We start from the raw sequence: 67956 nt of genomic DNA, 5'->3' as shown, positions 1-67956 counted from the left end.
TCTCTCTCTTGCACTTCAAACCATCACCCCTTGGCCTCTCACAACAGGCCCTCAGAAAAACTCTGTCCCCAGCTTGCTTCCAGCCCCCTTGAAGCACTGCAAGGCCACCTGAAGGTCTCCCTGGAGCCTTCTCTCCTCCAGGCTGCCCAAGCCCAACTCTCTCAGCCTGGAGCCTCCCAGCAGAGCCCTTCCAGCCCTGCCAGCATTGCTGTGGCCTTCTCTGGCCCTGCTTCAACAGCTCCCTGTCTGTGCTGAGGACCCCAGAGCTGCCCCAGCACTGCAGGGGAGGTCTGAGCTTAGCCCAGCAGAGGGGCAGAATCCCCTCCCTGCCCCTGCTGCCCACACTGCTGGGGATCAGCCCAGCACACAATTGACTTCTGAGGTCAATTTAGACATCCTTAGGGGCTGATCACCTTCCATTTAAGCTGGCAGAACTTCCTTTGCCTGCAGAACCAGGCCCTTCAGAATAACTGCCAACACAACACCTCCTCGGCTGCTACGTAAGGTTTTGCAGATGCCTGCAGTATTTAAAAGCTGTATTTCAACTAGCTTTATTCTAAGTGCTAGCCACCCAGCTACCTGTGCAAACCAACACGTGAAAGGCACCAAGCCACCTTTAGACATTCCCAGGAAGAAGAAATATTTCAAATTGGTTCATTTGAAGAGTTCATTTTTCAAGTATTGGCTGATCCTTTGAGTCTTCCTCAACAGTATGCAAACCCAGTGTCGTAGTTTGGGCTGGGTGCCCTCTGCTACAGGGGTGTTTCCTGTGTCCAGCAGTCCATCCCAGTGGGTGGACTCAGGAAATTAGGTATTTCTACCATAATCCCTTGCACCACTATAAATTTTGTGGTGGGGTCTGGCACTTCCTCTTTCCTTCCCTCTCCGAGACTTGGTAACTGGGGGAGAGATCTCCCGGCCATGGGCCTGATTGGGCCCAAGGCCACAGGGGGATGGGCAGTCTCAGGCCTGGCCAGCTGAGACCAGCCCAGCAGAGGGAGGGGGAAGAAGGAGCCCTGGGGGTTTTGGATGCACCCTCAGGTAGGGATGGGATCTTTCTTTGTCACTGCGCTTTGGGTTTTCTGTAACATTCACTGCTTTCTATTTAAACTTTCATCACTTTTGCAATCAGTTTGCCTGAGTCGTTATTTCTGCCTGTGGTGGGGAGGGGACCTGCCCCAACCCATTACATTTTTGGCGCCCAACGTGGGGCTCAGGTTTTGTGTTACCGGGGCAACTGTGTGAACTCCTGTGGACTGCAGAAGGATAGCTGGTGCGTGGCTGATGGCATGGAAGCCCCTCCTGTTGTTTGGGAACAGCGAGGGGTGGTTCTTTCTGTGACTTTCTGCCCAGGGTAGCTTAAGAATGCTCGAGTAGCCTAAGAAGGCGAGACCTGCCTTCTCCTCGTTCTCTGCGGAGCGGCAGGGAGCGGAGGAGGGGCAGCGGCAAGCAGAGCGTGGTCGGCCCGCGGCCGCTGCGGGGGGCGGACACCCGCGGCGAGCGGGCAAGCGACTGCTGGAGGTGACTCGGACTCTGCATTGCGGCGACAGAGACGGCGGGGGCTGGGCCGGGCTGCGTTCAAGCGGCGGCATCGCCCGAGCCGGGCTGTGTTCAGGCGGCGGCGGCAGCTGTAAATCTTTCCCTGGTGTTTTCGGACGTGCTCCGAAAATGGCGCCGAGCACCTGGCTCCGCCTCCCTGCTTCTTCAGTGGGCTGTGGCGCAGCTCCTCCCTCTTCCGGGGGTGGAGGTTGTGCAGCCGGATGCTGTCCTGCCTCGGTACGCGAGCGCCCAGCCGGGGGGTGCGGAGTGCCTCTGACATGCATCCGTGTAGCTTTGGTCCGCGTGAAAGCGGTTGGCTGCGGCACCCTGGATGGATTGAAAAAGGCAGTCGTGGAGCCGGATTGTTCCGACTGGCCTGCCCCAGGGGTGGAGAATTTGCCGCTGAATAGGAGAGTAAAGGCTTGGCTGAGAAGTTGTGAGGTATTTCCAGGTGACCAGGATGTCCCAAGGAGTCCACAAGGAATTCACACTGCAGGAGAAGGATTGCGTCGCTGGGAGGTTCCATCACATGAGGAAGAACAACTGGAATGGACTGATGCTTGAGCCTGAATGAGAGACTGTTTGAGTGGACGCCCAGATGAAGACATGGACTCCGCCGGACATGTCATCAGAAGTTTTCTGATCTGATGATGTGTTTGGGTGCAGGGATTATGGTATGAAATAAGGGGTGGCTCCTGTCGTAGTTTGGGCTGGGTGCCCTCTGCTACAGGGGTGTTTCCTGTGTCCAGCAGTCCATCCCAGTGGGTGGACTCAGGAAATTAGGTATTTCTACCATAATCCCTTGCTCCACTATAAATTTTGCGGTGGGGTCTGGCACTTCCTCTTTCCTTCCCTCTCCGAGACTTGGTAACTGGGGGAGAGATCTCCCGGCCATGGGCCTGATTGGGCCCAAGGCCACAGGGGGATGGGCAGTCTCAGGCCTGGCCAGCTGAGACTAGCCCAGCAGAGGGAGGGGGAAGAAGGAGCCCTGGGGGTTTTGGATGCACCCTCAGGTAGGGATGGGATCTTTCTTTGTCACTGCACTTTGGGTTTTATGTAACATTCACTGCTTTCTATTTAAACTTTCATCACTTTTGCAATCCGTTTGCCTGAGTCATTATTTCTGCCTGTGGTGGGGAGGGGATCTGCCCCAACCCATTACACCCAGGCAGCTTTAATGCTCTCGGAACTAGATTTGAAGATGCATTTTGGTCCCTGAAGGTGCCAGCTCCACACTTCCCTCAAAGACTTCATCACAGACAAAGCTGCTGCTTGATATAGTACATTCTGGTGAATGTCCACCTGCCACCACTAGGAGCTTAAGCCCAAATTCAGTTTACTTCACCTATATTGATCTATATGGAATGTGCGGACATGGTCCACTTTGGGACGTGGTTTAATGGCCATGGTGGTTGTAATCAGTGATCTTAGACTTAAACAACTTAAACAACTCTGTAGGTCTAAGATCTCCTTCATTTCTGTGTGCTTACTCTTCTCAGACAAAGAAGATGATCTCTACTACACCCCAGTAGATGATTTCCTGCACCCCTGCCAAGGCTCAGGGACTTAATTTACTTTTAGCTGTTTTTTGGGTTTTTTTTGTTTGGTTTTGTTGGGGTGGGTTTGTTTTTACTTAATTTCCACTTTGCAGTTCATAACACAACAGGATTATTGACCTACCACACAAATCTCCTGCCAGGACATCCAGTGGGGTGCCTCTTTCAGGAAAGCTTTGTGATGAAGATTAGGCACATCAGGGTTTAACAGCAGCTGATAAAAAGACTGAAACACCAGTCCAGAAAGCACAAATGGGGTAATTTTATTTGCTTTATCTCCTTATTTTGCAGTTGGCTTGGTGTTTAAGTTCACTGCTGGCACACAGATAGAAGCCTGCAGTTTAATTTACTGCATGGTTTATTTTCCATGTTGCTGTCTGAGGCAGTTCCTTCTCGGATAATATCCTACCTAACCCAAAACCCATGAATTATGTACACTCAATAAACTGATCACACACATCTGTAAGTTAAAGGAGCCCCAGCACAGATCTTTGTCTGCTTGTTGGTGTGCTCAGAGGTGAATACATCACTCCAAAACTTTGACCTGCTCATGAGATGCCCAACATTATAAACCACTGGCTGAGGGTCCCAGGAAGCACAGCAGAAGAAAAAAAAGGAATAAAAATTTAAAAAAAGAAGGAAAATATTTAAAAAAAAAAAAGAAAAAGAAAAAAGGAAATTAAAAAATAAAGAAAAAGGAAAAAAGAAAGAAAGGAAAAAAGAAAGGAAAAGAAAGAAAAAAAGAAAGAAAAATAAAAAAGATAAACAAAAAGAAAAAAAAAGAAAGAAAAAGGGGGGGAAAGGAAAGAAGACAAAGAAAGAAAAAAGGAAAAAAAAAGGGAAAAAAAAAGAAAGGGGAAAAAAAAAAGAAAGAAAGGAAAAAAAAAGAAGAAGAAGAAACTGCCCAGGGAGGTGGTGGAGTCACCATCACTGGAGGGCTTTAGGAAGAGCCTGGATGAGGCACTTGGTGCCCTGGTTTAGTTGATCAGATGGTGCTGGGTGATAGGTTGGACTTGATGATCTCAAAGGTCTTTTCCAACCTGGTCTATTCTATTCTATTCTATTCTATTCTATTCTATTCTATTCTATTCTATTCTATTCTATTCTATTCTATTCTATTCTATTCTAAAGAAGACCTGCAGAGCTGTGGAGCAGAGGTGAGCAGTTGGGGTAATTGTAGGGGGGTTGGAGCCTCTTTTTTGGCAAGCACATAATGGGGAATCTGATGTCAAGAGAAAAGAGAGTGATAGTCTGAGTCTTTACTTAGATCTTGAAAAAAAGAGCTATAACTCTCTCCAACATGTTTTGATGGTGGACCAAAGGAACATTTTAAGCAAAAAGTATGACTCAGGAGGAGATAACTGCCCTAGACGCCTTTCAGAAGCTCTTTAAGCAACATGAGAATTCTATCAGTGCCTCTGCTGTTCAGCAGATGCACTTTTCAGCTGCTGAGCACTGCTCATCTGTCATTAAAAGAACAGTGTATGAGCCAGCATTGCTTGTTAGAATAGAACAAACCAGGTTGGAAGAGACCTTCGAGATCGTCATGTCCAACCTATCATCCAACACTACCCAATCAACTAAACCATGCAACCAAGCATCCTGTCAAGCCTCGCCCTGAACACCCCCAGCGACGGCGACCCCACCACCTCCTCAGGCAGCCCATTCCAGTGGGCAATCACTCTCTCTGTGTAAAACTTCCTCCTAACCTCCAGCCTAAACCTCCCCTGATGCAGCCTGAGACTGTGTCCTCTTGTGCTGGTGCTGGTTGCCTGGGAGAAGAGACCAACCTCTGCCTCACTACAACCTCCCTTCAGGGAGTTGTAGAGAGCAATAAGGTCACCCCTCAGTCTCCTCTTCTCCAGGCTAAGCAACCCCAGCTCCCTCAATCTCTCCTCATAGGGCTTATGCTCCAAGCCCCTCACCAACTTTGTTGCCCTTCTCTAGACACGCTCCAGCAAGTCAACCTCCTTCCTAACCTGAGGGGCCCAGAACTGGACACAGTACTCGAGGTGCGGCCTAACCAGTGCAGTGTACAGAAGCAGAATGACCTCCCTGCTCCTGCTGGCCACACTGTTCCTGATGCAGGCAAGGATGCCATTGGCCTTCCTGGCTGCCTGGGCACACTGCAGGCTCATGTTCAGCCTACCATCAACCAGCACCCCCAGGTCCTTTTCCACCTGACTGCTCTCCCTGATGTACAGGGCCACCCCTCCACCCCTTCTTCTTTGCCTGTCTTTTCTGAAAAGCCTGTAGCCATCAATTGCAGCGCTCCAGGCATGTGGGTTGTCCCACCACATCTCTGTGATGGCAACTACATCATAACTTTCCTGCTGCAGCAAGGCTTCCAGCTCCTCTTGCTTGTTACGCAAGCTTTGTGCATTAGTGTACATGCACCTCAGCCGGGCTGCTGGTTTCACCTCTGGCTCAAGCCTCCCCACGAGGGAGCTGGGGTTGCTTAGCCTGGAGAAGAGGAGACTCAGGGGTGACCTTATTGCTCTCTACAACTACCTGAAGGGAGGTTGTAGACAGGCGGATGATGGTCTCTTCTCCCAGGCAGCCAGCACCAGAACAAGAGGACACAGTCTCAGGCTGTGCCAGGGGAGGTTTAGGTTGGATGTTAGGAAGAAGTTCTACACAGAGAGAGTGATTGCCCATTGGAATGGGCTGCCTGGGGAGCCACCATCACTGGAGGTGTTCAGGAGGAGACTTGATGGGGTGCTTGGTGCCATGGGTTAGTTGTTTAGGTGGTGTTGGATTGGTTGAGGGGTTGGACACGATGATCCAACCTGATCTCCTTCTATGATCAGGTGACCCGCCTGGTGGATGCGGGGCAGCTGTGGATGTAGTCTACCTGGACCTCAGCAAGGCCTTTGGCACCGTCCCCCACAGCAAACTCCTGGCCAAGCTGTCAGCCCCTGGCTTGGATGGGAGCACACTGCGATGGGTTAGGAACTGGCTGGAGGCTGAGCCCAGAGAGTGGTAGTGAATGGTGCCACATCCAGCTGGCAGCCAGGCACCAGTGGTGTGCCCCAGGGATCAGTGCTGGGCCCCATGCTCTTTAACATCTTTATTGATGATCTGGATGAGGGCATCGAGTCCATCATCAGTAAATTTGCTGACGACACCAAGCTGGGGGCAGGAGTTGATCTGTTGGAGGGTAGAGAGGCTCTGCAGAGGGACCTGGACAGGCTGGGCAGATGGGCAGAGGCCAAGGGCAGGAGATTGAACACATCCAAGTGCTGGGTTCTGCACATTGGCCACAACAACCCCAGGCAGAGCTACAAGCTGGGGTCAGAGTGGCTGGAGAGCAGTCAGGTGGAAAGGGACCTGGGGGTGCTGGTTGATGGTAGGCTGAACATGAGCCTGCAGTGTGCCCAGGCAGCCAGGAGGGCCAATGGCATCCTGGCCTGCATCAGGAAGAGTGCGGCCAGCAGGAGCAGGGAGGTCATTCTGCCCCTGTACACTGCACTGGTTAGGCCGCACCTCGAGTCCTGTGTCCAGTTCTGGGCCCCTCAGTTTAGGAAGGAGGTTGACTTGCTGGAGCATGTCCAGAAAAGGGCAACAAGGTTGGTGAGGGGCTTGGAGCACAAGCCCTATGAGGAGAGATTGAGGGAGCTGGGGTTGCTTAGTCTGGAGAGGAGGAGACTGAGGGGTGACCTTATTGCTCTCTACAACTCCCTGAAGGGGGGTTGTAGTGAGGCAGAGGTTGGTCTCTTCTCCCAGGCAACCAGCACCAGAACAAGAGGACACAGTCTCAGGCTGCATCAGGGGAGGTTTAGCCTGGAGGTTAGGAGGAAGTTTTACCCAGAGAGTGATTGCCCACTGGAATGGGCTGCCTGAGGAGGTGGTGGGGTCGCCGTCGCTGGGGGTGTTCAGGGCGAGGCTTGACAGGATGCTTGGTTGTATGGTTTAGTTGATTAGGTGGTGTTGGATGATAGGTTGGACACGATGATCTCGAAGGTCTCTTCCAACCTGGTTAATTCTATTCTATTCTATTCTATTCTATTCTATTCTATTCTATTCTATTCTATTCTATCTTGAAGGTCTCTTCCAACCTGATTTGGTCTATTCTATCCTATCCTATCCTATCCTATCCTATCCTATCCTATCCTATCCTATCCTATCCTATCCTATCCTATCCTATCCTATCCTATCCTATCCTATCCTATTCTATTCTATTCTATTCTATTCTATTCTATTCTATTCTATTCTATTCTATTCTATTCTATTCTATTTCTATCCTATCCTATCCTATCCTATCCTATCCTATCCTATCCTATCCTATTCTATTCCTATTCTATTCTATTCTATTCCTATTCTATTCTGTTCTATTCTATAATCCTATCCTATCCTATCCTATCCTATCCTATCCTATTCTAGTCTAGTCTAGTCTATTCCTATTCCATTCTATCCTATCCTATCCTATCCTATCCTATCCTATCCTATCCTATCCTATCCTATCCTATCCTATCCTATTCGATTCTATCCTATCCTATTCTATTCTATTCTATTCCTATTTGTGACCATTTGAGGCTGTGCCTTTAAGAACAAGCAGCGCTGGGACACACTGGCTAAGTGTTTTTGTTACTAGAACCAAAACATTCTGATATTCTAAACGAATTTCATTGGTTGATAGACAAAAATGCAGCTTTAGATTGTGAAGCAGTGGGAATTTTTTTTTTCCTCAGTTCAGTTTCATTTGGGAGTTGGGGGAGTTTGGTTTTCAGCCTGTTCTCCCTGCCTGCTTCTTCTGCGAACTGCTGGAGTTGGCCTTCAGATAAGCAAACACTAACCCTGCATGGGCTTTTGAAGCTTACTAACAACTCTGTTCCTTAGTAACTTGCCTTTCTCTCTCTCTAACCCCTTTTTGGGGAAAAAGGGAGGTAGGGGGGGAGAGAGGGGGTTGCAAGGAGGGGATCCCTCCCTCGGGGAAGGATTTTTGCTGTGTTATTTCTCTTTGCTGTGTGTTTCTGTGTATATATTGTAAATACCTGTATATATTGTGTTATATATAACCTGCTTTCCATATATGCTTGTAAATATATAGCTTGCTCTTTTGACTGGGCTAGTTGTGGTTTCTTACTCTGTGGAGGAGGGAGAGCTAAGCCCTCTCTCAACCTACCACATTATTGGCTGCCCAACTCGGGGCTTGGTGATAAATAAGTTTGATTTATTGCTTGCTTGAGTCGGACGAGCAAACATGAAGGTGTTTTGGATTTTTAAGCAATTGCTCTTCTCACTCTTCAGTGTATTGATCTACAAGTATTGCCTGGGTATGATTATCAATCAGATAGGTAAATATATAATGCAAAAATTGTATTTGTGGTTTAAGTACAAGATGCAGCTCCTATATGATCGGTGCCTGGAATTCTTTTGGGTTAGGAGATACAGGAATATTACATCTACTGCTCTCCCTATTGAGATAAAGGAGTTTAACATTCCAGTCTGTGAAAGAGTAATTTTGAGTGATGGCTGGGATCCAAAGCTGATTTTCTCGATGTGTGTAGTCCTGCTGCTGCTGCTAATTAATGTGTATTTGCTAGTAACACTGTACAGGGAGAGAAAAGTGTCTAAGGCATGTTTTGTTATTAGACGGAGGACAGAGAGACGAAAACACCACCCTGGCTGTTTCAGGAACATCCAGTGAGGATGATAATGGAGAATCTGTGTCAGTTAAAGATAAAGCTAAAAAGTCAATCAGGAAGGCAGCTTTGAATGGGAGTGTTGATGATTCTGGCAAGCAGGCAGGGGCTGCAGCAGCCCCAAACATGGCAGCTCCTGTGTCCCAGGCAGCCACCATTAACGAGGCAAAGTCACTTCCTCCTTCTTCCATGGCAGGAGCAGAAGCGTCCTCCAAAGCAGCTAATCTGTCTCAAAGCTTATCAGCTTCTGATAATAAGGCAGCTGGAAACCCAAACACAGCTCCAGTAAAGCAAGTAGCAGTTTTAACAACAAGGAGGGGTAAGCCTAAAGCTGATTCAGGAGCTGATGGGATGCACAGCAAGGTTCTTCTGCTGGGGAGGAAGAGAAAATTTGTCTTAAAAATATAGCTGAGCTATTGAGATCATCAGAGGATGGAGATGCAGCTCTTGGTAGGACAGCAGCTAGTGATGGTGCTTCTCAGCTTAAAGGGATCCTTGAGAGAGTGTTGGGACCACAAGTTGAGGAAGAGGAGGCAAAGGAGCAAGAAGAAGATGACATAACCGACTGCTCCTCACCTCGTGAGGAATTACGAAATGTGCGAAAAGACTACCTCAGAGCAGATAAGGAGCCAGTTCCAGCTTGGCTTGGTAGATGTTATGATACAGGTGCTCCAGCTCTAATGGTTGGAGACAAGTCAGCAGCTCAGCTAGGAACTCTCTCAAAGGATAATGGAATAGATAGACATCTAGGCAAGGCTCTGGGTAAGGTTAATCTGTGGATACGCCTTCTAATGGCGGTTCTCATGAGATACCCTTCCCGAGATGATCTTCCATGGAATCCTAAGCCCTGGACTACCATAGATGAGGGAATCAAGCGTCTGAGAGAATTTGCTGTTAGAGAGGTACTCTATGGTGAACATGAATCTCTGAATCCTGATGATGTTCCTGTAGGAAATGGTCTTGCTAAAAAGCTCATCAAGCTTGCTCCTTCTAATTATGCAAACATTCTGGTAAGCAGAATTGTAGCAAGAAATTATGGTGGAGCTCCTCCTACGGTTGGCCAATTCACTGATCAGCTGAGACAATTGGATGATAGCATGACACGGGTTTCTTTGGTTTCAGCCATTGAAACTCTGTCTGGAAAATTGGAGAATTGCATGAAAGAGCTGAAGGATGAATTTAAAAACACCATATCCCAATTGGCACAAAGAGATAATTCCAATTCTTCCTCCAGGTGGGTACAGGTTTCAGCTGTGAGAAATAGGCGTCCTCCAAGGAGGTCATTCCGAAACAGGCCAAACCAAAACAGACCACCAAGGCAGTCACGTAGGACTATTTGGATTACCCTGCGTGATCCCTTTGGTGAGAACATGAACAGGTGGGAAGGTCAACCAACTTCTAATCTTTTCAGGAGACTGAGGGAACTGCAAAGTGGCAGAACCCGAGGTAGCAATACCAGAAGGGTAGCTGTTACTTCTACAGTTCCCCAGGACAACTCTGGTAGCTCCAACAGTGGCTCCAGCTCTAACACTGCACAGTGTGCTCGTTGCACCTGTGGACATGTTCCCATAACTAGGGGTGCCCTGCCTCCCGCCAGGGGGAGGAGATGGGTAATAGAGATAACAGAATCTATTGGGATGTGTACATCCAGTGGCCTGGCTCTTCACACTTTCGGAAGTACAGGGCCTTGGTTGACACAGGAGCTCAGTGCACCATATTGCCATCAAATTATCAGGGATCAGAGTCCATAACTATTCTGGGAGTCACTGGTGGATCTCAAGAGTTAAGTAAGGTGAAGGTTAATATAAGTCTAACTGGTAAGCAGTGGAAGAAGCACACAGTTGTGACCGGACCTGATGCACCTTGTATTTTGGGAATTGATTTCCTGAGAGAAGGGCGTTTCAAGGACCCTAAGGGTTACAAATGGGCTTTTGGAGTAGCTTCTGTAGAAATTGATGGACAAAAACTGAAACTGTCTGCCAGACCTGAGCTTTCTGATGAATCTGCAGTTGTGGGACAACACAAGATTCAGGACATTAAGTTGCCGGTTGCTTCTCAGACTGTGCATCACAGACAATACAGAACCAACCGTGACTCTTTGTTGCCCATTCAGAATCTGATTCGTCAGTTGGAGAGTCAGAAAGTCATCAGCAAAACTCATTCACCTTTCAACAGTCCAGTGTGGCCTGTGCGAAAGCCGAATGGAGACTGGCGTCTGACAGTGGACTACCGAGCCCTGAATGAAGTAACTCCGCCTATGAGTGCAGCAGTACCAGACATGATGGAACTCCAGTATGAGCTGGAATCCAAAGAGGCCAAATGGTATGCTACCATAGACATTGCTAATGCATTCTTCTCTATTCCCATGGCAGAGGAATGCAGGCCTCAGTTTGCTTTCACCTGCAGAGGAATCCAGTACACTTTCAACAGACTGCCAATGGGCTGGATCCACAGCTCCAGCATCTGTCATGCAGTAATCCATGATGCTCTGGAGGAAGGTGGTGCTCCAGAACACATCCAGTTCATCGATGATATCATCGTCTGGGGTAAAACTGCTGAGGAAGTCTTTGAGAAAGGCAACAAAATCATGGACATTCTCCTGAATGCAGGTTTTGCCATCAAGAGAGACAAAGTGAAAGGTCCTACCACAGAGATCCAGTTTCTGGGAGTGCAGTGGCAGAATGGACGCCGACACATTCCAGTGGATGTGGTAAACAGAGTCTCTACCATGGCAAATCCCACGAACAAGCAAGAAACTCTACGTTTCTTGGGGATAGTGGGATTTTGGAGACTGCACATTCCTGGATACAGCCAGATTGTGAAACCTCTCTATGATGTGACTCGAAAGAGGAACAGTTTCCACTGGGGACCTGAACAACAAGCAGCCTTTGACCAGATAAAGCAAGAGGTAGTTCAAGCAGTGGGTCTGGGACCTGTCCGAGATGGTCAAGACATTAAGAACATTTTGTACATGGCTGCAGGTGACAATGGTCCAACCTGGTGCTTGTGGCAAAAAGCTCCAGGTGAGACACGTGGACGACCTCTTGGTTTCTGGAGTCGAGGTTACAGAGGTTCAGAGGCTAATTATACTCCAAAAGAGAAAGAGATTCTAGCAGCCTATGAAGGAGTGAAAGCAGCTTCTGAAGTGATTGGAACTGAATCACAACTTCTCCTAGCTCCCAGATTGCCAGTTTTGAATTGGATGTTCAAAGGCAAGGGTTCCACACCACATCATGCTACAGATTCCACCTGGTCCAAGTGGATGGCCCTGATAACACAGAGAGCTCGAATGGGAAATCTTGGAAGACCTGGTCTGGTGGAGGTGATCTCAAGTTGGCCTGAAGGTACCAACTGTGCTAAACATCCAGAGGAGAGAGTAACTCGTGCTGAGGAAGCTCCTCCTTACAATGACCTTTCAGATGATGAGAAGAAATATGCTTTGTTCACAGACGGTTCCTGTTGTCTCATCGGGAACAAGCGAAGGTGGAAGTCTGCCGTGTGGAGTCCAACACGCCGAGTTGCAGAGGCAAAGGATGGAGAAGGAGAATCCAGTCAGTTTGCAGAGGTAAAAGCTGTCCAGCTAGCTCTCGACGTAGCTGAACGTGAGAGATGGCCAAAGCTTTATCTCTACACCGACTCATGGATGGTAGCCAATGCTCTGTGGGGTTGGCTAAAGAACTGGAAAAAGAATGGCTGGCAGAGGAAACGAAAACCCATCTGGGCAGCCGGCCTGTGGCAAGACATTGCTGATCGAACCGAGAGAATTCCAGTGAAAGTGAGACACATTGATGCTCACATTCCTAAGAGCAAAGCTACTGAGGAACAGCAGCACAACCATCAGGAAGATTTAGCTGCAAGAGTTTCTGAAGTAGACAAGGACTCTGAACTTGATCTCGACTGGAAACACCGAGGTGAGATATTCTTAGCTCGGTGGGCTCACGATTCGTCAGGACATCAAGGCAGAGATGCAACATACCAATGGGCTCGTGACAGATCCATAGACATTTCCATGGATGCCATCACACAAGTCATCCATGACTGTGACATTAAGCAGGCAAAGCGAATTAAGCCCTTGTGGTATGGTGACAGATGGTCCAAGTACAGGTATGGTGAAGCCTGGCAGATTGACTACATCACTCTACCACGTTCTCGTTCTGGTAAGCAGTACGTGCTTACTATGGTAGAGGCAAACACTGGATGGCTGGAAACTTACGCAGTCCCACATGCAACTGCACGCAACACCATTCTGGGTCTGGAGAGACAGATCCTGTGGAGACACGGAACTCCAGACAGGATTGAGTCAGACAACGGAACTCATTTCAAGAACAACCTTGTAAAGAGCTGGGCAAAAGAGCACGGCATTGAGTGGATTTTCCACATTCCTTACTATGCACCAGCTGCAGGGAAGATCAAACGCTACAACGGTTTGTTGAAGACCACTCTCAAAGCCATGGGAGGTGGATCTTTGAAAAACTGGGAGAAACATTTAGCACAAGCAACGTGGCTGGTGAATAGTAGAGGTTCAGTGAATCGAGCTAGACCGGCACATTCAGATTTGCTACGGAGAGTAGAAGGTGATAGAGTTCCTGTTGTTAGAGAGAAGAACCTGTTAGGTAAAACTGTTTGGGTATTTTCGCCCTCAGGAGAGGCTAAACCTGTCCGAGGGGTGGTTTCAGCAGAAGGTCCGGGTCACACTTATTGGTTAATGCAGGAGAATGGTCAAATTCAGTGTATTCCACACAGAGATTTAACTTTAGCTGAGAGAGTTTAATTTCAGACTGTTGTACAGCTACATCGCGTCCAAAGGAAGAGTCCCTGAGGAATCTACAGTGCACGAAACCTGAGAATCCTGAGAGCCCTGAGTCAACTGAAAGTCCCTGTGTCCCTGTTTCCCTTTTCTTCGCTTCGTCTGCGGAGAGACAAACTGTTTTCCATTTTCTTGATTTTGGATTTTTCTTGGACTTCTGAATCATCTACATCTGAGTATAGCCGGAATGGACGATGAACTTAACTTACGAACTGTAAATATTGTTCTGGATTGGATGGACAGTACGAACAGCCAATGAAATTGTTTAGAAAGGGGTGGACTGTGGTCGTTTGAGGCTGTGCCTTTAAGAACAAACAGTGCTGAGACACTGGCTAGATGTTTTCAGTACTAGAACCAAAACATTCTGATATTCTAAACGAATTTCATTGGTTGATAAACAAAAATCCAGCTTTAGATTGTGAAGCAATTGGCATTTTTTTTTCCTCAGTTCAGTTGGGTTTGGGGAGTTGGGGGAGTTTGGTGTTTCAGCCTGTTCTCCCTGCCTGCTTCTCTGCGAACTGCTGGAGTTGGCCTTCAGATAAGCAAACACTAACCCTGCATGGGCTTTTGAAGCTTACTAACAACTCTGTTCCTTAGTAACTTGCCTTTCTCTCTCTCTAACCCCTTTTTGGGGAAAAAGGGAGGTGGGGGGGGAGAGAGGGGGTTCCAAGGAGGGGATCCCTCCCTCGGGGAGGGATTTTTGTTGTGTTATTTCTCTTTGCTGTGTGTTTCTGTGTATATATTGTAAATACCTGTATATATTGTGTTATATATAACCTGCTTTCCATATATGCTTGTAAATATATAGCTTGCTCTTTTGACTGGGCTAGTTGTGGTTTCTTACTCTGTGGAGGAGGGAGAGCTAAGCCCTCTCTCAACCTACCACAACCTATCACCTTCCGGCTATACTCAGATGCAGATGATTTAGAAGTCCAAAGAAAATCAAAATCAAGAAAATGGAAAACAGTTTGTCTCTCTGCAGATGAAGCGAAGAAAAGGGAAACAGGGACACAGGGACTCTCAGTTGACTCAGGGCTCTCAGGACTCTCAGGGTTCGTGCACCGTAGATTCCTCAGGGATTATTCCTTTGGACGTGACAGAGCTGTACAACAGTCTGAAATTAAACTCTCTCAGCTAAAGTTAAATCTCTGTGTGGAATACACTGAATTTCACCATTCTCTTGCATTACCCAATAAGTGTGACCTGGACTTCCTGCTGAAACCACCCCTCGGACAGGTTTAGCCTCTCCTGAGGGCAAAAATACCCTGCATGACAGATTCTGGAGCTGTGGATCCAGCCCATTGGCAGTCTGTTGAAAGTGTACTGGATTCCTCTGCAGGTGAAAGCAAACTGAGGCCTGCATTCCTCTGCTATGGGAATAGAGAAGAATGCATTAGCAATGTCTATGGTAGCATACCATTTGGCCTCTTTGGATTCCAGCTCATACTGGAGTTCCATCATGTCTGGTACTGCTGCACTGATGGGCGGAGTTACTTCATTCAGGGCTCGGTAGTCCACTGTCAGACGCCAGTCTCCATTTGGCTTTCGCACAGGCCACACTGGGCTGTTGAAAGGTGAATGAGTTTTGCTGATGACTTTCTGACACTCCAACTGATGAATCAGATTCTGAATGGGCAACAAAGAGTCACGGTTGGTTCTGTATTGTTTGTGATGCACAGTCCGAGAAGCAACCGGCAACTTAATGTCCTGAATCTTGTGTTGTCCCACAACTGCAGATTCATCAGAGAGTTCAGGTCTGGCAGACAGTTTCAGTTTTTGTCCATCAATTTCTACAGAAGCTACTCCAAAAGCCCATTTGTAACCCTTAGGGTCCTTGAAACGCCCTTCTCTCAGGAAATCAATTCCCAAAATACAAGGTGCATCAGGTCCGGTCACAACTGTATGCTTCTTCCACTGTTTACCAGTTAGACTTATATTAACCTTCACCTTACTTAACTCTTGAGATCCACCAGTGACTCCCAGAATAGTTATAGACTCTGATCCCTGATAATTTGATGGCAATATGGTGCACTGAGCTCCTGTGTCAACCAAGGCCCTGTACTTCTGAAAGTGTGAAGTGCCAGGCCACTGGATGTACACATCCCAATAGATTCTGTTATCTCTATTACCCCTCTCCTCCCCCTGGCGGGAGGCAGGGCACCCCTAGTTATGGGGAACATTTCCACAGGTGCAACGAGCACACTGTGCAGTGTTAGAACTGGAGCCACTGTTGGAGCTACTAGAGTTGTCCTGGGGAACTGTAGAAGTAACAGCTACCCTTCTGGTATTGCTACCTCGGGTTCTGCCACTTTGCAGTTCTCTCAGTCTCCTGAAAAGATTAGAAGTTGGTTGACCATCCCATCTGTTCATGTTCTCACCAAACTGATCACACAGAGTTATCCAAATAGTCCTACGTGACTGTCTTGGTGGCCTGTTTCGGAATGACCTCCTTGGAGGATGTCTATTCCTCACAGATGAAACCTGCACCCACCTGGAGGAAGAACTGGAATTATCTCTTTGTGCCAGTTGGGATATGGTGTTTTTAAATTCATCCTTCAGCTCTTTCATGCAATTCTCCAATTTTCCAGACAGAGTTTCAATGGCTGAAACCAAAGAAACCCGTGTCATGCTATCATCCAATTGTCTCAGCTGATCAGTGAATTGGCCAACCGTAGGAGGAGCTCCACCATAATTTCTTGCTACAATTCTGCTTACCAGAATGTTTGCATAATTAGAAGGAGCAAGCTTGATGAGCTTTTTAGCAAGACCATTTCCTACAGGAACATCATCAGGATTCAGAGATTCATGTTCACCATAGAGTATCTCTCTAACAGCAAATTCTCTCAGACGCTTAATTCCCTCATCTATGGTAGTCCAGGGCTTAGGATTCCATGGAAGATCATCTCGGGAAGGGTATCTCATGAGAACCGCCATTAGAAGGCGTATCCACAGATTAACCTTACCGAGAGCCTTGCCTAGATGTCTATCTATTCCATTATTCTTTGAGAGAGTTCCTAGCTGAGCTGCTACTTGTCTCCAACCATTAGAGCTGGAGCACCTGTATCATAACATCTACCAAGCCAAGCTGGAACTGGCTCCTTATCTGCTCTGAGGTAGTCTTTTCGCACATTTCGTAATTCCTCACGAGGTGAGGAGCAGTCGGTTATGTCATCTTCTTCTTGCTCCTTTGTCTCCTCTTCCTCAACTTGTGGTCCCAACACTCTCTCAAGGATCCCTTTAAGCTGAGAAGCACCATCACTAGCTGCTGTCCTACCAAGAGCTGCATCTCCATCCTCTGATGATCTCAATAGCTCAGCTATATTTTTAAGACAAATTTTCTCTTCCTCCCCAGCAGAAGAACCTTGCTGTGCATCCCCATCAGCTCCTGAATCAGCTTTAGGCTTACCCCTCCTTGTTGTTAAAACTGCTACTTCTTTACTGGAGCTGTGTTTGGGTTTCCAGCTGCCTTATCAGAAGCTGATAAGCTTTGAGACAGATTAGCTGCTTTGGAGGACGCTTCCGCTCCTGCCATGGAAGAAGGAGGAAATGACTTTGCCTCGTTAATGGTGGCTGCCGGGGACACAGGAGCCGCCATGTTTGGGGCTGCTGCAGCCCCTGCCTGCTTGCCAGAATCATCAACACTCCCATTCAAAGCTGCCTTCCTGATTGACTTTTTAGCTTTATCTTTAACTGACACAGATTCTCCATTATCATCCTCACTGGATGTTCCTGAAACAGCCAGGGTGGTGTTTTCGTCTCTCTGTCCTCCGTCTAATAACAAAACATGCCTTAGACACTTTTCTCTCCCTGTACAGTGTTACTAGCAAATACACATTAATCATCACCAGCAGCAGGACTACACACATCGAGAAAATCAGCTTTGGATCCCAGCCATCACTCAAAATTACCCTTTCACCGACTGGAATGTTAAACTCCTTTATCTCAATAGGGAGAGCAGTAGATGTAACATTCCTGTATCTCCTAACCCCAAAGAATTCCAGGCACCGATCATATAGGAGCTGCATCTTGTACTTAAACCACAAATATAATTTTTGCATTATATATTTACCTATCTGATCGATAATCATACCCAGGCAATACTTGTATATCAATACACTGAAGACTGAGAAGAGCAATTGCTTAAAAATCCAAAACACCTTCATGTTTGCTCGTCCGACTCAAGCAAGCAATAAATCAAACTAATTTATCACCAAGCCCCGAGTTGGGCAGCCAATAATGTGGTAGGTTGAGAGAGGGCTTAGCTCTCCCTCCTCCACAGAGTAAGAAACCACAACTAGCCTTGTCGAAGAGCAAGTTATATATTTACAAGCATATATGGAAAGCAGGTTATATATAACACAATATATACAGGTATTTACAATATATACACAGAAACACACAGCAAAGAGAAATAACACAACAAAAATCCCTCCCCAAGGGAGGGATCCCCTCCTTGCAACCCCCTCTCTCCCCCCCTACCTCCCTTTTTCCCCAAAAAGGGGTTAGAGAGAGAGAAAGGCAAGTTACTAAGGAACAGAGTTGTTAGCAAGCTTCAAAAGCCCATGCAGGATTAGTGTTTGCTTATCTGAAGGCCAACTCCAGCAGTTCGCAGAGAAGCAGGCAGGGAGAACAGGCTGAAACACCAAACTCCCCCAACTCCCAAATGAAACTGAACTGAGGAAAAAAAAATTCCAACTGCTTCACAATCTAAAGCTGCATTTTTGTTTATCAGCCAATGAAATTCGTTTAGAATATCAGAATGTTTAGGTTCTAGTACCGAAAACACTTAGCCAGTGTCTCAGCACTGCTTGTTCTTAAAGGCACAGCGTCAAATGATCACAGAACTTGACTTACAAACTGTAAATATTGTTCTGGATTGGATGGACAGTATGAACAGCCAATGAAATTGTTTAGAAAGGGGTGGACTGTGACCGTTTGAGGCTGTGCCTTTAAGAACAAGCATTACTGAGCATTGTTGTGTTATTTGTCTTTGCTGTGTATTTCTGTGTATATATTGTAAATACCTGTATATATTGCGTTATATATAACCTGCTTTCCATATATGCTTGTAAATATATAGCTTGCTCTTTCGACTGGGCTTGTTGTTAAAACTGCTACTTGCTTTACTGGAGCTGTGTTTGGGTTTCCAGCTGCCTTATTATCAGAAGCTGATAAGCTTTGAGACAGATTAGCTGCTTTGGAGGATGCTTCCGCTCCTGCGATGGAAGAAGAAGGAAATGACTTTGCCTCGTTAATGGTGGCTGCCGGGGACACAGGAGCCGCCATGTTTGGGGCTTCTACCAAACTTATGAGACTTTCTACAGCCATAGGACCCTCCATGCCACCAAGGGATTGTACAGTTCAACTCCAAGAGCTACCTGGAAAGAGGGCTGCTGTGGGTTTGGCAGTGCTCTCCCCCCCACCCCTTTCTCCCTTCCCCTCCCCCTGTGGCTACAGCGGTTTTGCTGAGCCTGTCAGTTCCCCCCCTTCCCCTCCCCTGCCTCCTCTGTTAACTCTCCCTTGTGTGCAAAAGCTGTGTTCTGATTTAAAGTAACAGTGCCAAGTTTTGCTGAGAAAAATATTCAGCATTTGGTCAGGGCAAACCTGATGTGGATGATGATTTTAGTGTGATTTCTGCATGTCAGGGATTCTGGACATTTGATATTTTGATGGTTTTAGTAGTTAAGTTTGAATAGTAAGCATAATGAATAATGGGTACTTAGTGATTATAATAAGGTATCATGGCATCAATATGGTTGGAAAAGACCTCAAAGATCATCAAGTCCAACACCTCATGACTACTAAACCATGGCACCAAGTGCTACATCCAATCCCTTTTGGCACACCTCCAGGGACAGTGAGTCCACCATCTCGAGGTGAGGAGAAAGTTCTTCACTGAGCGAGTCGTTCGTCATTGGGATGTGCTGCCCAGGGAGGTGGTGGAGTCGCCGTCCCTGGAGGTGTTCAAGGGGAGATTGGATGTGGCACTTGGTGCCATGGTCTGGTTGTGAGGTCTGTTGGGACAGGTTGGACTTGATGATCCTTGGGGTCTCTTCCAACCTGAGTTACTGTGATACTGTGATACTGTGACTTGATGATCTCAACGTTCTTTTCCCACCTAGTTCATTCTGTGTTCTGTAAGAATCAAATTAACATTTTGCTTGTTGCTGTATAAGAAATATTAACAGTTTCCATGGCAGAATATGGGACACAGTGTTGCACCCATTACACTGTGATACTGTGATCTCCCTGGGCAGCACATTCCAATGGCTCGAGCCCCTGGCACAGCTTGAGACTATGTCCTCTTGTTCTGGTGCTGGTTGGCCCAATGGCCAATCTCTCTTTCTGGGAAGAACTTCTTCCTAACACCCAGCCTAAACCTCCCCTGGCACAGCTTGAGACTGTGTCCTCTTGTTCTGTCACAAGTCTGTATGGTCTCTGACTTAGAAAATAATGTAAACATCTTGTAACTGAAGGGAGAAACTTGGCAGAATTTGGTTGGATGTGTGAAAACACTGTTTTGTTATTTTAATCTTAATGCCTTAATTAGAGGCATGTCTGTAGAAAATGACCAATGATGTCACACATGTGCCTTCTGATAAACCATGTAACTTTGCTGTGTAATGTAATAAACAACTTTGCCTGCTAACATCTTGCCCTGCAAGCTGTGCTCTGGGGTGATGGAACACCAACCCCCATCCTGCAACAATTTAGAGTCACAGGATTGTTTAGGTTGGAAAAGACCTTCAGAATCATCAAGTGCAGCTGTTAACCCAGCACTGCCAGGTCAGCACTGAACCATGCCACTCAGCACCACAGCTGCACAGCTTTGAAACCCCTCCAGGCATGAAGACTCCACCACTGCCCTGGGCAGCCTGGGCCAGGCCTTTTGCAGAAGAATCTCTTCCTCATGTCCAACCTGAACCTCCCTTGGTGCAACTCGATGCCACAGAATCCCAACATGATTTGGATTTAAAGGGATCCAGTCCAACCTCCTCTGCTCAAGCAGGGCACCCACAGCAGCTTGCCCAGCAGCACAATGGCCAGGGGCAGGTTGGAAGCTCTCCACACAAGGACACTCCACAACTTCTCTGGGCAGCCTGCTCCAGCCCTCCAGCACCCTCACAACAAAGAAGTTTCTCTTCCTCTTCAAACAGAACCTCCTGGGTTCCAGTTTGTGCTCATTGCCTCTTGTCCTATCCCTGTGCACCACTGAGCAGAGCCTGGCCCCAGCCTCTTGCCCCCCACCTGATAGCCCTTGCTGAGCATTGCTCAGATCCCCTCTGGGGCTGCTCTGCTCCAGGCTCAACAGCCCCAGAGGCTGTCAGCCTTTGCTCCTCACAGAGATGCTCCAGGGCCTCTCAGCAGCTTTGTAGCCTCTGCTGGACTCTCTCCAGCAGTTCCCTGTCTCTCTTGTCCTTACACTTGTTCACTGGGAAAAGAGGCTGACCCCCACCTCCTTTTAGGGAGCTGTAGAGAGCTAGGTCTCCCCTCAGCCTCCTTTTCTCCAGGCTAAACAACCCCAGGTCACTGAGATGCACCTCAGAAGATTTGTGCTCTAGACCCCCTCTACATCAGAAACTAACTCAACTTCCTCCCACTTCCAGTTCCCAATCTCTGTCTTTTCTACTGTGCAACCCGCACAGGGCCTGTGGGTGGTTAGAGAAGGGCACAGTTAGTATTTTACCTTTTATTGAATGAATTAAACCCTGTGTGCATGCTAAGAGTCATAAAACCAGGGCTTAAGATCACAAATATCAGAGGTCTAGGACAAAGCTCTGTCTGCAAATCACTGATCAGGTAGAGGACTGTGCTCTGAGGATGATGCAAAAGCTGATTGAACAGTAGTGTGAAATCTACCTCCTAAAAGACAAACTTGTGATGGAAAGTAGACAGCATTAGGTAATGTCTTAGGAGGAGTCATCTGTGATTCCACTCCTTGCAGAAGTTATGGTTTTAGCCAGGGGCCTGGTATCCAGCAGATGGGTTCACACATGTCCTGACAAAAACAGATAGTGGTAGGAAACAAAATCATAGACTCATAGGGGCTGGAAAGGACCTTCAGAGAGCAGGGAGTCCAACTACCCTGCCAAAGCAAGGCCACCTAGGGCAGGTCACACAGGAACACATCCAGATGGGGTTTGAAAGTCCCCACAGAAGGAGACTGCACAACCTCTCTGGGCAGCCTGCTCCAGGGCTCCAGCACTCTCACAGAAGTTTTCCCTCATGTTGAGGTGGAACTTCCTGGGTTCCAGCTTGTGTCCATTGCTGCTTGTCCTCTCACAGGACACCAAAAGGAGACAGGCCCCTTCCTGACACCAGCCCTTTGGATATTTGTGAACATCAAGAAGATTCCCTCTCAGGCTGCTGTTTTCCAGACTAACAGCCACAGGTCTCTCAACCTCTGCTCATCAGACAGATGTTCCAGTTGGGGTTTTTTGTGCCCAGGTAGCCAGCAGGAGCAAGGAGGTCATTGTGCCCTGTGCTCAGCACTGCTGAGGCCACACCTTGAGTCCTGTGTCCAGTTCTGGACCCATCAGTTTAGGAAAGATGTTGAGGTGCTGGAAGGTGTCCAGAGAAGGGCAACAAAGCTGGGGAGGGGTCTGGAGCACAGCCCTGTGAGGAGAGGCTGAGGGAGCTGGGGTTGCTTAGCCTGCAGAAGAGGAGGCTCAGGGGAGACCTTCGTGCTCTCTACAACCACCTGAAGGGAGGTTGTAGCCAGGAGGCGGTTGGGCTCTTCTCCCAGGCACCCAGCACCAGAACAAGAGGACACAGTCTCAAGCTGTGCCAGGGGAGGTTCAGGTTGGATGTTAGGAAGAAGTTCTTCCCAGACAGAGAGATTGCCTGCCGCAAGAAGGGGTCGCAAACGTTCAATATGATCCACGAAATCCAACTTTATTGAGCATCAGACACTTCTTATATACAGCAGCCTAGCTGCCAACCCCACCTTCTGCAGTTAAACATCCTGCTCTCCCATCCTGATGAGATAATCACAAGAATTGTGTTTTACATTCTTCTTTACTTGTTATCGCCTGTAAGGGCGTAGTGACCTTGCTTTGGTATCCTGTTATCCTTTGCAGGCAGCTGCAAGCACAGCTACAAGGCCACGGTGGCCTGGCTGCATCAACACACTAGCTTACTGTGAGCAGTAAATAACAAGATGGAGTGCAGCCTACATGCTCTTGTTCAAACCATAATTCCATAGAACCATGTCTTTACAAGCCATTCCTCAACAATTCCCCCGTTTTTATTTTTTACAAATAAGGCCTTAAGGGTTATTCTTTGAACACTTTACATAATACAATCAGGCTTAACAATAATCAAAATTAATACAATAATACCTAAAAACCTTAACACTTCTTTTATCAATTGTATAGCCCACTGTCTACAAGCTCAAACAAAATTTGTTACTGCCTGTCACGTTGGCCCATGTCACCCATACAAGACACGGTGCTTAAGTTGAACTGGTTAGAATGTTCTAACAGCGTTGGCATAACACATGGTCAAAGATAACAGACATTGTAAAGAAGAACTGAGATCTTAATAGTTCCAATCTTTACATTTCACTTATTGACAGAGAAGACTTGATTATGCCTGAACACATTGCACACAGAGATTAAGACACAAATGCAATCCTTAGCACTATCTTTTACAATCTGCTTTAGGGGTATGTTGCATTTTTATTTTCTCTAGGATGGTCAAAAATCATCAACTGCTTAATGGCAGCAAGATGTCTTTAATCTGTAAAGGTAGATCTGGCCAGGCTCTGGCTTCACAGACAGAAATCTGCAGGCAAACAGCAAGAGCAAAAAGAGCTTCATTGCTTGCCCAATATAAGATTACACATCATAACGTGTTTTGCTCATCCTAGTAATTCTGATCTCTTCACATCCATGCAACAGTTCAGCAGTCACGACACTCAGTTAGAAGTTAGATGCTTTCTGTTGACATCTTGGGTCATCGTGACAGTCCTTTGGGTCAGTGATAAGCAGGTTTGCTGGCTGTCATTTCATGACAGTTGTGCTGTGTGTCTTGTGGTGAAAGGGTTACAGCACTTCTAGGGTAACCATGAGCTATTTTTTGTTTTGTTTTTTTCTGCTATGGGGGTGTTCTCTCTTTTCCCCCCTTTTTTTTTGTTTTGGTTCAGTTTTTGTTTGGCGAAATGTAAAGATGGAACTTTATCCCTAGTTAACAAGAGAGAAGACAAAGTTATCCAACAACCATAATATTCAGTCCTAATTCACATGGTGCCATGGTACATTCTTCTGAATGGCGTTTGTGATCCCAGCTGATCGATGTTCAGCTTCATGGTCTTGATTCCTCTGCTGTTGTTTATTGTGATGATCACAGGGAGCAGGAAAGAAAGCTTGAGGCGACCTACTTGTCATTTGTTTTTAAAATTTATTTCTTGTTTACTTTCCTAATTATTATTTGTATTTTGTCATTGTAATTTTTAATCTGTATTTTAATTTGTTATTCTAATCACCTTTTATTTTTAACCCCTTTTTTTTTCTAATCCAGTATTTAATCCTTTATTTTATTTGATCTTATATTCTTCAATTTTTTTTTGCATGTTTAGTTCATTTAATCTATTTTCTATTTTAATTTTGTATTTTTGCCTTTATATTATATTTGTAACCTGCTTTTCCATTAATTCCTTTTATTATTATTGTGCATTTTAACTTTCTTGATGTCTTCTTTTTATAGAGTTTTTGTTTTAATCTAGTAGTCTTGATAATCCTTATTTTTTATTTATTACTAGCAATTCTTACGTTTTTATTAAAAGCTATTTTGTCAGCAATCCTTATGATTTTTTAGTTTGTCATATTTTGTTTTTAATATTCTTATTTTATTGTTGCTCTTCTTCTTTATTATTCTGGTATTCAGTACTTTATTCTGTTATTTAGTACTCTATTTTTTGTATCCAGAGTTTTTGTACCTGTTATTTTTTGTGTGTTTAAACTTTTTCTTTGCACTTGTCACCTTTTTGTTTACCATTTTAAAATTTTTTTTGTTCTTTGCACTTGTTACCTTTTTGTTCACACCCCTTTTTTTTTTTTTTGTCTATGTCTAAGAAAGAAATCTAAAAACGTTACATTAGCTAAAGAATACCGTTGAAAATGAATACCTATTCACTACAAACCTTAACATTATTACAACATTACATGGAGCTCCTTTGAAATGCCTAGGCAGACACAAAAAACAAAGACGAGAAGGTTCGAACCAAAAGAAAATCTCACAAGGTGAACTCATCACTAAGTACTCACACCTCAGTACAATCACCGTGCATTAATTACCCACAAGCACCAAATGCATACCATTCATCATTCTTATTACAAAAGCTTAGCGAAACTCTAAATAGCAAATCTCTGAAAGACATTACAACCAGGAGTGAGAAAATTAGCACTGTTGCTTTAAATCAGAGCAGAGTCGCGGCTGAAGCCGCTGGGAAGGGGGGTCGCTGGTGCGAGCCTCTGCGGGGGAAAGGGGTGGGGGCCGGGCAAGCGGCCGCCGCTGGGCTGCTGCTGCTGTCAGTGCTGCCACTGCTGTCAGTGCTGCCGCTGCTGTCAGTGCTGCCGCTGCTGTCAGTGCTGCCGCTGCTGTCAGTGCTGCCGCTGCTGTCAGTGCTGCCGGTATCAGTGGTGCGTCAGTCGGTACTGCCTTGGTCGGAGCCGTCGCGGGCGGGGTGCGGTGGTAAGAACGCCGTCACCGCGAGCCCCCAAGCGCTCCGCTGTTTCTCAGAGGGGCCGTAAAACAAAGTCGACGCTGCTTGAACTCCTCGCTGGCGGTGTTGTTGTCTCCGAATCCGAGCCCTCGCTGGCGATATCAGAGGAAGGTGTTGATGAACGAGATCGAACGCACCGAGCTGCCTTCTCTCGGCTTTTTCCCCGCTGGGTGCAGACGGCAGTGCTGGCTAGCAAAACGCGATGTGGCCGCCGCAAGATGTATCGGGGGCGGCCCCAATCGATCGGCCGATACTTTGAAACACATCGTCCGGCTGCAACTAAGATAGAACTAGGGCTGCATCTCGTTTTTAAATACAGTTTATGCATTCTCGCCACGGCTTTTGCAGCTCGATAGTGACCCAGTCCCACAGTCTGTTTCCATAGTCCAAACAAGTTTCATCAAAACAACTATCTCCGCTCGGGAAATACCTTAAAAGCGGATCCATGGGCCACAAGCCCAGGAATTACTTCGGGCGATATCTGCGCCTTACGCTTTCCTAAAAAGCATTGCAATAAGGAGAGCGCTGCCTCTTTTCCCGTATTCACCGACGGCCGCGACCTGCACTGCCGCGAGCTGTTACCCGTCAGTGTCCGCCGCTCCTTTCCTCAGGCCCGCCGATGCCGGCCCGCCCGAGTTTGCCGTCGGCCCGCCAAGTCTAGCTCGCCGATTCTTTTCCTCGGGCCCGCCGATACTGGCCCGCCCAAGCTGCCGTCGGCCCGCCGATAATTTTTGCCGTGCCTGAATAGCAGCTTTTTGTTCTGCAGCATGCTGATCGAATGTTACCATAACCGCTCTCCATGGCTTACTGTTCTTCTTAGCAGCCTTATCATCGTCTATACTTTTCATCCATAAATCTTGTCCTAATTCCTTCCACCGTAGTCTATCAAAAACATCGTTGGGATCCCCGAAATACCCCAACTTCTCAGCACATTCCAACAAAGGCTCCAATTCCTTTTTAACATCTAACTTAGAGCCCTGCTTTTCTAAAAAGCACTTAAGTAAATCACACGTTGCCTGCCTATCCATCATGCATTAGTACCTGTGCGCACAGTTCCCAAGCAGTTCCAGGTTACAACGTCTTCGGCTCCCAGGCTGTCGTCTCGCTGCCTCTCTGTGGGTCAACGAACTCTCTGCCTCTCCGTGGGTCAACGAACAGCCTCCGGTACTGCTATCCCGGGCTGGTACTTCTTGCCTCCGCGCTCACGACCGTACACTTAACCCTCGAGGAACCTTCAGACTTCTCTGTGAGTCTATGACCCTCTCTGTGGGGTCGAACCCTCAAGGAACCTTCAGACTTCTCTGTGAGTCTATGACCCTCTCTGTGGGGTCGGACCCTCTCTGTGGGGTCCCGGTCGAACCCTCTCTGTGGGGTCCCTTGTTCAGGCGCCACTTGTCGCAAGAAGGGGTCGCAAATGATCAATATGATCCATGAAATCCAACTTTATTGAGCATCAGACACTTCTTATATACAGCAGCCTAGCTGCCAACCCCACCTTCTGCGGTTGAACATCCTGCTTTCCCATCCTGATGAGATAATCACAAGAATTGTGTTTTACATTCTTCTTTACTTGTTATCGCCTGTAAGGGCGTAGTGACCTTGCTTTGGTATCCTGTTATCCTTTGCAGGCAGCTGCAAGCACAGCTACAAGGCCACGGTGGCCTGGCTGCATCAACACACTAGCTTACTGTGAGCAGTAAATAACAAGATGGAGTGCGGCCTACATGCTCTTGTTCAAACCATAATTCCATAGAACCATGTCTTTGCAAGCCATTCTGCAACAGAAGGTGTCCAGAGAAGGGCCACGAGGAGGAGCAGAGGGCTGGAGCTACTCTGCTGTGAGCACAGACTGAGGGAGTTGGGGTTGTGCAGGCTGGAGAGGAGAAGGCTCCCAGGAGACCTAATTGTGGCCTTCCAGTATCTGAAGAGGGCTACAAGAAAGCTGGGGAGGGACTTTTGAGGGTGTCAGGGAGGGATAGGGCTGGGGGGAATGGAGCAAAACTAGAAGTGGGGAGATTGAGATTGGATGTGAGGAAGAAGTTGTTCCCCATGAGGGTGGTGAGAGCCTGGCACAGGCTGCCCAGGGAGGTGGTGGAAGCCTCCTGCCTGGAGGTGTTTGCAGCCAGGCTGGAGGTGGCTGTGAGCAACCTGCTGTGGTGTGAGGTGTCCCTGCCCATGGCAGGGGGGTTGGAAGTGGATGATCCTTGAGGTTCCTTCCAACCCTGGCAATTCAGTGATTCTGTGAATCAGCACTTCTCATCCTTAAGGACATCTCAAATGCTTCACCTTGGGATGCAAGTTGGTACCAGAGTGATCCTCCATCAGGAGGCAATGCTGGACTTGCCAGGTTCACTTTCTTTCTCACAGTTTCATGAGCTCCTTCTGCTTGGGGCCTGTCTACAGGTCTTCAAAGATTTGACTACCCACTTCCAACATTTATGGCTCAGAAGCCCAAGAACAACTGTATGGAGCAGCTTATCCATAACAAAGCAGGGGTTTTATTTACAACTCAAGTTCCACAAGCACATTGGAGAGACTTCAGCTGGGACTTTTTTCCCCTTTCTTTTTTCTTCAGAAGACATTTGAAACCACCAAAGCAGAACAGAAAGCAGCAGTTAATCATTACTCATTAATCTGTCACATCATGCCCCTGCTGCTCCACTGCAGGAATGAAAGGCACAGCCTCTGAGGGAAAATAATTAATGGGATCACCAAACCAAGACTCTCTGCTTGGAGTAAAGTTAAGTAAGTTCTGCATGTAGCTTTAACTCCTTTAGCTCACCCACAGATCTGACACCAAAAAAAGCTGAGCTCCTTGTGGTTTTACACTTAGGTTGCCATGATGCCACTCAAAGCTCTTCAGCAAGGTCAAGCACAAGCTGTAGATCTGGGGCTGAAAGCCTGAAGTACTGCACTAGCAGTTAGTGAAACTAAGATAACATTTACCTCCCACAGCTAGATTTATTTGTTAAATTACTTAACCTACACACCAGTCACACCAAACAGATGAGAGATGAAGGAAAGAAGGAAAGACACAAAAACCTGCAGTTTTCAGGCATTTTAAATAAAGAAATGTGCTGGCTGCCATTCTAGAGGCAACAGAGGCCCTCTCCTGTCAGCAGCAAAGGGGCTTTAGTCAGCTAAAACGTGCAAAGAAAGAAGGTCTTGAAGTGACAGCAACATCACCAGTCCCTCTGGGACACAAGGGAATAAACCCACTCTGAATGGGCTCCTTTAATCTGCTTTCTTGTCAGAAGTGTCTGTGGATCTCTTTGTGGCAACTCCATTTGCAACACCGTTGCTCTCAAACTGCAAAGGAAACACAGCATCATCAATGGGGTGCCAGAAAAGGGAGGTTACACCCAAAACACCAACTGGAAGGCAAGGAAAAGGGACTTTAGGAGCAAGGCCAGGGAAGAAGTAGAGAGAAATAGAATAGAATAGAATAAACCAGGTTGGAAGAGACCTTCAAGATCATCATGCCCAACCTACCACCCAACACCACCCAAACAACTAACCCATGGCACCAAGCACCCCATCAAGTCTCCTCCTGAACACCTCCAGTGATGGTGACTGCACCACCTCCTCAGGCAGCACATTCCAATGGCCAATCACTCTCTCTGCAGTGGGCAACTAAGTGGTGGAGTCTCTTTAGATTTAGAATAGAATAGAATAGAATAGAATAGAATAGAATAGAATAGAATAGAATAGAATAGAATAGAGTAAACCAGGTTGGAAGAGACCTTTGAGATCATCGTGTCCAACCTATCATCCAACACCACCCAATCAACTAAACCATTTAAGACATAATTACTGCTTGGGGGGTGGACAATGAGGGCAGGAACACCAAAATCCTTTGCATTTTGTTACAGAACAGACATCATAAATGCACAAGTGACACACACACAACAGACTTTCAGCCACTGTGAGTGGCAGAGCTGGCTCAGGAGTGGTTTTACATAGTTCTGCTTCATGGGTGATGTACCAGGCTTGTGAGGAGCTGCTGGGTCAAGCTCTGGAGTGATTCTCCCCCTGTACTGGGCACTGGTGAACCTGCCCCTTGAAGCCTGGGTTCAGTTTTGGGCCCCTCACTCCAAGAAGGACCTTGAGGTTCTGGAGCATCTCCAGAGAAGGGCAATGAAGCTGGGGAAGAGTCCAGAGCACAAGTGTTGTGAGGAGCAGCTGAGGGACCTGGGGTTGTTCAGAGAAAAGGGGGCTGAGGGGAAAGCTTCTTGCTCTCTACAGAAGCTGGAGTGAGGTAGTGTCTCTTAGGTGACAGGACAAGAAGAAATGGCCTTAAGTTGCACCAGGGGAGGTTTAGTTTGGATATGAGGAACAATTCCTTCCTCAAAAGGGTTGTCAAAACCAGGACCAGGCTGCCCAGGGCAGTGGTGGAGTCCCCATCCCTGGAGGGGTGTCAGAGCCATACAGCTGTGGTGCTGAGGGCCATGGTTTGGTGGTGACCTGGCAGTGGTTAATGGTTGGACTCAAATGATTCTGTGATGCTAATAATTTGCCTTCTTCCTTCTCTGAAAGAGTAACTGCTCTTCTGTCACTAAAAACATGTAATTACCTAAGCTCTTTCAGAACACAGGTAGAATTCCTCTTCTTCCAAGACTTGCTGTCTTGGAAGCAACTCCTACTAGGAAACTCTCCTTTTATAAGAGAACAAGTTCCCTTCAGGGAGCTGAAGACAGACAGGAGGTCTCCCCTCAGCCTCCTTTTCTCCACTCCAAACAATCCCAGCTCCCTCAGCTGCTCCTCACCAGCCCTGCTCTCCAGACCCTTCCCCAGCTTTGTTGCTCATCTCTGGGCCTGCTCCAGCTCCTCAGTGTCCTTCTTGGAGTGGGGGGGCCCAAAACCAGACTCAAGCTGTGGCCTCACCAGCGCCCAGCACCAAGGCATTTCGCATCTTACTTTCTAAGTTAAACCTTACAGTGTAAATTCCAGGTCCATCCTCCTGATCTCTTTTCCTGGCTGTCAGTATCCCTGGGTCTCCAGCACCACCTCCTTGGCCTTGCTTCATGGCTGTTGTTTCTTCCACAGCTTTCTTGGGCCAGACACGCTTAATGAAAGGGGCGATCACAGGGTAGATGTAAGGCTCAAGGAACTTCTTGTAGACCCAGAGGAGAACTGGAATGACAATACAAGGAATGCACACCATGGCTTCCTCTTGGTCTGTGGCAAAGCTGGTGAGAGGGGGGGAAAAAAAACAAACAACCAACTTAGAATGACAGCCACGAGGTAAGGAAACAGCCCAAAGTTATCAGTAAGGATGGTTCAAATACAGAAGATATTTTAGTTGAAGATTAACTCTCAAAAGTTTCAAAAGCTTTGTGTTCCCCTGTTTAGGAAGTCCTCAAGAAAAGGGAAACTGCAGCTGAAACTTAAAAAAAACAAACCACAAATTCAGGAAGTGAAAGTTTTGGTTGAGACACGAAGGCAGGGGCTGAAAGGAACCACACAAAACAGGGAGCTGCAGGGATTTCCCTGACTTGCACTACAGAGGAAAAGGGCCCAAAAGCTTTGCTCTTTTCATTGAGGCAAACCTCATGAAGGGCAAGTGTCAGGTACAAGGATAAGTGTCAGGTACAAGGGTAAGTGTAGGGTCCTCCACCTGGGAAGGAATAATTCCCTGCACCAGGACAGGTGAGAGGTTGACCTGCTGGGGAGCAGCTTCATGTAGGAGGACCTGGCAGCGCTGGGGAACAAGCTGACCACGAACCAGCAATGGGCTTTTGTGGCCAAGAAGGCCTGTGGTGGTCTGGGGTGCACTAAGAGTGTGACAAGTAGGTTGAGGGAGGTTCTCCTCCACCTCTTCTCTGCCTAGAGTATTGTGTCCAGTTCTGGGCTCCCCTGTTGGAGCAAGACAGGGAACTTCTGGAGAGAGACCAGCAGAGGCTACAAAGATGCTGACAGGAAGTGGAGCAGCTCTGTGAGGAGCAAAGGCTGAGAGCCCCTGGGGCTGTTGAACCTGGAGCAGAGCAGCCCCAGAGGGGATCTGAGCAATGCTCAGCAAGAGATAAAGGCTGGGGGGCAAGAGGCTGGCACCAGACTCTGCTCACTGGTGCCCAGGGGCAGGACATGGGGCAAAGGGCACAAACTGGAAGCCAGAAGGTTCTGTTTGAAGAGGAGGAGAAAGTTGTTTGTTGTGAGGGTGCTGGAGGGCTGGAGCAGGCTGCCCAGAGAGGTTGTGGAGTGTCCTGGTGTGGAGAGCTTCCAACCCCCCCTGGGCACTGTGCTGCTGGGCAAGCTGCTGTGGGTGCCTTGCTTTAGCAGTGGGGCTGGACTGGAGGATCTCCAGGGATCCTTTCCAACCCCCACCATGCTGAGATTCAGTGAAATTAAACATCAGGACAGTGATACATCTAAAGGCTGGATCTAATCAACCTAATGGCAGGAATGGAAAAGAGAATCCTAGCCAGCAACTGAGAAAAGGAGGTGGTGAGTTAATTCCTTGATCCCACACTAACCCAATACAACTGGCCAAACCATCAGAAAATGAATCCTTCTCTCTCACAGACCAAGAGAAAGTCATGATAAACAAGTACAGGGGCAGAAAGGTTCATCTGGAAGAAGCAGCAGTTAAACAGGATTAGAGCTGCTCCTTCCAGTGCTGACAAGCAGCATTTTGGTGACATGATGCTGCACAGAAGCTTTGCCCTTCACATTCCTCCTCTCTAGGCTGCTGACATCTCATTTTTTCCACTGAAAAGCAAAACAAAAGCTTTCCAGGAGAGTGAAGAGGCAGATGTTTGGTGTGGGATCAGAGTTTCACTGATGTTTTTAGCACTAGGGAACAAAATACCTATTTCCAGCTGACTGCTCCCAAGTGTGGCTTTGGCCACTTCAAAAGCAGGTTTAAAGGAGCTGCTCCCTGAAGTCAGAGAGGAATCTTAAGCATGATCTATCATGTACTGTAAGATAACCCATTACAGCTGCTGAGAAAACCAATCCAGATCCTCTCTCCAACAAGATACTCAATTTTCAGCCCAGAACTGGGCCCAGTACTCCAGATGTGGAGTCACCAGGGCAGAGGGGGAGGAGAGCCTCTCTCAGCCTGCTGTTTGATGCACCCTAGGACACCACTGACCACCTTGTCTCATGGTGAACTTGCTGACCACCAGCACTCCCAGGTCCTTCTCCAGCAGCTGAACCCCTCACCTGTACTAGTGTGTGATGCATTTTAAGTCATGAAGGTGTTTGTTGAACACAGACCACAACTTCCTCACTGGACTTTGTGAAGAACACCACATGGAAAACCTTCCAGGGGCTCAGTGCAGTGATGGTGGCTAGCACTGGAGCTTGTGTGAAGCTGATGAGGTTCAGAAGAGCTTCTTGGATCAATGGCATTGAAGATAGGGGTGAAAGCAAGAGGAAAAGTCAGTCTGGTAGGAGAGGTCCCTGCCCACAGCAGGGGACTTGCAACTAGAGCATCTTTAAGGTCCCTCCCAACCCAGTGTACACTTCCTGGTTGTGGATTCATCCCTTTTGTGAAGAATGTGGCTGAAGGTAATGCCTCAGACTGATATTCTGCGGCCTCTGCAGCTACTTGACATCAAAATTAATTATAGAACAAAACCCAAGTCACACACCTCTGCCAGCTGCAAAAAGTAAGCCAGGGGAAGCACAAACCCACTCCTGATGCAGTTAATCATCCAGGAGTTTTCCTCTGCTATTTGGCCCCCAGACAGGCAATTAGTTTCGAGGGAAAAACACAGAGTAAAGGGGCAACTGGTCCAAATTTTAACAGCAAGCTTGTTTCTTTGTGGTAAGAGCTTTTGCTTCTCGCTGTAAGCCACCACTCATGAGGTCAGCAGAAAGAACACGCATGACATGGCAAATCGAAGCACCTTTGGGCTTTGTTTCCCCTGTTTGACTTGGTCCTGACTCAACTATTATGATGGAAACGGACGGGGAGGTGGGAGGGGAGAAGGGCTACGCAGACAGAAAAACAACTTAGTTTTCTTGTTCCATAAAGCATGGCCTAGTCTGGAAGGACTAATTTATGTAACCCACTCGCGTTCTCCACTCTGCAGGCTGGAGCATTCCCCAGAAGCCCGGCGGACATCCCCCGGACCACGACAAAGGCGAGCAGCGGCAGCATTTCGCTCTCCCGCTGGAGCCGGCCAAACCTGGAGCTCCGAGATTAACCGAATCGGTGAAATTCCAGTTACAGACGCGCTGAAACCAACCGACCAACTCCACGCCCCAGCTGTCACACCTCGGGGGCTCTCCCTATGCTTTCCCAGTTGACCGCTCCGCGGGAGGGGAGCAGCGGGGAGGGGAGGCGAGGCCGGGCCGCAGAAGCCGCAGCCCACGGAGGGGACTCTCAAGGATCAGCCCCAGGCCTGCCGGAGCCCGCCCGGCCCCGCACTCACCTCACCGGGCACCGAACCACGGCCGCCGCTGCCGCCTGCGCCTCCGCACCGGAAATGGCTTCCGAGCTTCCGGTGCCGCTCAGGGCCAATGGGAGGGCGCGCTGCGCATCACGTGACAGCCCTCCCCGCCCCACGCCGGCGCTCCAGCGTCAGGCGCAGGCCGCGACACGGACGGCAGAGACGAACGGCGTTGGCTCCGAACTCTCTCGATTTTGGTACTAGAAACACCCGCGAAGCACCGAGCCCCACGGCCGCGGTCACACGCATTCCCCCAGGGGCCCCTGAATCACGTGGAGGCCCCAGGCAGCCCAACTACAGCCCCCAGAGCCAAGGATTTACAGCAAACCCCTCAAAAACAGCAGAGAAACGCACAGAATAGATCTTAGTTTCGTTTTATTTATGTACAGCTGCTGCAGAAGGTTCACTCCCGAGCCATCAGCTTCTGCTTCTTCAGCTTCTTCTGAGATATCTGCAGAACAGAGAAATGGGGGAAGAGTGTAATGGATTAGGATGTACCTGCTGCAAACATCTGATAAATTTGGACAAATTTACACAAATTCTTTGAAAGAGCTCTAAGAATTGCTTAATTACTTCACACAAACACCTGTGAGGGTGCCCAAGCCCTGGAGCAGGCTGCTCAGAGAGGCCATGGAGTCTCCTTTCTGAGGAGAATCCAACCCCCCCTGGCCACTGTGCTGCTGGGCAAGCTGCAGTGGGTGCCCTGCCTGAGCAGGGGAGTTGGATTGGATGATCTCCAGAGGCCCCTTCTAACCCCACCACGCTGGGGCTCTGCAATGCCCCACCCCTGAGAAACCCTCTCCTGTATTCTCACCACTGTGCTTACAACAAACACTGAGGTTGCTCAGAAACATCATTTTCCTTGTTTTTTTTTCATGGGTGTTCCAAAGGTGTCCTAAGATGGTCATCACGGCAACCCGACTCCTCAAGCTGAGACATTAGAAGACAACCCAAGCCACTGGTTAAAAGAGGACCCAAGGGGGGCCACACTTTGTACCTTTTTCTTTTGAGCAACTTCTTCTTCGGGTTTGGGGACGATCTGCTCCTTCTCGGTGAGGATCATCTCGATGTGGCACGGGGAGCTCATGTAGGGGTTGATGCGCCCGTGGGCCCTGTAGGTGCGCCGCCGCATCTTGGGAGCCTTGTTGACCTGGATGTGCTCAATCACCAGAGAGTCCACGTCCAGACCCTGGGCAGGGGGGGTGGGTGAAAACACTGCCTGTTAACTTTTGGTGAAGCTTCAGGAACACCAGCACCCTTCCACATCTCAGAGTCAACTTGAAGCGATGCTGATGGCTCAGAGAAATGAATAGTTTTATCATGGTTGTTCCAAAGGTGTCCTAAGATTGTCATCACTGCCATCAGCCATCAGATCAAGTGATAGTTGTGGTATGAAGATACATGTGGTCCTGAAGCCCAGAGATTTTGGGGCTTTTTGTGTGGATTTTAGGAGACAAACAGTTGATAACCAGGCACAAAACAGCCACCCGTGAATATCAGGGGCATCCCCAGCAGCATGGGCAGGGAGGGGATTCTGCCCCTCTGCTGGGATCCCCCCCTGCATAGCTGGGACCAGCTCTGGAGTCCACAGTACAGACAAGGACCTGTTGGAGAGGCACCAGAGGAGGCCACAGCAGTGCTGGAAACCCTCTGCTCTGAGGTTTGGGTCTGCTCAGACTGGAGGAGAGAATGCTCCAGGGAGACCACCTGATCTCGCACATTGGCCACAACAACCCCATGCAGAGCTACAGGCTGGGGTCAGAGTGGCTGAGAGCAGTCAGGCTGAGAGGGACCTGGGGGTGCTGGTTGATGGTAGACTGAATATGAGCCTGCAGTGTGCCCAGGCAGCTAAGAGGGCCAATGGCATCCTGGCCTGCATCAGGAACAGTGTGGCCAGCAGGAGCAGGGAGGTCATTCTGCCCCTGTACACTGCACTGGTTAGGCCACACCTCGAGTCCTGTGTCCAGTTCTGGGCCCCTCAGTTTAGGAAGGAGGTTGACTTGCTGGAACGAGTCCAGAGAAGGGCAACAAAGTTGGTGAGGGGTTTGGAACACAGCCCTGTGAGGAGAGGCTGAGGGAGCTGGGGTTGCTTAGCCTGGAGAAGAGGAGACTCAGGGGTGACCTTATTGCTCTCTACAACTACCTGAAGGGAGGTTGTAGACAGACAGATGTTGGTCTCTTCTCCCAGGCAGCCAGTACCAGAACAAGAGGACACAGTCTCAGGCTGCGCCAGGGGAGGTTCAGGCTAGATGTTAGGAAAAAGTTCTATACAGAAAGAGTGATTGCACATTGGAATGGGCTGCCTGGGGAGGTGGTGGAGTCACCATCACTGGAGGTTTTCAGGAGGAGACTTGATGGGGTGCTTGGTGCCGTGGGTTAGTTGTTTGGGTGGTGCTGGATTGATTGATGGGTTGGACGCAGTGATCTTGAAGGTCTCTTCCAACCTGGTTTATTCTATGTATTCTATGTATTCTATATCTAAAAGCTGGGGACAGACTTTTTCTCAGGGCCTGTTGTGACAGGACAAGGGGTGATGGGTTTCAAACTAAAAGAGGGAGATTCAGACTGTAGGGAAGAAATGTTTGACAGTGAGCTGAGACCCTGGCCTATGCTGCCCAGAGAGGCAGTAGAGGCCTCACCCCTGGCAACACAACAGGTGAGCCTGTTGTAACTTGATGTGGCTCTGGGCAGCCTGATCTAGTTGAAGGTTCCCCTGCTCACTGAAAGGGTGTTGGACAAGATGACCTTTTAGGGTCCCTCACAACCCGATGCAATCTGTGAACCTGCTTGGAGCTCTGAGCAACCTGCTCTAGTTGCAGCTGTCCCTGCTGACTGCAGAGGGACTGAACTAGGCGGCCTCTAAAGGTTCCTTCCAGCCTGAAATAATTTTGTGACTCTACGACTAGATTGTAACTTCTCACAGCCTAATCCAAATGGACACCAAACCAAAACCCCCTACACAGCTCGACTTCACCTGCAAAGCCAGACACATCTTGCTGCAGACACCGAGTTCCCCTTGTACCTAACCCTGCCTCCATGGCTCACCTTGAGCTCCGCGTTGCTCTCGGCGTTCTTCAGCATGTGCAGCAGGAACTCAGCACTCTTCTTAGGCCACCGGCCCTGAGTCCAGCCCCACTGCTTGGCCTGGAAGAAGCAGCAATGTCCCTTTTTAACCCTGGTGCAACACAACCCTTCACCTTTCTCTCTCTCTCTCCTTCTCACACAACATCCTCCTCCCGGTCTCCCAGGAGCCCTCACCTGGGCACATCTCCCGACTCCCCCGTTGTAGCGGCGGAAGGGCACACACTGCTTCTTCAGGGTGACATCCTTCAGGTACTTGGTGGCCTTACGGATGTGCATCCCCTTGATGGCCTGGGCGGTCTCACGGGTGTTCTACCAACACACAGCACAGCAAAGCTCCTCTTAGAACACCTTTCCAAGCTGCAGCACAAGCAGGAACACTCCTCCCTCCCCTCCCCACGTAGAATCACAGAACTGTCAGGGTTGGAAGGGGCCTCAAGGCTCAGCCAGTTCCAGCCCCACTGCCATGGGCAGGGACACCTCACACCACAGCAGGTTGCTCACAGCCACCTCCAGCCTGGCCTTCAAAACCTCCAGGGATGAGGCTTCCACCACCTCCCTGGGCAACCTGTGCCAGCCTCACCACCCTTGCGCAGAAGGACTTCTTCCTAACCCCTTTTTTGCTACTAACTTTAATTTAGAAGCCCTCACAGGAAAAAAAAAAAAGTTATCTGGGTTTTTTCCAACCTAATTACTCCACCTTTCCAACCAAGAGGCAGAGTAAGGCAAGCCAAATAAATCCCTCATCAAACATAAGCCTGATTCCCCCTCCTGATTTCACTGTAGCCGTTTTCTGATGGCATTTTGTTAACCTGCCTGCAGCAGGGCGCTTTTTAGCATGCACCATTTCGGTTTTGCTCCTGGGAATAAAACCCACCCACTACAGCAGCCCATAACCTTAAGTAATAGTGCAAAATCCTAGAGACACTTCCTTAAAAAAAAGGCAAAAGAAAAATATCACAAAGCAATCCCAAATCCCAAAGAATTTGCTGCCTGCTGCGCACACACCACGTACCTTGAAGTGCACCCGCAGGTTGGAGCCCCGGGACTTGCATGCTGTGGAGAGACAAAACAAAACCAGGCTTATGGGATGAAAACCTCAACAGCCTTGCTGAAGTCTGCCAGGGAGGGCTGTGCAAGCCCAACTCACATTTAGTGGGGTTCTCAGGGTCCAGAGAGTAGCGCACCATCTTGGGGGATCAGCTGCAAAAGGCAATTAAAAAACACCCTGGTATTAAGCTTCTGATAGAGATAGGCAGAACCCGAGTTGCTCACCCTCCTGGCATCAGTTCAGTGAAGCAGCTGCTCAGAAATTATGCTTTCCTTTCACAGTTCAATCCAAAGGTGTCCTAAGAATGTCATCACAGCAGCCACGGCCTCTCTCAAAGGCCTGCTTCAACCTCACACGTGCCAGCCACCCCCGAACTCTGCCGTCCCTCTCTGTCCCCTGCCCCACCATCTCCTACCTGAACTTTGCCATCTACATCCCCTGCCCCAGCTCCTCCAAACCCTGTCCCAGCTCCTCCACCGTCCATCCCCCAGCCGAGCTCAAACACCTCCATCTGTAACCCCTACCCTAGCTCTGCTTCATCCTTCCCTTGCCCCAGCTCCACATCCACCACCCCCCCGAACATGGCCATCCGTACCCGCGCCGACCCTAGCTCCGCCACGTCCACCCTTCCGCAGCCCCGCCATCTCCCCCCTCCATCCCCTGCCCCAGCGCCGCCGCTTCCATCCCATTCCCCAGCTGTCCGCTCTCCACCTCATGCCTCAGCTCCACCGCGTCCATCCCCTGCACCAGCTTCGCTATTCCCACCCCACAGCCCAGCTCCACTACTTCCCCTACTCCAGCCCCCAGTATCTCCACCCCGTGCCCCAAATTCGGCATCTCCATCCCCCTCCGACATCTCCACCCCGTACCCCAGATCCGATCCACCACTTCCATCCCTTGCTCCAGCTCCCACTATCTCCACCCCGCGCCCCAGATCCGCCATTTCCATCTCCCCCTCCGCCATCTCCGGCCCCAGCTCCGCGATCACCAGCCCCTGACCGCCCTTCCCTGCAAATACCGAGGGCGCCTGATGAGGCATGCCGAACCCTCGCCCCATCATGGCCGCGCGGGGGCTGGCCGAGCAGGATGGGCGCGGATACCGACGGGCGCGGCCCACCATGGCTGCCTCACCTGAGAGCGGCTAGAGAAAGAGGAAGAGCAAGAGCAGGGTCTGCCGGGAGCTGGGAAGGGGCGTGCTCTCGCGAGAGCTGCCGCGAGACTACCGCCAGGGGGCGTCGCGCAGGAGCCGCGGTCGGCAGGCGGGGCCGTGCCTCAGTGCGCGGCAGCGGCGCAGGGCTGCGGCAGGGCGGCTCACGGCAGCTCACGGCAGCTCACGGCAGCTCACGGCAGCTCACGGCAGCTCACGGCAGCTCACGGCAGCTCACGGCAGCTCACGGCAGCTCACGGCAGCTCACGGCAGCTCACGGCAGCTCACGGCAGTCGGCCCCGTGTGTGGCCGTGAGATGTGAGGATGAGGCCGGTGTGAGCGCCGGGCCGTGTCCCCCTGTGTGCTCTGCGGGCCTCTGCAGCGCTGCCCCCGCGCAGAGGCGTGGCGCCGTGTGCCCTGGGAGGAACCGCGGAATCCCAGCACGGTGGGGTGGGAAGGGACCTCTGGACCTCTGGTAGGGCAGACACCCTGGTTGGAGTATGTTATAGACCACCCAACCAGGGGAATGATGTCGACGAAGCATTCTATAGACAGCTTAAGGCTGTCTCAAGATCTCCTGACCTTGTCCTCATGGGCGACTTCAACCTGCCTGACATCTGCTGGGATCTCAACACAGCAGAGAGGAGGCAGTCTAGGAGGTTCTTAGACTGCATGGAGGACAGCTTCTTATCCCAGGTGCTGCGTGAGCCTACCAGGGGCAAGGCTTTGCTTGACCTCCTCTTCACCAGCAGGGAAGGGCTGGTGGGGATGTGGTGGTCGGAGGCTGTTTAGGGGCCAGCGACCACGAGAGAATTGAATTGTCAGTATTTGGTCAAACTAAGAGGGGCAGCAAGAAGACCTCCACTCTGGACTGCCGGAGGGCAAACTTCAGGTTGCTCAAGGAAATAATTCAGAGGGTTCCTTGGGAGAAAGCCCTTAAAAATAAAGGGGTCCAGGAGGGCTGGACCTGCTTCAAGAAAGAACTGATGAAGGCTCAGGAGCAGGCTGTGCCAATGTGCCGGAAGAGGAGCCGCCGGGGCAGACGGCCAGCCTGGCTGTGTAATGAACTTTTAACAGAACTAAGGGAAAAAAAGAGGGTGTATGATCTTTGGAAGAAAGGTGAGGCAACCCATGGGATGTTTAAAGATGTTGCTAGGGCATGTAGGAAGAAAATTAGGGAGGCAAAAGCACATTTGGAACTTAAACTGGCCTCTGATGTGAAGGACAACAAAAAGTCCTTCTATAAATATATTAATAGCAAGAGGAAGGGCAGGGACAACCTCCACTCCTTGGTTGACATGGAAGGAAATGTAACACAGGATGAGGAAAAGGCAGAGGTACTTAACACCTTCTTTACCTCAGTTTTTACTAGCTGGAAAGAACGTCTACCAGACAGCTGGCCTGCAGAGCTGGCAGAGGGAGTCAGGGAGCTGCATGGTTTCCCTGTGTTCCATGAGCAAGTGACAGGAGCTCTCCTCAGCAGCTTAGACCCCCACAAGTCCATGGGACCAGATGGGATCCATCCCAGGGTGCTGAGAGAGCTGGCAGATGAGCTGGCCAAGCCACTCTCCATGATTTTTCATCAGTCCTGGCTCACTGGAGAGATCCCAGCTGACTGGAAGCTGGCCAACGTGGTACCCATCCACAAGAAGGGCCGGTTGGATGAGCCAGGGAATTACAGGCCTGTCAGCCTGACCTCAGTGCCAGGCAAGATTATGGAGCAGGTCATCCTGAGTGCAATCACACAACACTTAGAGGATGGCCAAGGGATCAGGCCCAGCCAGCATGGGTTTAGGAAGGGCAGGTCCTGCCTGACCAACCTGATCTTCTATGATCAGGTGACTGCCTGGTGGATGTGGGGCAGGCTGTGGATGTAGTCTACCTGGACCTCAGCAAGGCCTTTGACACCGTTCCCCATAGCAAACTCCTGGCCAAGCTGTCAGCCCCTGGCTTGGATGGGAGCACACTGCGATGGGTTAGGAACTGGCTGGAGGGCCGAGCCCAGAGAGTGGTGGTGAATGGTGCCACATCCAGCTGGCAGCCAGTCACCAGTGGTGTGCCCCAGGGATCAGTGCTGGGCCCTGTGCTCTTTAACACCTTCATTGATGATCTGGACGAGGGCATCGAGTCCATCATCAGTAAATTTGCTGACGACACCAAGCTGGGGGCAGGAGTTGATCTGCTGGAGGGTAGAGAGGCTCTGCAGAGGGACCTTGACAGGCTGGGCAGATGGGCAGGGGCCAAGGGCAGGAGATTGAACACATCCAAGTGCCAGGTTCTGCCCATTGGCCACAGCAACCCCATGCAGAGCTACAGGCTGGGGTCAGAGTGGCTGGAGAGCAGTCAGGCTGAGAGGGACCTGGGGGTGCTGGTTGATGGTAGACTGAAAATGAGCCTGCAGTGTGCCCAGGCAGCTAAGAGGGCCAATGGCATCCTGGCCTGCATCAGGAACAGTGTGGCCAGCAGGAGCAGGGAGGTCATTCTGCCCCTGTACACTGCACTGGTTAGGCCGCACCTCGAGTCCTGTGTCCAGTTCTGGGTTGTGAGCATCAATGTGTCTCACTTTCACTGGAATTCTCTCGATTCGATCAGCAATGTCTTGCCACAGTTCAGCTGCCCAAATGGATTTTCCTTTCCTCTGCCAACCATTCTTTTTCCAGTTCTTTAGCCAACCCCATAGAGCATTGGCTACCATCCATGAGTCAGTGTAGAGATAAAGCTTTGGCCATCTCTCACGTTCAGCCACGTCGAGAGCTAGCTGGACAGCTTTTACCTGTGCAAACTGACTGGATTCTCCTTCTCCATCCTTCGCCTCTGCAACTCGGCGTGTTGGACTCCACACGGCAGACTTCCACCTTCGCTTGTTCCCGACGAGACAACAGGAACCGTCTGTGAACAAAGCATATTTCTTTTCATCATCAGAAAGGTCATTGTAAGGAGGAGCTTCCTCAGCACGAGTTACTCTCTCCTCTGGATGTTTAGCACAGTTGGTACCTTCAGGCCAACTTGAGATCACCTCCACCAGACCAGGTCTTCCAAGATTTCCCATTCGAGCTCTCTGTGTTATCAGAGCCATCCACTTGGACCAGGTGGAATCTGTGGCATGATGTGGTGTGGAACCCTTGCCTTTGAACATCCAATTCAAAACTGGCAATCTGGGAGCTAAGAGAAGTTGTGATTCCGTTCCAATCACTTCAGAAGCTGCTTTTACTCCTTCATAGGCAGCTAGAATCTCTTTCTCTGTTGGAGTGTAATTAGCCTCTGAACCTCTGTAACCTCGACTCCAGAAACCAAGAGGTCGTCCACGTGTCTCACCTGGAGCTTTTTGCCACAAGCACCAGGTTGGACCATTGTCACCTGCAGCCGTGTACAAAATGTTCTTAATGTCTGGACCATCTCGCACAGGTCCCAGACCCACTGCTTGGACTACTTCTTGCTTTATCTGGTCAAAGGCTGCTTGTTGTTCAGGTCCCCAGTGGAAACTGTTCCTCTTTCGAGTCACATCATACAGAGGTTTCACAATCTGACTGTATCCAGGAATGTGTAGTCTCCAAAATCCCACTATCCCCAAGAAACGTAGAGTTTCTTGCTTGTTCGTGGGATTTGCCATGGTAGAGACTCTATTTACCACATCCACTGGAATGTGTCGGCGTCCATCCTGCCACTGCACTCCCAGAAACTGGATCTCTGTGGTAGGACCTTTCACCTTGTCTCTCTTGATGGCAAAACCTGCATTCAGAAGAATGTCCATGATTTTGTTGCCTTTCTCAAAGACTTCCTCAGCAGTTTTACCCCAGACGATGATATCATCGATGAACTGGATGTGTTCTGGAGCACCACCTTCCTCCAGAGCATCATGGATCACTGCCTGACAGATGCTGGAGCTGTGGATCCAGCCCATTGGCAGTCTGTTGAAAGTGTACTGGATTCCTCTCCAGGTGAAGGCAAACTGAGGCCTGCATTCCTCTGCTATGGGAATAGAGAAGAATGCATTAGCAATGTCTATGGTAGCATACCATTTGGCCTCTTTGGATTCCAGCTCATACTGGAGTTCCATCATGTCTGGTACTGCTGCACTCATAGGCGGTGTTACTTCATTCAGGGCTCGGTAGTCCACTGTCAGACGCCAGTCTCCATTCGGCTTTCGCACAGGCCACACTGGACTGTTGAAAGGTGAATGAGTTTTGCTGATGACTTTCTGACTCTCCAACTGACGAATCAGATTCTGAATGGGCAACAAAGAGTCAGGGTTGGTTCTGTATTGTCTGTGATGCACAGTCTGAGAAGCAACCGGCAACTTAATGTCCTGAATCTTGTGTTGTCCCACAACTGCAGATTCATCAGAAAGCTCAGGTCTAGCAGACAGCTTCAGTTTTTGTCCATCAATCTCTACAGAAGCTACTCCAAAAGCCCATTTGTAACCTTTAGGGTCTTTGAAACGCCCTTCTCTCAGAAAATCAATTCCCAAAATACAAGGTGCATCAGGTCCGGTCACAACTGTATGCTTCTTCCACTGCTTACCAGTTAGACTTATATTAACCTCTACCTTACTTAACTCTTGAGATCCACCAGTGACTCCCAGAATAGTTATAGACTCTGATCCCTGATAATTTGATGGCAATATGGTGCACTGAGCTCCTGTGTCAACCAAGGCCCTGTACTTCTGAAAGTGTGAAGTGCCAGGCCACTGGATGTACACATCCCAATAGATTCTGTTATCTCTATTACCCATCTCCTCCCCCTGGTGGGAGGCAGGGCACCCCTAATTATGGGGAATATTTCCACAGGTGCAACGAGCACACTGTGCAGTGTCTCCAACCATTAGAGCTGGAGCACCTGTATCATAGCATCTACCAAGCCAAGCTGGAACTGGCTCCTTACCTGCTCTGAGATAGTCTTTTCGCACATTTCACAATTCCTCACGAGGTGAGGAGCAGTCGGTTATATCATCTTCTTGTTCCTCTTCCTTTGCCTCCTCTTCCTCAACTTGTTGTCCAAACAACCTTTCTGTCACTCTCTCAAGGATCCCTTTAAGCTGAGAAGCACCACCACTAGCTGCTGTCCTACCAAGAGCTGCATCTCGATCCTCTGATGATCTCAATAGCTCAGCTATATTTTTAAGACAAATTTTCTCTTCCTCCCCAGCAGAAGAACCTTGCTGTGCATCCCATCAGCTCCTGAATCAGCTTTAGGCTTACCTCTCCTTGTTGTTAAAACTGCTACTTGCTTTACTGGAGCTGTGTTTGGGTTTCCAGCTGCCTTATTATCAGAAGCTGATAAGCTTTGAGACAGATTAGCTGCTTTGGAGGACGCTTCCGCTCCTGCCATGGAAGAAGGAGGAAGTGACTTTGCCTCGTTAATGGTGGCTGCTGGGGACACAGGAGCTGCCATGTTTGGGGCTGCTGCAGCCCCTGCCTGCTTGCCAGAATCATTAGCAGTGCCATTCAACGCTGCCTTGCCGATTGACTTTTTAGCTTTATCTTTAACTGACACAGATTCCCCATTATCATCCTCACTGGATGTTCCTGAAACAGCCAGGGTGGTGTTTTCGTCTCTCTGTCCTCTGTGTAATAACAAAACATGCCTTAGACACTTTTTTCTCCCAGTGCAGTGCTACCAACAAATACACATTAATCATCACCGATAGCAGGACTACACACATCGAGAAAATCAGCTTTGGATACCAGCCATCACTCAAAATTACCCTTTCACCAACTGGAATGTTAAACTCCTTTATCTCAATAGGGAGTGTGCTAGATGTTACATTCCTGTATCTCCTAACCCAAAAGAATTCCAGGCACCGATCATATAGGAGCTGCATCTTGTACTTAAACCACAAATATAATTTTTGCATTATATATTTACCTATCTGATCGATAATCATACCCAGGCAATACTTGTATATCAATACACTGAAGACTGAGAAGAGCAATTGCTTAAAAATCCAAAACACCTTCATGTTTGCTCGTCCGACTCAAGCAAGCAATAAATCAAACTTATTTATCACCAAGCCCCGAGTTGGGCAGCCAATAATGTGGTAGGTTGAGAGAGGGCTTAGCTCTCCCTCCTCCACAGAGTAAGAAACCACAACTAGCCCAGTCGAAAGAGCAAGCTATATATTTACAAGCATATATGGAAAGCAGGTTATATATAACACAATATATACAGGTATTTACAATATATACACAGAAACACACAGCAAAGAGAAATAACACAGCAAAAATCCCTCCCCGAGGGAGGGATCCCCTCCTTGCAACCCCCTCTCTCCCCCCCTACCTCCCTTTTTCCCCAAAAAGGGGTTAGAGAGAGAGAAAGGCAAGTTACTAAGGAACAGAGTTGTTAGTAAGCTTCAAAAGCCCATGCAGGGTTAGTGTTTGCTTATCTGAAGGCCAACTCCAGCAGTTCGCAGAGAAGCAGGCAGGGAGAGCAGGCTGAAACTCCAACTCCCCCAACTCCCAAATGAAACTGAACTGAGGAAAAAAAAAATTTCGAACTGCTTCACAATCTAAAGCTGCATTTTTGTTTATCAACCAATGAAATTCGTTTAGAATATCAGAATGTTTTGGTTCTGGTACCAAAAACATTAGCCAGTGTGTTCCAGCAGTGTTTGTTCTTAAGGGCACAGTGTCAAACGGTCACAGGGGTTTGGCGCATAAGCCCTACGAGGAGAGGCTGAGGGAGCTGGGGTTGCTTAGCCTGGAGAAGAGGAGACTCAGGGGTGACCTTATTACTCTCTACAACTACCTGAAGGGAGGTTGTAGACAGACGGATGTTGGTCTCTTCTCCCAGGCGGCCAGTACCAGAACAAGAGGACACAGTCTCAGGCTGCGCCAGGGGAGGTTCAGGCTGGATGTTAGGAAAAAGTTCTATACAGAAAGAGTGATTGCCCATTGGAATGGGCTGCCTGGGGAGGTGGTGGAGTCACCATCACTGGAGGTTTTCAGGAGGAGACTTGATGGGGTGCTTGGTGCCGTGGGTTAGTTGTTTGGGTGGTGTTGGATTGGTTGATGGGTTGGACGCGGTGATCTTGAAGGTCTCTTCCAACCTGGTTTATTCTATGTATTCTATGTATTCTATGTATTCTATGTATGGAGCTCACCCAGGCCAACCACCCCTGCTCCAGCAGGGCACCCACAGCAGCTTGCCCAGCAGCACAATGCCTGCCATGGGTGCCCACACAAGGACACTCCACAACATCTCTGGGCAGCCTGCTCCAGCCCTCCAGCACCCTCACAACAAACAACTTTCTCTTCCTGCTCAGCTGCAACCTCCTGGGTTGCACTTTGTGTCCCTTGTCCTGTCCGTGGGCACCACTGAGCAGAGCCTGGCCCCAGCCTCTTGCCCCCCAGCCTTTCTCTCTTGCTGAGCATTGCTGAGATCCCCTCTGGGGCTGCTCTGCTCCAGGCTCTGCAGCCCCAGGGGCTCTCAGCCTTTGCTCCTCACAGAGGCCCCTCAGCAGCTTTGTAGCCTCCACTGGATCCTCTCTAGTAGTTCCCTGTCTGTTTTGAAATGGGGAGCTCAGATCTGGGCACAACACTCCAGATGTGGCATCACCAGGGCAGAGGAGTAGGACAGAGTCTCCCTTGACCTCCTGGCCACACTCATCATTCAAGAGCTCTGTGCATCCTCTCTCAGGTCACTCATTCAGCACCCCAGGAGGTTATTGGACTTGGCCATATTGCTGCCTCATGAGAAACTTCTTGTTAAGCCTGAGGACTCCCAGGTCCTTCACCACAGAGCTCCTTTCCAGCAGGTCACCCCTCACCTGTCCTGGTGCAGGAGGTTGTTCCTCCCCAGCTGCAGGACCCTACCCTTGCCCTGGTTGAACCTCATGAGGTTCCTCTCTCCCAGCTCTGAGCCTGCCCAGGTCTCACTGCATGGCAGCACAGCCTGAGGGGTGTCAGCCACTGCTCCCAGTGCTGTGCCATCAGCAAACTGCCTGAGGCTCCACTCTGCCCCTGATGAAAATGTTGAACAAGGCTGCACCCAGTGTTATTCCTGGGGACACCACAAGCCAAAGACCTGCAACTAGATTCTGCACCACTGCTCACAACCCTCTGAGCTCTGTCCTTAGAATACACAGAATAGACCAGGTTGGAAGAGACCTTCAAGATCATCGCGTCCAACCCATCAACCAATCCAGCACCACCTAAACAACTAACCCACGGCACCAAGCACCCCATCAAGTCTTCTCCTGAACACCTCCAGTGATGGTGACTCCACCACCTCCCCAGGCAGCCCATTCCAATGTGCAATCGCTCTCTATGTATAGAACTTTTTCCTAACATCCAACCTGAACCTCCCCTGGCGCAGCCTGAGACTGTGTCCTCTGTGTCTTCAGCCAGGTCTCAAGCCACCTCTCTGTCCACTCATCTGACCCCCCATACTTCCTAAGGTTGCCTATGAGGATATCACAGTATTGCCAAGGTTGGAAGGATCATCAAGTCCAAGCTGTCACCACAGACCTCATGACTAGACCATGGCACCAAGTGCCACGTCCAGTCCCCTCTTGAACACCTCCAGGGACGGTGACTCCACCACCTCCCTGGGCAGCACATCCCAATGGCTAACAACTCTCTCAGTGAAGAACTTTCTCCTCACCTCCAGCCTAAACTTTCCCTGGCACAGCTTGGGACTGTGTCTTCCTGTTCTAGTGCTGCTTGCCTGGGAGAAGAGACCAACCCCTTCCTGTCTACAACCACCTTTTAGGTAGTTGTAGAGAGCAGTGAGGTCTGCCCTGAGCCTCCTCTTTTCCAGGCTAAACAACCCCAGCTCCCTCAGCCTCTCCTCACAGGGCTGTGCTCAAGGCCTCTCCCCAGCCTTGTTGCCCTTCTCTGGACACCTTCAAGTGTCTCAAAGTCCTTCTTAAACTCAGGGGCCCAGAACTGGACACAGGACTCAAGGTGTGGCCTAACCAATGCAGAGTACAGGGCACAATGACCTCCCTGCTCCTCCCTGTCCTGGGAGACAGTACCCAAAGCCTTGCTGAAGTTGAGGTAGGCAACATCCACTGTTCACCCCTCCTCTACCTGGCTGGTCACCATCATAAGGGCACTATCAGATTGGTCAAGCATGATTTCCCCTTTATGAATCCATGCTGACTTCTGATAATCTTTTCCTCCATAAGCTTAGAGAATGACCTCCAGAATGAGCTGTTCCATCACCATTCCAGGGATGGAGGAGACACTGATTTGTCTGCAGTTCCCTCGGTCCTCCTTCTTGCCCTTTTTGAGGCCTGGAGTGACACTGGCTTTCCTCCAGCCCTCAGTCACCTACCCTCTTCTGCATGATGTCTCAGATGATGGAATAACCTCAGCTAGCTCCTTCAGCACTCAGGGATGCATTCCATCAGGGCCCATGGATCTGTGGCTGTCTAGCTTGTCTAGGTGATCTCTATGCCAGTCCTTCTTGACTAAGGAGAGACTTCCTTCCTCCAGACTTTCTCCAGTGACTGAGTCCTGGCTTTAGCAGTGAAGGCTGGAGCACAGAAGGCATTCAAGAGCTCTGTGCATCCTCTCTCAGGTCACTCATTCAGCAGCAGGCCCACATTTCTCCTGGTGTTCTCTTCCTGCTGATGTACATGAAGAAGCCTTCCCTGTTATTTTCCACATCCATTTAATTCCAAGAGGACCTTAGATTTCCTTGTAGCACCCTTACATACTTCAGCAACATTTCTCTGTTCCAAACAAGTATCCACTCCTATTTTCCACATCCTGTGGACTTCCTTCTTCCATTTGAATCTTCCCAGAAGCTCATCCATGCAGGCCTCTTTGAGTCCCCTGCCTGATGTCTTACTCATGGGGATGCACCAATCTTGAGCCTGGAGGAGGTGGTGTTTGAATATTAACCAGCTCTCTTGCACACCCCTACCTTCTAGAGCTCTAACCCAGGGAATTTTCCCAAGCAGGTCCTTGAAGAGGTCAGAGATGGCTCAACTGAAGTCCAGGGCTGCAATCCTACTTCTACTTTCTCACATGGTCCTGAACTCCACTGTCTCAAGGTCACTGAGGCCAAGGCTGCTTCCAACCTTCACATCCCCGACCAGACTTTATTTCTTTGTTAGCACAACTTCCAGCAGCGCACCTCTCCTGGTAGGGTCTTGCTGTGGTCAGGGAAAGCTGGCCCTGGAGCCCGGACACCGTTCTATCGGTACTCACATCACGGCCAGAGAGCAGCCGAGAGCAGAGCAAGGCGCAGGGCCAAGGGCGGCCGCTAGATGGCAGCGGAGGATAGGGGTGGAGGGGAGCAGCGGAGCCGAGTCCCCAGCGCTGGTCCGGGGATGGGGCTGGAGAGATCCATACAACCACAGCGAACGGCTTGGGGTGGAAGGAGCCCCCAGAGTTCATCCAGTCCAAGGACATCTGCAACTAGAGCAGGTTGGTCAGAGTCCCAGACAACCTCACCTGGAACGCTGCCAGGCATCTCCCACCTCTCTGGGCAGCCTGGGGCAGGCTCTCACCCCCTTCAGTCTCAAACATTTATTTCTTCTCTCCACTCTCAATCTCCCTCTTTGAGTTTCAAACCATCACCCCTTGTTCTGTCACAACAGGCCCTGAGAAATAGTCTGTCCCCAGCTTTCTTCTAGGCTCCTTGAAGCACTGCAAGGCCACCAGAAGGTCTCCCTGAAGCCTTCTCTTCTGCAGGCTGCCCAAGGCCAACTCTCTCAGCCTGGAGCCTCCCAGCAGAGCCCTTCCAGCCCTGCCAGCATTGCTGTGGCCTCCTCTGGCCCTGCTCCAGCAGCTCCCTATCTGTGCTGAGCACTCCAGAACTGCCCCAGCACTGCAGGGGGGGTCTGACCAGAGCCCAGCAGAGAGGCAGAATCCCCTCCCTGCCCCTGCTGCCCACACTGCTGGGGATCAGCCCAGGACAGGGCTGGCTCTGGGCTGGCAGTGCTCAATGCCGGCTCATGGACACCCCCCAGCACCCCAAATTGCTTCTCCACAGGGCTGCTCTCCAGCCCTTCTCCCCCAGCCTGTGTTCATACTGGGGAGTGCCCCCATCCAGGTGCAGGACCTTGCACTTCCCCTTGCTGAACATCATCAGGTTCACACTGACCCACTTCCCAAGCTTGTCCAGATCCCTCTGGAGATTCATGCTTACAACTTGCAACTTGTGTTTACTGCACCATTATAAAAACCTGGAACACTTGTTAAAATAAAATATTCTGTTTCCATTTCAGGCTGCATTTGCAACAAGATCTGCTTGGGAAATTGGACAAAGCAGCAGCTCAATAAAACATTTCCTGAAAGTGGTACCCAGCTCCACCAAAAGGCTCATCAAGAGAAGCTTGACAGAGTGGAAAAACAAGAGGAGCAACCTCCCAAGCAGCCAGCAGCCTGGTGTCCAGGCACCTCCCTGGCACGAGGGAGTCCAGGCTGGACTCTGCCTTTGGCAATAAGCAGAGCAGAACTTTTTTGGATCCATTGTTTACCCCTAAAAGCCCCCAAAGCTTTGAAACTAAGATTTCACCCAGGTGGAGAGAGGAAAGTATTTGGACTGTCACAAATATTTATGTGGCTGGAAAATGCAGAGCTCTCTGAACTCTGGCTGCAGCTCTCCATTTACCTGCCTCAAAATGTGCCTTTTCCTTTGTTTTCAAAGGGGATGCTTCCTGGAAAGACTTCAAGTGACTTCTCCCCACCAGGATCAAAGCAAGGAAGCCTGCTGGTGTGTGGATAAATGTTATTTCTTCTTTTTATATACAAAGCTCCTGTGAAAAAAACCACCACCACCAATACCTATGACTCCTTAGTCACAGGAACACACACACTGGCTTTTGGCTGCAGATGCTTGTTTTGAGTTAACCAAGATCTGCTTTGTCCATGTTTAGGGCTGGGCAGACCACCAGGCATGTGGAGAAGGCTCTCCATGAAGCCCTCTGCCATCCCAAGAGGGAAAGGAAGAGAACAGGAGAGGGGGGACTGGGCTGGGGAAGAAACTAAACCACCTGAGATGGAAAGAAGAGCAATGCCATGGAATAGAGACACAGAGACACAAACCAACACAGAACCCAACCCCTGATGGCAATGGAGGCATCATTAGCACCACTGATGCTGGGGGCAGGCACTGGGGAAGTCCCAGACTGGACTCAGCAGCTGATGGGAACTGGACTCAGAAGCTGGATTCTGGATCTAGATTTGGGAACATACAGATCAGGATCAAAGACAGAAGGGACAGAGTCCTCCTGGGACATGCTTGACCCTGGTGATCCCTCAGCTTTCTCCTGAAGATGGCATCCATGGGCTCCAATACCTTGTTGGGCAGTTGAAGGTCACCTCTCCTGTCTGCTCCTCCTTGCAGGTGCCACCTCTGCCTTCCTGCCCCTAAGGTGTGGCACAAGCTGTGGCAGTGCCCTTGGTGTGCCCAGGATCAAGTCTCAGGCACAGCCTTTCTGCCAGCCCTTGGCAGGAGCTCTGCCCATCAGCCCCTGGCTGTGCCAACCTGCCCTGAACTGCAGAAGGAGCCCAACTGAGCAGAGGCTGAGCTGGGAAGACACATCACTGAGCAGAGCTAGCTCTGCTCCAGCTCAAACCAAGCCACATTTTCACCAATTAGCACTTCCATCATCATCCATGGGGTTTGAAGCCACTCAGCAGACACAACCACCTCAGAGGAGTGGTGTGAAGAAGGATCAGTGCTGCCAGGCAACATGCACAGCCTTGCTAAGTCAGGCATCACCAGAGAAAAATAAACAGGCAAGAAAAAGTGTCCCCTCTGGGGGTCTCATGGCTTTGAGGAAGCAGTAAATATGTAAAGAGATCTCAGTGATGACTTCCAGCACCTTCTAAATGTTTCATTCCTCCTTCCCATGGAGCAAGGAGTGTGGTATTTCTAGGAGTGACAGGTTTCCAGATGCAACCAATTAAACCTGGAGAAAACTGAGGTCCTCTATCACTTCCCTGGTCCTACCCTATCCAGCCTGGCAGGGGAGGCACCCAGCCTTTGCATGGGGAGCAGCTTCACACACAGCTCCTCCTGAGCAGCAGAGCACAGAAACCACAAGACATGCAGTGAAAGCTGGAAGAGCAATGTGAAACAGAAGCAGTTGACACATGGTGGGAATTATCACATGGCCCTTGTGCTCCCTGAGCAAATCCAGCACAAACAGGGCACGTTTTCTCTTCCCCTGACACGTGGGACTGCTTAGGATCAGCTGCTGAGGGTTTGTGGTGGTGGTGGAAGTGCAGAGGTAGGAGCTGCTGTGTGTGGTGTCAGGAAATGAGATGCATGTTTTCATCTTTGTCAAGAGGCTAACAACTGCTCTCAGAGGCAGCCCTGCAGATATCTGGTGCTGAGATCAGGGCTGAGGCAGCTGAGCCTGTGCCCTTTGTGGAGGTTTACTCAGATTATTCCCCCCGTGCAGCAGCTGCCTTGGATGCTGAGCTTGCAGGAGATGACTCAAAATAAGGAAAGCTTTTGGATCCTTAGCAGAAAATGTTGGCATATAAGCACCAAAGCCATGTTCCTGAAAACCCCTGTGTAGGAAAGCATCTTCCTCCTAATCCTACCAGAATCTCAACTCCAGAAGACTTTACCTTGAATTTCCCTAGTGGCATCCTTAGTCTGGGATGACCTGCATGCCCAGGAAGACCTCAGTCTCTCAGCAGGAATAGAGAGCAAAGATCCAGCTGTGTTCAGACCTGAGCCATTCCTCTAGAAGCTCCTGCTGGTAGCATCCTGCCATGAAAGACTTTGAGGTGATGGAGCAGATCCAGAGAAGAGCAACAAAGCTGGGGAGGGGTCTAGAAGTGAAGTCTTATGAGGAGCAGCTGAGGGACCTTGGGCTGTTTAGTCTGGAGAAGAGGAGGCTTGAGGGCAGACCTCATTGCTCTCTACCACTCCCTGAAAGGAGGCTGCAGTGAGGTGGGGGTTGGTCTCTTCTCCCTAGTGCCAGGTGATAGAAGGAGAGGAAATGGCCTGAAATTGTGCCAGGGGAGGGTTAGGTTGGAGATTAGAAGAAATTCATTTCCAGGAAGAGTTGGTACATGCAATGTTCCTGCAGGGGAAGAGGCTGCCCAGGGAGGTGGTGGAGTCACTGTCTCTGGAGGTGTTCAAGAAGCAGCCACAGCTTCATGAGCATGGTGGTCTTAGGGCAGGTGGTTGGACTCAATGATCTCAGGGAGGTCTTTTCCAACCAAAACAATTCTGTGATTCTATGAGGGCTCATCACCAGGGCAGCAAAGGTTTTAGCATCTCCTGAGGTAGAAAGCATAGCACCCATCAACACCCAGTGATGTGGTGGCCAGAGCACGCTCCCAGGACATGGGAGAGCCATTTTCTGTTTTCTTCCTTTAAAAGGTTTCAAAGCTGCATCCTAACCACGAGGCCAGAGGCTATGGTGTGGCAAAGATTGCCCCACTCCTCATGTGCAGCTTTTCTGCTGGGCAGCCCGTGATGTGACAGCTTCACAGGTCTCCTCTGGACGTGCCCCTGGGGCTGGGAGGGGGCTGCACCCTGGAAGAGCCCAGCAGGCAGCAGGGAGTGTACTGGAGCAGGAGTGTTGTATCATCTAAGCCCTTTTGTGTCTTTAGCTGTCAATAACCAAACAGCCTTATCAGCCTGACTGACACTGCCAAGCCAAATGTCATCTAAAGCTACAATCAGTCAATGCTCTTGATAGCCAGCATCCCTGCTGGCCAGAGGGAAAGGTGAGCTCGGAGGCTGGCCAGGGCTCTGATTTCACAGCAGGTCAGGAACCAAAAAGGGAGATCACTTCCAGCTGTAGGACCCCCCCCCTGCTCACCTGCCAGCTGCTCTGGAGTTCAGCCACTGCCACAGCAGATGTGACAGAAGCAAACCTGTCCTCAGCTGCCCAGTTCAGAGGCCAAGGTGGTGTTACTTTTAGTCCCTACTCTCTTGCAGCTTGAGTGCCTGGCTGTTGGCTCAGGCACACATTTGCCTCTGCCACCTTGCTTGGGGACAGCAATTCCTAACAGGTGCAGGTGGTACCAGAGACTCATGGAATGGTTTTGTTTGGAAGAGACCTTGAAGATCACCAAGTCCAGCTGTTAACCCAGCACTGCCAGCTCACCACGGAACCATGTTCCTCAGCACCACATCTACATAGCTTGAAAGCCCTCCAGGGATGGGGACTCCACTGCTGCTCTGGGCAGCCTGTTCAAGGCCTTGACAGCCCTTTTGGGAAAGAAATTGTCTCTCATGTCCAATATAAACCTGCCCTGACACAACTTGAGGCCATTTCTTCTTGTGACAGGATCACAGAATGCACTGGGTTGGGAGGGAACTCTAGAGGTCACCTAGTCCCCTGCAGTAAGCAAGGGCATTCCCAGCTAGATCAGGCTGTCCTATCACTTGTTACCTAGAAGAGCCTGGCTCCATCTGGCTGCAGCCTCCTTTCAGGGAATTGTAGGGAGCCAGAAGGTCTCCCCTCAGCCTCCTCTTCTCCAGGCTGAACAATTCCAGATCCTTCAACTGCTCCTCACCACAGCTGTTCTCCATACTCTTCACCAATTCCATTGCCCTTCTCTGGACCTGCTCCAGCCCCTCACTGTCCTTCTGGGAGTGAGGAGCCCAAAACTGAACCCAGGATTTAAGGTGCCAAGTACAGGAGGACAATTAATCCCTGCTCTGGTCCTGCTGGCCACACTATTGCCAATCCAAGCCAGGATGCTGATGGCCTTCTTGGCCACCTGGGCACTCACTGGCTCACCTTCAGCTGACATCTTGGAAGGAATTTATGTATACTATGTGCCCATCCATAAATCATAAGTGTATCTTTCTAGTGTGGGGTGTCCCTGCCCATGGCAGGGGGCTGGAACTAGATGATCCTTGTGGTCCCTTCCAACCCTGATGCTATGATACTATGATCTTCTAAGCCATGTAAACAGCTGGAAGACTTCTGATTCTCTGTGAGCCCTCCTGGAGCACTTCAGGCCGCTCTTTACACAGAGATCTGTGTATTTATTGGTGTCCTGTATGTACTGCACCCAGTCCAGGGGACCTCAGCATCACCACAGCCAAGTGTCTGTCCTTACCGTCACCGCAGCTGGAGCCTGACGCAGCAGGGGCAGCGCCTTCCCCAGGCTGCTGGACACCAGCCAGCCAGCCAGGAGCACAGTCAAAACAACACATTCAGCGGCACACTCCTGATACTGACCATCTTTTGACATCCTGTCCCAGAGCTGTGAGTTGATCCACGCCCCCTGCACGCCCAGCCTGGAGGCAGCCGTTGGTAGAGCACCGCTCCGGTGTGATTGAACAACCTTGGAGCCCAGGTCTGTGTTTGTTTGGAGCCTTTCTCACCAACAAATCATTTACGCAGGTTAAGCAGGTCTGTGACTGCTGGGTCATGGCTGCAGCTGGGAGGGATGGGGCAGCCAGTCACCCTGGTGAGTCAGGAAGGGCATCAGGTAAGCGTGGATCGTCAGCACCACTCGGGACAAAACAGTGTCCTGGGCTTAGGGCTTTGTCTAACCCAGAGATACTCCTTGGAAGGTGCTGCTGGTTGGTGATGCAGATGTCCCGGCAAGCAGGCAGGCTGCCCACAATCTGCATCCACAATCTAAGCACAAGTTAAAACATGGGGAATGCTCTTTAAACAGAACACTTTTAAACATTTGTTTTTATTTTTTCTTCTTATTTTTCTTTTTTTTTTCTTTCTCTTTCTCTTTTTCGTTTTTTCTTTTTATATTTATTTTCTTTTTCCTTCCCCTTCTCCTTTCCCTTTTTCCTGTTTCTTTCTTTTTATATTTATTTTCCTTTTCCTTTCCTTTTCTTCCCCTTCTCCTTCTCCTTTTCCTTTTCCTTTTCCTTGTCCTTTTATTTTTATTTTTAATTTTTCTTTCTTTTTTTTGTTTTCATTTTATTTTTTTCCTTTTCCTGTCCCTTTTTCCTGTTTGTTTTTCCTTTTCCTGTTTGTTTTTCCTTTTCCTTTTCCTTTTCCTTTTCCTTTTCCTTTTCCTTTTCCTTTTCCTTTTCCTTTTCCTTTTCCTTTTCCTTTTCCTTTTCCTTTTCCTTTTCCTTTTCCTTTTTTTCTTTTTCTTTACTTTTCAGTTTTGTTTTTATTTTAATTTTTTCTTTCTTTTATTTTTGTTTTCATTTTATTTTTTTATTTTCCTTTCCCTTTTCCTTTTTCCTGTTTCTTTTTTCTTTTCTCTTTTTATTTTCCATTTTGCTTTTTCCCTTTTCCTTTTCCTTTTCCTTTTCCTTTTCCTTTTCCTTTTCCTTTTCCTTTTCCTTTTCCTTTTCCTTTTCCTTTTCCTCCGTGGGGGACTTCTCTGCATCAGCTGGTAAATCAGAATCAGACCTGTACTTCTCTTCCTGGGGTTTCTGCACCTCCATCTTCCTGCTGACAGACACTGCATGGAGGAACTGAAGCAGGAATAGTCCTTGCAGGTAGGCCACCATATCAACCCGGGCTGGGGAGGCAGGGCTGGAGAGCAACTCTGTGGCGAAGGCCTTGGGGGTGCTGGGGGTGCAGAGCTGGCCATGAGTTGGCACCAAGTGCTGCCAGCCCAGAGCCAGCCCTGTCCTGGGCTGATCCCCAGCAGTGTGGGCAGCAGGGGCAGGGAGGGGATTCTGCCCCTCTGCTGGGCTCTGCTCAGACCTCCCCTGCAGTGCTGGGGCAGCTCTGGAGTGCTCAGCACAGCACAGACAGGGAGCTGTTGGAGCAGGGCCAGAGGAGGCCACAGCAATGCTGGCAGGGCTGGAAGGGCTCTGCTGGGAGGCCAGGTTGAGAGAGCTGGGCTTGGTCAGCCTGGAGAAGAGATTCCATGACCTGCCACTGTCACCCCTGCAGCTGTTTCTCTTCTGTAGCAAGCTGGAGATTTGCTCAGAGCCTGGGAAACGTGGCTGGAGGATGCCTGTTCACACAACCTGTGCAAAAGCTGCAGCCAGCAATAGGGTTGTGTTAATGGCATGGTGAGAAGCTTGAGCCCTCTACATCCTCCCTCTTCCAAACTTCATGTCCATAGCAGCCCTTCCAGCTTCTTCATTTATCATCTCTGTGTGTGGTTTCTCAGCTCATCCTTTCCTGTTGTTATTGTTTGAAATTTACCCCAAATTTCTGCTTGCTTATGCTCTGATTATGTCAGCACCTTCCTCCCTACAAGACAGAGACTTCTCCACTTTGATCCCAAATGTCACCTCTGAGGTCATCCCTCCCAGCCCACTCCTTCCCTCCCTCTCCCAATCATCCAGCTACCTTCCCCTTTGCTGTTGCAACAACTCTGACACAACTCCTCTCTTTCAAAGCCTTCCTTATCTGTCCACACTTAACTAATCCCCTCCAGCCCAGCTGCCCTCCCCCTCTGCAGCCTCTCCTCTCCCCATGGTCTTTCCCAGCCTGCATGGCCCTGTCACATGCCAGTGCTTGGGAAGGTCATATGATGGGTAGGGACCGCCGGGCAAGGCTGTGGCAGGCATCTGCTCAGCATGGGGCCCTGCTAGGTAGCACACCTTCAGCTCCCACCCCATCCTAAGGCCATCAGCTGCCCCATGACTCAGTCAGGTGCTGGACCTGCAGCACAGCACCTACTGCACACCTCACAGGAGGCAGAGGCCATGCAGTGGCTTGGCAAATGCAAGGGAAGAGTTTTACACGCAGGGAGGTGGGTAGTGAGGTCCTGCACCCATACCCAGTGCAGACTGGGCAGGTCTGCTGCTGCCTGCCCCACAGGTCACACCTCCTGCATCATGGCCTGCTTAGAAAAAGCCATCCTTACTCTGCAAAGCATGTCATGGCATCACAGAATGGAATCACGAGTATTTGGGCTTGGAAGGGACTTTTAAAGTTCATCTAGTCCACAACCCCTGCAGTCAGCAGGGACATCTGCAACTAGAGCAGGTTGCTCACAGCCCCAGACAACCTCACCTGGAATGTTGCCAAGGATGGGACATCTCCCACCTCTCTGGGCAGCCTGGGGCATACTCCCAGAACCTTAGAGTAAACAATTTCTTTCTTCTTTCCACTCTCAATCTCCCTACTTTAGCTTCAAGCCATCACCCTTTGTCCTCTCACAACAGGCCCTGAAAAAAAGTCTGTCCCCAGCTTTCTTCTAGGCCCTTGAACCACTGAAGGGCCACCAGGAAGTCTCCCTGGAGCCTTCTCTTCTGCAGGCTGCCCAAGGCCAACTCTCTCAGCCTGGAGCCTCCCAGCAGAGCCCTTCCAGCCCTGCCAGCATTGCTGTGGCCCTGCTCTGTGCTGTGCTGGGGACTCCAGAGCTGCCCCAGCACTGCAGGGGGGGTCTGAGCAGAGCCCAGCAGAGGGGCAGAATCCCCTCCCTGCCCCTGCTGCCCACACTGCTGGGGATCAGCCCAGGATATAACTGCCCTGCACAGAAAAGCCCTCTTCTTTTTCCTGACCTTTGTCTGGCTGCCTGCCCTTGGACTGGGAGTTCCTGGGATGAGTGTCAGCAATGTCTGTACATCACAGGCAGGAACACGAGTACAAAGCACTAAGAAATGCCCTGAGCCTCTCTTAATTAATTACAGAGCCACTGATTCTCCCTAATAAGATCCACACACTCAACAGACACAATAAATGGCAGAAGTGAGGCAATTAGTAATAAATGTCCTGAGGCTGAAGCAGAGCCTGGTGGGGTCCAGCATCCTCAGGGACAGATCATTCTTCCCCATCTCCACACTGCACATGCTCTGAGCACGTGTGGTAGATGCCCTTTTCATGGAGACACCAAGGAATGAGAGGGGACTGAGGGATGGGGTAACTGGTGGGTTCTCAACATGCAATGTGCACGCTGGGGGGAAAAAGAACTGACTTGGATGGTATGCCAGTATAAGAAAGACCAACATCTGAGGAGAGCAGGAGGCTCCACATACCTCCATGGGTGGCTTGAGGCTTTCCACTCTCGGAGGCAGATCCCAGCACAATGCCCTGCTCAGATCTGAGAAAGCCAAAGGTTCAAAGAGGAGGGGAAATAAGAAGCAGGGTGCTGGAGAGCAAAGGATGCCAACCTTGATGATGCACAGTCCCATCTTGTGCTCCCTATTTCTGTGCCACAAACTGTCATGGGTTTTGGTTTTTCTCCTGAATAATAGAAGATGCTGCATAAAGTCTCTGTGGTTTCAAACATCATTCCCCTCTAATGTCTTGCACAGTAAAATGCAGCCAGAGGATCTCCAAAGCACCATCCTGGCAATCAGGACACCAAAGGGGGGAAGAGGAATACGCAGGCCAGGACATATAAAAGAATCCCAGCATGACAGGGGTGGAAAGGAACCCCTGGAGGTCATCCAGTTGAACCCTGCTGCTAAAGCAGGGCACCCACAGCAGCTTGCCCAGGATCACAATGGCCAGGGTGGGGGTGGGATCTTTCCAGTGAAGGAAACTCCACAACCTCTCTGGGCAGCCTGCTCACACTGGAAAGAATTTTTCTTGTGTAGAGATGGAACCTCCTGGGTTCCAGTCTGTGCCCACTGCCCCTTGTCCTGTCCCTGGGCACCACTGAGCAGAGCCTGGCCCCAGCCTCTTGCCCCCCAGCCTTTATCTCTTGCTGAGCATTGCTCAGAACCCCTCTGGGGCTGCTCTGCTGCAGGCTCAACAGCCCCAGGGGCTCTCAGCCTTTGCTCCTCACAGAGCTGCTCCAGGGCCCCTCAGCAGCTTTGTAGCCTCTGCTGGACTCTCTCCAGTAGTGAACCAGGGAGCCCAGAACTGGACACAGTACTGCAGATGTGGCTTCACAAAGGCAGAGGAGATGTGGAAGAGAACCTTACTTGACCTCCTGGCCACCTTGTTCTTAACAGACCCCAGGACACCGTTGGCTTTCTTGAGCACAAGAGTACATTGCTGGCTCATGCTGAACTTGCTGCCCAACAGCACTCCCAGGTCCTTCTCCACAGAGCTGCTTTCCAGCACCTCAACTCCTCACCCCTCCTGTGCAGGAGGTTGTTCCTCCCCAGCTGCAGGACCCTACCCTTGCCCTGGTTGAAATTCATGAGGTTCCTCTCTCCCAGCTCTCCTCCTGCCCAGGTCTCACTGCATGGCAGCACAGCCTGAGGGGTGTCAGCCACTGCTCCCAGTGCTGTGCCATCAGCAAACTGCCTGAGGCTCCACTCTGCCCCTTCACCCAGGTCACTGATGAAGATGTCTAACAAGGCTGGACTCAGTCCTGACCCCTAGGAAGCATCACTAGTCACAGGCCTCCAACTAAACCCTGCACCACTGCTCACAACCCTCTCAGCTCTGTCCTTCAGCCAGGTCTCAACCCACCTCTCTGTCTACTCATCTGACCCAGGCTTCCCAAGCTTCCCTATGGGAGACAATGTCTGAGAAAGTATTACCATGAAGTTGGGGTGCAAATGAGCACTGGTAGAGAGAACTCCATGATATGTTTTCACAGATTTGTGCTAAAGTAAGTCATAAATTAATTTGTATTAAGACATCAATCCTTTTCTTTCCTGTAGGCACTGGGAAGCTCACCAGGATGCTCAGATTTCCCTTGCTTTTGGTGTCCATCCAGATTTACCTGGACACCCAAGTCCATGCTAAGTGTTTGGAGGAAGAGGATCTGTCAGCTTTCTAACTACTCTGCCAAAACACCAAGTTCCAAGATGTTTTAGCTGCCAATTGCCAGAAATGAGCCCAAAGACAGAGCTGTGCCCAGGTCTCTCAGACCCATCTATGCAGTCAGGAGCAGCACTGCCTGCTCTGCCAGCTCTTGTGGTCTCCTCTCAAGCTGCAGTACAGCTGAGTATTGAGCACACCTTACCAAGGGTGCTACCACATCCATCCCAGTCTTGGGACAAATATTCCTGTAGATCTGAAGAAGCAGCAGGTGAATAAGGGGACACACTCTAAATCAATCCTCAAACCAAACAGCCACCTCCCAGCCTCCTCTCTGGACTCTCAAGCAGCTCCAGGCTCCACTTACAATAAAATGCAGAGGAGCAATTTTAGTAATTCATGCATTTTCTAGTCTCTTCCCTTTGTTACATGCAGCAGAGTTAAAGCAGAAGCATTGCTGAGGGCTCAGCACCCACCATCTGAAGGCTCAAGTGAGCACAAATTTTTGAGGCATTTCTCCAATTAATACTATTACTAATAATAATAAACAACCAGGTTGGAAGAGACTTCCAAGATCATGGTGTCCAACCCCTCAACCAATCCAACCCACCCAAACAACTAACCCATGGCACCAAGCACCCCATCAAGTCTCCTCCTGAACACCTCCAGTGATGGTGACTCCACCACCTCCCCAGGCAGCCCATTCCAATGTGCAATCACTCTCTCTGTGTAGAACTTCTTCCTAACATCCAACCTAAACCTCCCCTGGTGCAGCCTGAGACTGTGTCCTCTTGTTCTGGTGCTGGCTGCCTGGGAGAAGAGACCAACCCCCACCTGGCTACAACCTCCCTTCAGGTAGTTGTAGAGAGCAATAAGGTCACCCCTGAGCCTCCTCTTCTGCAGGATAAGCAACCCCAGCTCCCTCAGCCTCTCCTCACAGGGCTGTGCTCCAAGCCCCTCACCAACCTTGTTACCCTTTTCTGGACATGCTCCAGCAAGTCAACCTCCTTCCTAAACTGAGGGGCCCAGAACTGGACACAGGACTCAAGGTGTGGCCTAACCAGTGCAGTGTACAGGGGCAGAATGACCTCCCTGCTCCTGCTGGCCACACTCTTCCTGATGCAGGCCAGGATGCCATTGGCCCTCTTGCCCCCCTGGGCACACTGCAGGCTCATGTTCAGCCTACCATCAACCAGCACCCCCAGGTCCCTCTCAGCCTGACTGCTCTCAGCCACTCTGACCCCAGCCTGTAGCACTGCATGGGGTTGCTGTGGCCAATGTGCAGAACCTGGCACTTGGATGTGTTCAATCTCCTGCCCTTGGCCTCTGCCCATCTGTCCAGCCTGTCGAGGTCCCTCTGCAGAGCCTCTCTACCCTCCAGCAGATCAACTCCTGCCCCCAGCTTGGTGTTGTCAGCAAATTTACTGATGATGGACTCGATGCCCTCATCCAGATCATCAATAAAGATGTTAAAGAGGATGGGGCCCAGTACTGATCCCTGGGGCACACCACTGGTGCCTGGCTGCCAGCTGGCTGTGGCACCATTCACCACCACTCTCTGGGCTCAGCCTCCAGCCAGTTCCTAACCCATCGCAGTGTGCTCCCATCCAAGCCATGGGCTGACAGCTTGGCCAGGACCTCAGAAAGGAGCAGAAGGAATCATACCCCTGGCCACCCAGTGCCAGTGGGCTTGGCTCCAAGTCCATGTTCAAGCCCAAACACGCTCAGCATTCTTGGATCTTGGATGGAAAACTATGGGCTTTGGGCAGAGGCGTAAGAGGGGAGAGAAAATCTGTCATTGCCCAGCACAGAGCAAAAGAGATGCCTGTCTGCAGAGTGGACAGAGCAGGCCCACCACCCACCACTGGGTCCTCTGTCCAACACAAAGCAGCCAACAGTCTGGATCCATCTCACATAGCAGGGGACGTGCTGGGCATGACAAGCTGCTTGTCCACTTGGAGATGGGGAAGAGGTGTCAGGACACACTGAGCCCTGCCTGGCCTTCAGCCTGTGCTGCTGCACAGCTCTGCTGTGGCTGCAGATGGGGTGAAAGAGCCTGAGGGTCACGGCATGCTCAGTCAGAGCATCCTGGGGACTAATGCAAGGGGTGAAGAGAGACCAAAACCATCCTGAAAATCACTTCATGTCGCTCAGGCATGTCTGGCAAAGAGTGGCCAAAGAGAAATTTGTCCCTAGCGAAGGGTGGTCTGGCGGCTGGACCCGCCGCAGGGAGGGGGCCGCTGGCAGGGGCCACAACCTTCTGGAAACCTCCCCCTGGATGGTGATGCCCAGAGGCAGGTACCAACTGTAACGTTCCTCCCTGTGTGACAACAAGAATTAGGCATTTGTCAGGAATGCAGGGATTTATTCTTCAAGGGCCACCGTGTCCGTGAGCGCGGCGGCCCGGACGCCGCACCAACAGAGCATGTGCTTGATAAGAACCCAGGAACAGATGCCAGCGGATTTAATGTGGGACAGGAGGCCCATTGCAGGTTTGCAGACTGCTGGCAGGGTCAGCTGTAAATATTCCCTCACAATCAAAGGCATTCATCTAAGGATTACATGCTGGGGGCTTTGTGGTAAAGTAAATTTGCAACTAACAGGACCATTAATAGTCAGACAGTTTAGTTGGCTCGCTGGCTGCCATTTATTTTCCCCCCACAGTCATTTTTACTACATCTAAATACCATGGGGATGTGGGGCTTGAATGATGTGGCCTAAGAAATCAGCTTAGAAGAGGCAGGAGAAGGGGTTACCTCCAACAAAGAGAGCTCAACGGGGATCGAAGGGGGCTATCAATAGTGGGTAATGCCACTGAAGCATGTGAGCTGATTTCATAACCCACTGGAGATTAGCCTCTGCTGTAAGCAGAGGGATATGAAGTATTGGTCCTGTAAAGTGTGTTTGGAGAGGGGCTGGGTTTGAAAGGCTGAGGAGGGGAGAAGAGACTTTGAGGAATGGCTGTGAAACAAAGACACCGTGGCCTGCGTTCACCCCTCACAGAACAAAAATATCCCAAGCAGAAACTGTGCCATGTAAGTAGCATCTCCCCCCTCTGCAGTCGGCACTAAGCATGAAATAATTGGTGCTGTGGAGGGATGATGGTCAGCCAAGAGCTGAGGAGGCACAGGGGGGATGCAAGGATTAACCTGGGATGCTATTTCACCACAGAGCTGCCTCTTCAGGACCACAAACCCACTTCTCCAGGGCCACAGACCCACCTCTCCAGGCACTACAGACCCTTAGGGGTGCAGTCACTTCTGCACACACATCCACGGGGGGGGGGGGGCCCTCCCGTGGTCTTTTCCTCAGCTTGAAGCACCCTGAGGTCACAGCCATTCAAGCAGCTCTTCCCTCTCTCCTTTTAATTCTCCAGTCCCATGTCCATCCCTCCTCCCTCATCATCTCAGGAAGAAATTAGGCAGAAGGAGCCAAGAGGGAAATGAACACCAATCCCATTAAATTCTACTGCCTAGGCTGTGTTTTATAATTGAAAAGAAAAACTGTTTTATAACTTAGAGAGAGAGAGAGAGGGAGAGGAACAATCCCTTTCTCTTCCTTCCTCCTGCAAATCCTACTCCCTCTTTTATGGAGGGTGGGAAAAAACAGGCAGGAAGAATGGTGGCTGTGTGAAACACTCTCAGTTTTCTAAATGTGGAATCAAGCTGTTGCAGCATCACAATAATCAGTCCCTGACACTAACCTGAAGCCATCCAACCAGTTTTCAGCTTGTGCCAATGAGGAACACCTAAGAGGAGCATCTTTGACTCTTGTTCTGCTCTTGCTCTCAGTAACAAGCAACCCACAGACCCCAAAAGACACAATTTTTCCCCCATCAGGAGGATTCACTGAAGCCAAATTCTCTCCTGCACTCCTTCCTAGCAATGTGAATGTGATGGGATGCAACCTTAGCTGGGAACAGTCCATAAATGCCTTCTGCAGACAGATTTACTCTACCTGTGCAGGGCTTTAAAGAGGTTCAAGTGATGGTTGAAGGATTTTGCCCTTTCCCCTCCTCTATGGTCTGGTTCATTCATGCTTCTTGCTGAGGTTTCTGCTAGCAGAGGAGGTGTTGGCCTGAGAATTCTAAAGACAGGGGAAATAGAAACATTCAAAACAATTATCAGGGAATCAATTAGGTTGGAAGAGACCTTCAAGATTACTGAGGCCAACCATTAAGCCACCACTGCCAGGCCATGTCCCTCAGCACCACATCTGCATGGCTTTGAAAGCCCTACAGGGATGGAGACTCCACCACTGCCCTGGGCAGCCTCTTCCACATCTTGACCATCCTTTTCAAGAAGAAATTGTTCCTCATGACCAACCTAATCCTCCCCTGGTGCAACTTGAGGCTGTTTCCTCTTGTCATACCACTTGTTCCTTGGGAGAAGAGACCAACCTCCACCTGGGTGCAACCTCCTTTCAGGAAGTTGCAGAGAGTCCTCAGCCTCCTTTTCTTCAAGCTGGACAACTTCAGTTCCCCCAGCTGCTCCTCTCAAGACTTGTGCACCAGACCCTTGACCAGCTTCATTGCCCATCTCTTTCTTCTGACCTCAGGCTCCTTGAGCAGAATGGTAGCAGCCTGTTTCAGTCAGAGATGATGAGCTCCTGCAGAAGACACTGACCATAAGCCAGGTCTGAGATGTATGGAAAAGGCTTTGAAAGGGTCTCATTGCTGGGTTCATGGACATGGAAACCTCTCACATTAAATGCTGCTGCTGCAAAATCCTTCCCCAAGATCACCAGTAGACTCCAGGCCTTTAAATACTTCAGCATATCAACTTAAGAACCACACAGAACAGAGCTTTTTGCTCCTAAGAACGAAGCTTCACTCCTCTTGTGTCCTGCCTGCCTCCACATCTCGTGGCTCTGCTCTGCATCACTCTGGTGCTGAAGAAGAAACTCAGCCTCAGCCACTCAGCACCCACCTGCAGAGAGCCTGTGACTACAGCTGAGTGGGGCCTTTTCCTGTTGGGTGATTTCAAAACCACTCCTCTTCTGTGCTTGGGCTCAACCTTTAGGAAATCACTGTGGGAACGGAGGGAAGGAGGCAGCCAGGAAGATGTGGCCCAGGGCAGCCACGCTGTCCCCGCTCACACCAGCTGCTGGGAGAAAGCCTCCAACAAGCCTACAAGCCCTGTAAATGTTGAGCTTCCCACTCCTTGAGGCTCTCCAACATCCCTGAAAGTGCTGTAAACACTGAGCTTCCAGCTGCTTTCTTTTTTTTTTTTTTGTTAAGGTGGATTATGATCCATTTTACCCCAGTTTATTATTTATTACTTAACTGCAATATCCAGAAAACTCCATCTGGGAGCCATGAAATCTTTTCCAGTGAAAAACTAATCAAAACTAGGAGTTTCTCCTGAAAATTACTGGGCTTAACGAACTGTTATTTTCCGAGCAGCTCTGCTGGGTGGGAGCTTTCTTTCCCCCCACCTCGGGCCAGCAGGGTTACAGAGAGGTCAGCGCAGAGCCACGGCTCTCCGTGTTGATAGGATGCCCATCACAGCAGCTCCTCAGCATCTCCCCGGATGATCATCACCTTTTGGCCAAAGCAGCCAGGGATTTTTTTTGTGCTGCTTCTCCCTTACTGTTGCTAAGCTGCTCTCCCTGCTACTGTCGTTCTTGGAAGCCAGAGGCGAAGAGCAAGGACCACCCCCCTCCCCTGTCTTGCACAGACAAAGGGAGGACACATCCCCACCCATTGCAGCTTTTCAATGGCAAGAGGCAGCAGCTGAGTGCAGGCTCGGAAGGAAGAATTGCGGAGATGTGGTAGCGGCTGAGGGTCTGGCAGGGGGTTGCTGGCACCAGGGTTCAGAATGACGAGCGTTTGGTGATGAGGCTTAGCTGATTCGTTTCCTGCAGGACTAAGCCCCGTCATGGGCCAGCAGCTGAGAAACCTCCTGTGCTTTCTTTCTTAGGGCCACCGCTGCCACAGCGCTGCTCCCGGAGCGGGACCACACAGCCGTGCTGTCCCCAGGACACTCCGCTCAAACCCACGCTCCCTGGGGAGAAGCAGCTAGCGTCATCTCCTGCCTCCTGAAACAGGAGGTGCTCGAAGAGCTCCCAGAACTTCCTCGACACATTCTGCAGCGTCAGAAGAGGTTCTGGGAACGATCCCAAGAGGAGAAGAGCAGCAGGGCCCCAGCCGCAACCTGATGCAGGGATGAGAGCTGTGAGAGGAGATTCGAGGAGAGGAGAGGAGACTCGAGGAGAGGAGACTCGAGGAGAGGAGAGGAGAGGAGAGGAGAGGAGAGGAGAGGAGAGGAGAGGAGAGGAGAGGAGAGGAGAGGAGAGGAGAGGAGAGGAGAGGAGAGGAGAGGAGAGGAGAGGAGAGGAGAGGAGAGGGGAGGGGAGGGGAGGGGAGGGGAGGGGAGGGGAGAAGCACTGGTGGAAAGTCAGATGAGTCCTCTCCATCAGTATCTGCCATAGAGCGGTAGAGAATGGTCTCTAATTATTTCCCTTGCTTTTGACTGGATTTAAGCCTTCATCATTTCCTCTTCACCTCTGCCCTCTTCTCCCCTGCCAATTTTATACACCACAGACACGGTCGTCTCCTCCTCACTTTCTGCTGTGAGTTTAGAGGGAAAGAGAAGGAGCCATGCAGAAGAGGAGGGAGAGACCAGGAGAGCCATGTGTCCTGGAGCATCACCTCTTCTCCTTACACCACATGCAGCGAGACAGCAGCAGAATAAAAGGTCTTCTATGGAACAGTCATTGGTAAAACTACTGGCAATCAAAAACCAGGAATACATAGGTCTTGGCTTTTTCACAGCAGAAGGTTGAAAACTGTTTACAGCATCACTAATGTGGCTGCAGAAGCTGCTGGGCTGAAAGCCTGGTGACACCCTTTGGGTCTTCACAGAACCACAGAGTGGTAGGGATTGGAGGGGGCCTCTGGAGATCACCCAGTCCAACCCCTCAGCTAAAGCAGAGCACCTACAGCAGCTTGCCCAGCTGCTTCCAGGGGGTTCCAACCAGGGGGTTGGAAGCTCTCCAGAGAAGACTTGTGCCAGAGCATCCTGGGTGCCAAAGAGCTGGGGATTTGAACATGTAGAACTGAAAACCACAGACCCATGCTGCTGCCTGGGTTTGTGGGTGCAGCTGGGCACCACTGCCAGCTCACCCAGCCCTTTCAGTAGGATCACAGAGTCTTTGAGGCTGGAAGAAACCTTTAAGATCATCAAGTCCAAGGAGAGCCCAGGGCACTGCTAATCCATGCCCCTCAGCACTACATCTACATGGCTTTGAAATCCCTCCAGGGATGGGGACTCCACCACTTTCCTGTGCAGCCTGTTCTACAACTTCACAACTCTTTCAGGGAAGAAATTGTTCCTCATGTCCAACCTGAACCTCCCCTGGTGCAACCTGAGGCCATTTCCTCTTGTCCCATCACTTGTTCCTTGGGAGGAGAGACCAACCCCCACCTGGCTCCAGCCTCCTTTCAGGGAGCTGTAGAGAGCCAGAAGGTCTCCCCTTTTCTCCAGGCTGAATAATCCCAGGCCCCTTAGCTGTTCCTCACCAG

General features: G+C 50.0%; 2 protein-coding genes and 3 non-coding genes across 5 annotated transcripts; all 5 read right to left on the bottom strand.

Annotated features, from left to right (window-relative positions):
* Positions 1–25574: 25574 nt before the first annotated feature.
* On the bottom strand, positions 25575–38959 carry RPL17 (ribosomal protein L17). The gene is made up of 8 exons (XM_054178981.1): positions 38935–38959; positions 37903–37955; positions 37768–37808; positions 36930–37064; positions 36717–36815; positions 34669–34860; positions 34044–34122; positions 25575–25584 (listed from the first exon to the last, which is right to left on the bottom strand). The coding sequence occupies exons 2-7, from the start codon at positions 37940–37942 to the stop codon at positions 34075–34077; spliced, it is 555 nt and encodes a 184-aa protein (XP_054034956.1). The 5' UTR covers positions 37943–37955; positions 38935–38959; the 3' UTR covers positions 25575–25584; positions 34044–34074.
* Positions 27633–33694, bottom strand: CZH18orf32 (chromosome Z C18orf32 homolog). The gene is made up of 3 exons (XM_054178982.1): positions 33654–33694; positions 30209–30461; positions 27633–28581 (listed from the first exon to the last, which is right to left on the bottom strand). The coding sequence occupies exons 2-3, from the start codon at positions 30434–30436 to the stop codon at positions 28507–28509; spliced, it is 303 nt and encodes a 100-aa protein (XP_054034957.1). The 5' UTR covers positions 30437–30461; positions 33654–33694; the 3' UTR covers positions 27633–28506.
* Positions 34511–34587, bottom strand: LOC128899544 (small nucleolar RNA SNORD58). Its single transcript, XR_008463136.1, has one exon. It is a non-coding gene; the product is annotated as a small nucleolar RNA SNORD58 (small nucleolar RNA).
* On the bottom strand, positions 34964–35032 carry LOC128899545 (small nucleolar RNA SNORD58). Its single transcript, XR_008463137.1, has one exon. It is a non-coding gene; the product is annotated as a small nucleolar RNA SNORD58 (small nucleolar RNA).
* On the bottom strand, positions 38054–38122 carry LOC128899543 (small nucleolar RNA SNORD58). The gene has a single exon (XR_008463135.1). It is a non-coding gene; the product is annotated as a small nucleolar RNA SNORD58 (small nucleolar RNA).
* Positions 38960–67956: the final 28997 nt, after the last annotated feature.

This window comes from Dryobates pubescens, chromosome Z (genome assembly GCF_014839835.1).
Source record: "Dryobates pubescens isolate bDryPub1 chromosome Z, bDryPub1.pri, whole genome shotgun sequence".
In the NCBI taxonomy this organism is placed as follows: domain Eukaryota; kingdom Metazoa; phylum Chordata; class Aves; order Piciformes; family Picidae; genus Dryobates; species Dryobates pubescens.
The sequence above is the reverse complement of the archived record's forward strand: the minus strand, read 5'-3'. Positions and strand labels throughout refer to the sequence as shown.

Bases quoted from the DNA above. Each gene is read 5' to 3' on its own strand.
- CZH18orf32 (XM_054178982.1), bottom strand. From the start codon at position 30,436: ATGGTGTGCATTCCTTGTATTGTCATTCCAGTTCTCCTCTGGGTCTAC. The intron at 28,582-30,208 runs GTAAGGTTTAAC...TTTCCTTTGCAG, and splicing joins ATGGACCTGGAATTTACACT to TTTGAGAGCAACGGTGTTGC.
- RPL17 (XM_054178981.1), bottom strand. From the start codon at position 37,942: ATGGTGCGCTACTCTCTGGACCCTGAGAACCCCACTAAAT. The intron at 37,065-37,767 runs GTACGTGGTGTG...GTGTGTTGGTAG, and splicing joins ACCTGCGGGTGCACTTCAAG to AACACCCGTGAGACCGCCCA. The intron at 36,816-36,929 runs GTGAGGGCTCCT...TGCTTCTTCCAG, and splicing joins GAGTCGGGAGATGTGCCCAG to GCCAAGCAGTGGGGCTGGAC.